The sequence below is a fragment of the Humulus lupulus genome, chromosome 1 (assembly GCF_963169125.1).
Source record: "Humulus lupulus chromosome 1, drHumLupu1.1, whole genome shotgun sequence".
Lineage (NCBI taxonomy): Eukaryota > Viridiplantae > Streptophyta > Magnoliopsida > Rosales > Cannabaceae > Humulus > Humulus lupulus.
Genome location: NC_084793.1, coordinates 265785489 through 265857577, shown reverse-complemented (window position 1 = coordinate 265857577; position 72089 = coordinate 265785489). Strand labels below are relative to the sequence as shown.

The 72089-nt window shown below is 39.4% G+C and overlaps 2 protein-coding genes across 4 annotated transcripts; one reads left to right on the top strand and one right to left on the bottom strand.

Annotated features, from left to right (window-relative positions):
* The first annotated feature begins 36651 nt into the window (after positions 1-36651).
* LOC133806283 (uncharacterized protein At4g38062-like) lies at positions 36652-42427 on the top strand. Of its 2 annotated transcripts, XR_009879032.1 has the most exons (3): positions 36652-36930; positions 37461-41232; positions 42016-42427. XR_009879032.1 is itself a non-coding variant. In XM_062244406.1 (2 exons), exon 2 carries the CDS (start codon positions 37495-37497, stop codon positions 41173-41175), a length of 3681 nt encoding a protein of 1226 aa, XP_062100390.1. In that variant the 5' UTR covers positions 36653-36930; positions 37461-37494; the 3' UTR covers positions 41176-41442. The 2 variants fall into 2 exon arrangements, 1 of the variants encoding a protein (XP_062100390.1); XM_062244406.1 differs by lacking the exon at positions 42016-42427 and having other exon boundaries at positions 36653-36930; positions 37461-41442.
* Positions 42428-43634: 1207 nt separating this feature from the next.
* LOC133806294 (uncharacterized) lies at positions 43635-44784 on the bottom strand. 2 transcript variants are annotated; one of them, XM_062244415.1, is made up of 3 exons: positions 44251-44784; positions 44037-44153; positions 43635-43928 (listed from the first exon to the last, which is right to left on the bottom strand). In XM_062244415.1, exons 1-3 carry the CDS (start codon positions 44533-44535, stop codon positions 43812-43814), a joined length of 519 nt encoding a protein of 172 aa, XP_062100399.1. In that variant the 5' UTR covers positions 44536-44784; the 3' UTR covers positions 43635-43811. The 2 variants fall into 2 exon arrangements, with proteins under 2 accessions (XP_062100399.1, XP_062100403.1); XM_062244419.1 differs by having other exon boundaries at positions 44037-44111; positions 44251-44634.
* Between the last annotated feature and the right edge of the window lie 27305 nt (positions 44785-72089).

The following is a 72089-nucleotide window of genomic DNA, read 5'->3' as shown; positions in this document are numbered from 1 at the left end:
TTGACATCTTCAAATTGATCATAGTGAGAAAAAACAAAGGATGTCAAAGTGGTATTTTGAAAAGAATCTCAAACAGACTCTTATAAAATACACAAAAGTTGTTTAAGTAATTTTGAGATTATTTAGACAACTAAAAATAAAAATTATTGATTATTTGCTTGAGAAATTTTCACATGAAATTTGTGTTCACATATTTTATTTTGTGAAATATATAAAAGAAAGCAACTAAGTGAAAGTTATTTTCAAAGAAGTGTGTCTTGCTTTAACAAGTAAATAAATCAAAATAAACTAACATTAATGTTTGTTTATTTTGATTTATTGAAGAGTTTATCATATGAATTAAATGACTCATGATGAACTTTGAGAATTATAAGTCTAGATTTATCTTATTTAATAGAAATAAAGAGTGTTGACCTGTGAAATTGGCCAATAATCGTATATACAGTATAACAAGAATCTAAAATTTATAATAATATAACTCCAATGTAGAGTAGAGAATAGAATTAGCCACTCTATGGAACTATAAAGAAGGAGAGCATGTAAAATACAAAAGAAAGCTCTCACTTCTACACTTTCACGATCAAAATAAAAGACTTCATCAATAAGAAGTGAAAGTTTACACATCTATATAAACTAAACTCAATGGATTCATATTTATACTTTACACTTCTTTGTAAACTTTCTTACATCAAGTTGATCTAATACATTTTATTTTTATCAATAAATATATTACATAAATTTAAAATGTTGTGGGTTTTATGAACAATTATTTTAAAATAACTCTTTTAAAAAGGTAAAGAAAATTTTAAAATAAAGAAACCTTATACTTGAAAAAAAATTGACCGTGTATTTAATTTTTTTCCTTCGAAATTATAGTGTTTGGATAAATTTCCGTGATCTAAATACAAATACTGAAATTTTATGTTAAAGTAATATGTAATAAAGGGTTATTGGCAAAATGATTTATTTTTATAGTACAATTTACACTTTTGGCTTCAATAATTTTTGGCTAAATGACATCTTTTATTAATAATTTTTTTGTATTACTCATTTTACCTTTAAAATAAAATAATAATAAATTAAAACAAAAATTTTAAAACTATCATATTCTTTCTCACTCCTCTCACCCATCCATTCACACCCATCCACAACCACCCACCATCGCCAGCGACAATTGTCCATCATTGGTCGCCACCATCTCTCTACAAATTCGGCCGCTGCCCATTTAAAAGGTTAATTTATAAAGTTTTTTTTATCAAAAATGAGATTTTATATTATTTTTGTTGATTAAAAATGCAAAATTATTGTTTCAGTACATTGAAAGTATAAGTAAGAAATTAGGTTTATTTCTGGAGTTTTATGGATGTTAAAGCTTGAAAATTTGGAAGAAAAAAAATTAATGATGGTTTCAGCAATTTTCGAGATAGAGAAACTCATAATATTTTGATAGTTTATCTAATTTTTCGACAAGGAGTCTGATATTTATGACTAGTTGTCTAAATTTCAAACCTGTAGTTGTATATTTTCGACCACCAGTCTAAATTTTAGACCACATGTTGAATTTGGACAGATAGTCTAATCTTTAGACATGTCATCGTATATATTTAACCACATGTCGAGTTTTCAAATGGGATGTCGAATTATCGGATAGGTTGTCTAATTTTCAGAGAGGTTGTCGAATTTCTAAATTTTCAACTTGATTTTAATTTTTTATATAACTTTTTAATCTAACTAACACTAATAATTTATATTTGTTTGTTGTATTTTTTTAAGATGTCATTGAAAAATATTGTAATATTATGTGATGAATTGTGGAAAAAGAATGAAGACTCATGAAAATAGATTTCAAATGGCTCACGATGAAGATCAAATTTGGTACAAACTAACATAACTTTTGAGACAAGTGATCGAATTCTTAGATATGGTGTTCAGATATACACATTGGTTGTTGATAAATTTATTTGAAAATGTTAATTATGATACAATAATGACAATATGCACCTTCATATAGCATTATTTGAGCTTTTTTTTTAGACATTTTCACGCTTTTAGACAGATTGTCAAAATTTCAAACAAATTATCGAAATATATAAACAGGTAGTCGAAACATTCAGAAAAGTAGTTGAAATACCAAACGATGATCAATTTAACAATATAAAGTTGCTCTAATACTGTAAAAGATACATTAGATCAATTTAACAACTAGAAAGTGTTCATTGCGGTCTAATTGGTCATATTATTATTAAAGTTGATTATGACATTCAGTCATCTTACTAGTTTGACTAGGATATCCACTACTCAATCCTTAATTATAAAGTGATGGTTGGTTAACAATTTTATTTGAAAAATATTAATTAGAATTCAATAATGACGATATGCACCTTTATTTAGCATTATTGGAGCTTCTTTTTCGACATATCCACACTTTTAGACCAGCAGTCGAACTTTCAGATAGTCTGACAAGTAGTCAAAATTTTGGATAACCTGTTAAAATATTGAGACAAGTAGTCTAAATTTTAGACTGCATGTCGAAAATGAAACAAAACCTCTCAAAATTAATGATTACCATCGAAATTAGCACATAACCTGTCTAAATTAACCATCACTTGAAATTCTAGTCATATTAGTTTCAAACATAAAAAATGACTAATAAATATCCAATACAACTGATACTTCAACAAAATACCATAAAAAAATATCAACAGAAGTCTATAATAGTTTAATGGGAAATTTGTAATTTTATGACCAAACTTTTGACAAGTTAGTTGAACATATTTATTTTGGACGTGGTTTAATTTGTAATATTATGATAAGTTTATGTTCTAGATATGATTTTGTACATCGTAACAAATTTGATAAAGGTTGTAGAAATTCTAGACAGGTGATGAAAATATAAAAACAAGTTATCGAAATTATTAGACAAATGGTCGAATCCTATTATTATGATACTTACGATTATAGAATGTTATTGAAGCTTTTTTTGTACATTTTCAAAATTTTAGATACGTTACAAAAAAATAAATAAGTTGTCGAAATTAATAGACGGGTTGTCTAAATTTCATACGGCTTGTCGAAATTAATAGACAAGCAGTCAAAATTTCAAACGGCCTGTCGATATTAATAGATAGATTGTCGAAATTTCAGATGACCTATCGAAATTAATAGATTGGCAGTCAAAATTCAATGCTAGTTATCGAAAAGTTGTAATTAACAACTAGAAAGTGTTAATTAGGATCTAATACTATGAATAGCTACAATTAGATCAATTTATTATCTTATTAGTACCTTATTAAGGTTGAGATAGATAAACTAAGATCAATTTTGCTTAATTATCATAGTAGTCTGATAAAGATTAACCAAAGTTTGTTTAACTTTGGAAGATATTAATTAGGATCCAATAATTAGAATATGTACCATTATATAGTGTTATTGGAGCTTTTTTTGTACATTTTCAAAATTTTAGACATGTTGTCGAAAAAAAAATAGATCATTTGATACATCAATAACAACAATTAGATCATTTGATCATCTTATTAGTAACTTATTTCGACTTTTTCATTGCTAAAAAGTATTGAATGTAGGATATAGTGCAAAATGGACTATGATTAGGTCTATTTCCACCAATTACTCTTTAGTCAATAGATTTTATAAAAATAAAAACCAAAAAATGAATGTAGGCTATAGTGCAAAATGGACTATGTTTTTTTATGGTATTTTGTTGAAGTATCAGTTGTATTGGATATTTATTAGTCATTTTTTATGTTTGAAACTAATATGACTAGAATTTCAAGTAATGGTTAATTTGGATAGCTTATGTGTTAATTTTGACGGGATATCATTAATTTTGAAAGGTTCTATATCTTTTTCAACATGCAGCCTAAAATTTAGGCTACTTGTCTCAATATTTCAACAGGCTGTCCAAAATTTCGACTGCTTGTCTAATAATTTTGATTGCCGGTCCTAAAGTGTGAAAATGTCCAAAAAGAAATGCTCCCATCGCTAAATAAAGGGGCATATCGTCATTATTGGATTATAATTAATATTTTTCAAATAAAACTTTATTAATCAACCATCACTTGATGATTAAGGATTGAGTGGTGGATATCCTAGTCAAACTACTAAGATGATTGAGTGTCATAATCAACCTTAATAAGAAGATGACCAATTAGATCGTAATGAACACTTTATAGTTGTTAAATTGATCTAATTGTATCTTTTACAATTATTAGATCAACTTTATATTGTTAAATTGATCTGTGTTTGGTATTTCGACTACTTGTTTTAATGTTTCGACTACCTGTCTATATATTTTGACAACTTGTCTGAAATTTTAACAACCTATCTAAAAGCATGAAAATGTCTTAAAAAGCTCAAATAATTCTATATAAAGGTGCATATCGTCATTATTGTATCCTAATTAACATTTTTCAAATAAATTTATCAACAACCAATGTGTATATATTGACACCATATTTAAGAATTCGACCACTTGTCTCAAAAGTTAGGTTAGTTTGTACTAAACTTGATCTTGATCATGAGCCATTTGAAATCTATTTCCACGCGTCTTCATTTTTTTTCCACAATCTGTCACATAATATTACAATATTTTTCAATGACATCTAAAAAAAAATACAACAAATAAATATAAATTATTGGTATTGGTTAGACTGAAAACTTATATAAAAAATGAAAATCAAGTTGAAAATTTGGAAATTCGACAACCTGATTGAAAATTAAACAATTTACATGATAATTCAACACCCCGTCTGAAAATTCAACAGGTGGTTGAAAATATACGACGACTTGTCTAAAGATTAGACTACATGTGGTCAAAAATATACATCTATCGGTCTAAAATTTAGACAATTGGTTTAAAATATCAGACTCCTTGTTGAAAAATTAGACAAGCTGTCAAAAAATTATAGTTTACTCTATCTCGAAAATGGTCGAAACTACCATTAATTTTTTTTTCCAGATTATCAAGCTTTAACCTCCATAAAACTCAAAAAATAAACATAACTCCTTACTTATACTTTCAATATACTAAAACAATCATTTTGTATTTTTAATCTACAAAAATAATATCAAATCTCATTTTTTATATATAAAAAAAACTTTATAGATTAACATTTTAAATGGGTGGCGACCAGATTTGTGGAGAGATGGTGGTGGCTGATGAAGGACAGTGGTCGCCGGTGGTGGCTGTCGATAATGGGCAGTGGTCGCCGGTGATGGTGGCAGCGGCGACGGGATGATGGTGGGTGGTTGTGGATAGGTGAGAGGAGTGAGGAAGAAGATGATAGTTTTAAGATTTTTGTTTTAATTTATTATTATCTTATTTTAAGGGTAAAATGAGTAATACAAACAATTCATTAATAAAAGAAGTCATTTTGCTAAAAAGTATTGAGTGTAGGCTATAGTACAAAATTGATTATGATTGAGGTCTATTTCTACCAATTACTCATATAATAATTAAGTAATGATATGTGCACCAAAACATTACACCAACTGACGTCTTACGTAACAGTTTCTTTTAAACAATCATATTTATTTCAGACAGGATCTATTGTTTTAAAATATAGTACCACATTAATTAGTATAATATTTTGGTGTACGTATCATTATTCATAATATTTTATTTTATTTTTATCTCTAATATATTTATATCACCGTGTAAAAATATGTGTACGTCCCTGTGTACATAAATCCTCTATTTTCCTGCACATGTTTCTTCTCACAAAATTTGTCAGTACAAAATCCCTAATCAAACAATATGAATAAAAAAGATACAATACTCTTTCCAAGGGGATAATTTTTAAGTAATATTAAAATATCTCTTGCCTTTAGTGAAGTACGCAATTTATTCTATGTTTTTTAATTATAAAAATATTCCATAAGATTAACAAATTGACTTAAATTTCAAACTTCCATAATTGGACCAAAATTAAGTAAGATCTGGTTGAAGAGAAATGCCTAGATTATTTAACAACAAAAAAAGCAATTAATCAACTAGATTCTTTAATTGAGATTTTTTATAAATATGATTTTTATGCTATTATTGTGCAAAAATAGGATTATATTTTTCATAATTTGTATAGGAAAATTTATTAAAAAAAACAAAGTATGAGAAACACAATTAGTAACTAACTAAATATGGAAAACTTGATTAAGACTAAAACTATGACATAAACCAATTTTTATGTAAAAATATGAGAAATTGAACCCATAGAAATGAAAATTCTTAAAAAAAAAAAGCCATATTTTTTGCAAACTTTATTAAAAAACTCGTATAAAATATAATTTCCTCTTCTTTAATCCACCATTATGGCACTATATGCTTTTTTTCATTTTGATATTTGTTTTCATCAAGGATAGAATTATGATTTTTTTTACAAGTATTATGATTGTTTTAAATCTTGATTTAATTCTTACAAAAAAATCTTGATTTAATTAAATAAAAATTGAAATTAGTGTGAGGAAAACTTATACATGATCTTTATTTATTTTCATGTAGATCTAATATTAAACAAGTTAATATAAGACAACTTAGAACATGTTTCTAAAATTGAATTCAAAGAGAAATAATGATAAGAATACTTACATTATACGCAACGGAATGAATGAGTCATTCCATCAGTTTCTCTAACCCTTGTATCATTTCTGCCGCAGAGTATTACCAAGAAACTTAACCGTTCTTCAATTTTCTTCACAGCCTTCCAAAGTATCATTGGAATTACCTAGAATATAGTGGGCAATTCTTAACACATGAGATAGATACAGAGAGAAGAAGAGAAGAGAACAATAAGGCTTAGAAAAGAACTTATGTTTAGAGAGCCTCTAAAACCTATTAGAAAACCAATGTCTGTCATCTGATTTCAACTCTCACTAAATATTCCTTTTATAGACTGAATCAGGTCATTTATTTTATTAAAAAATCAATAAAATAATAGACAATTAACAGCCCTAGGTAGAAATTATCATGGGCTTTAAGCCCGTGAAATTTCTCATTTGATTATAAGCTCATTGGACTTAAAATCAAGGTTTGTGTTGTTTTCTATTTTCTATTGATTTAATTAATTAAATCATTTATCAAATTAATTATTTATAATTTGAACCTTGATTTAAACTTATTTATTAATTTAGATACCAATTTATCTTAATTAATAAATTTGTCATAATTTATCTTTTCTTTTCAAAATTACATAACTCTGTGAAACTAACCAAAATTGACCTGGTCAACTTTGATAATTCTAATTGATAATTAAATCAATTAATTGAGACTATCTAGATGATTTTATCCAAGGTACAGTGGGGACCATCGGAATTGCACTTTTGAATTCATAGAACGCTCTATAACAAATATAGATACACTATTAATTATCCATTGTTACAACCATAATTATCACTCAATCCTCTACAGACGGTCTACAATGAGATGGGACTAAAATACTGTTTTACCCATCCTTGTATTTTATCCTTAAAACACTTAGTTCCTTATAAATGATATTTCAGTAAACTAATATTAATTACTGAAATGAGATCTCTATCATTTAACACATTGAACCAAACTAAATGAAAACCATCATTTCACTTCTTCATCAGAAGCTATAGATGTTCATATCTATGATTAACACTCCCACTCAATTATACTACAGAGTTCCCAAGATGTAAGTGTGGGCTAGTCCGTAGGGTAAGCTAGTAACGAACAAGTCAAATAACTCAAATAATACAATCAGTTAGAATACTAACCACTCAGAATTAAGATTGAATTGCCTATTGTCAACTATATGATATGACTATAATAGATAATAATAGTATGTTTACTTATCCTATCAACTGTCAATATCGGTCATGTTCGATGTAACAAACACATCTGATCTTATCTACTTTGCTAATGTTCTGGAAAGAACATAACGCTACAATGTGTAAGTAGATTATATCGTAGATTGGCAAGTCAGTGTAAATCATGTGCACTGACTAATCTTATGACTAACTTATTTTGAACATATAATCATATTTTATATTCCACTATGATTACGTCACTATAAATACGATTAGTTATATGCTCGGGATTTAATAGAAGTTTATATTAAACAAATAACCATGAAAATAAAACATGTGAGCAAAGTGATTGACCAAGTCAAAAAAATGATTTCTATTCATTTATTGATAATAAATGAGATTACAAATAAATTGGATTTTAATTAGGGCATAAAACCCTAACAAACTCCCACTTGCACTAATTGAAACTAATGTCTTAATTCTACTAATCTCATTTCTTTGATATGCTTATCAAATGTAGCTTTTGGTAGTGTCTTTGTAAACGGATCTGCAAGATTGTCTTCAGATGCAATCTTCATAGCCTTCACATCTCCACTTGCCACATATTCTCGAATAATGTGATACTTCATTTCTATACGCTTACTCCTCTTGTGACTACGAGGTTCTTTCGAGTTAGCTATCGCTCCTGTATTTTCCAAAACAACACAAACGATTTATCCATTTCTGGAATAACACCAAGATCCGAATAGAACTTATTTAGCCAGACTATTTCCTTAGCTGCTTCTGACGCGGCTATGTACTCAGCCTCCATGGCGGAATCTGAGATTGCAGACTGCTTTACGCTTCTCCATATCACAGCTCCACCACCAAGAGTAAACACCATTCCAGAAGTAGACTTCCTGTCATCGACATCAGTCTGAAAATTTGAATCGGTGTAGCCTACAGAGTTCAGAACACCACCCTTGTAGACTAACATATAATCCTTAGTCCGTCTTAAATACTTCAGGATATGCTTAACTGCTATCCAGTGTTCCGGTCCTGGGTTTGACTGATACCTGCTCACTACTCCCACTGCATAGCAGATATCTGGTCTAGTACACAACATGGCATACATCAGACTTCTAACTATAGATGTGTAAGGAACTTTTCTCATTTCATCTTCCTCATCAGGAGTCTGGGGAGATTGCTTCTCAGAAAGATGAATTTCAGGACGGGACGATAAACGTTCTTTCTTGGAATTTGTCATTGAAAATCGTTGAAGCACTTTATCTATGTAAGCTGCTTGAGATAGAGCTAAGAGTCTATTCTTTCTATCCCTAATGATCTGGATACCTAGAACATAACTTGCTTCACCCAAATCCTTCATTTGGAATTGAGTGGTCAGCCAATTCTTCACATCTGATAATTTCTTAACGTTGTTTCCAATGAATAAGATATCATCTACATAAAAAACCAGGAATACCACTATTTGATTTGCCTTCAGTTGGTAAACACAAGGCTCATCAATATTTTGTTCAAAAAGCCATAGGTTTTGATTATTTCATCAAACCTAAGATTCCAGGAACGAGAAGCTTGCTTAAGTCCATAGAGGGACCTATTCAACTTGTAAACTTTTCCTTCTTGTCCAGATACTTTAAATCCTTCTGGCTGGTCCATATAAATGACTTCGTCAAGCTTTCCATTAAGAAAATTTATCTTGACGTCCATTTGCCAGATCTCATAGTCGAGAGCGGCTGCTATGGATAGAAGGATGCGAATGGATTTGAGCATGGCTACCGGACTAAAAGTTTCCTCATAGTCCACGCCTTCTCTTTGGGTATAACCCTTTGCCACTAATCGAGCTTTATAAGTCTCGATATTTCTATCAGCACCTCGTTTCTTCTTGTAGATCCACTTGCACCCAATGGCCCTAAAGTCATTAGGCACTTCCACAAGATCCCAAACGGAATTTAAGTACATGGACTCCATTTCCTGTTTCATGGCTTCGAGCAATAATTCATTTTCAGGGCTAGCCATTGCCTGTTTGAAAGACAACGGATCACCATCACTAGTGTCACCAACAACCATATTGGTTTAACCATCCAAACCATAGCGAATTGGGTTCCTAGAAACCCTCCCACTACGACGAGGATCCGTGACTGTTTGCTAAAGAACAGTAGTACTTTCTTCATTTAAATCGACTTGCGTTGGTTGGACATGAAGAATGGGAATTTCATGATCAACTCGCGTTGATGACGATGGAACATTGGTTAGAGTCAATTCTTTAACCATCTCCTCTAAAACTACTTTGTTGCGAGGTTTGAAGTTTTGGACATAGTCATTTTCCAGAAAAGTAGCATTCGTAGAAGTAAACAATTTCTTTTCAGAATGACTATAGAAAAGTCCACCCCGAGTACCTTTAGGATAGCCAATAAACATGCAAACTTCAGTTCGTGGTTCTAGCTTTCCTTCTTTTTTCCTCTGGACGTGGGCGGGACACCCCCAAATTCTATAATGGCGTAAACTAGGTTCACGACCATTCCAGCGTTTTAAAGGTGTTTTGGGGATTGATTTAGATGGCACGACATTCTGACCCCATAACGAAGTTGGTAGAGTTGAGTAACTAAGCACGCATCTAACCATTTCCAATAAAGTTCTGTTTCGGCGTCCACTACACCATTTTGTTGCGGAGTACCCGGGGCAGTAAGTCGTGATAAAATCTCAAGTTCAGTTAAATGATCTTGGAACTACATATCCAAATATTCTCCACCCTTATCAGATCGCAAGATCTTTAACGTTTTACCTAATTGGTTCTGAGTCATTGCTAGAAATTCTTGAAACTTTGAAAATGTTTCTGATTTCCTATGCATTAGGTAAAGACATGAGTATCTAGAGTAATCATCAATCAAAGTGACGAAGTACTCAAAACCACCCCTGGCTTGTACATTCAAAGGTTCGCAAACATCTGAATGCACAAGTCCAAGTGCTTCTTTGACCCTATCACCCTTTGCAGAGAATGGACGCTTGGTCAGTTTGCCTTCTAGACAAGATTAACAGATAGGTAATTCACCTAAGGTGAGTTCCCTCAAAGGCTCGTCCTTTGTAAGTCTTTGAATCCTATCATAGCCAATGTGACCTAGTCTCAAGTGCCATAAATACGTCATATTATCGTTATCGGTCTTTTGACGTTTATTGGTCCTAGGTTTAGCTACTTTGAATAAATCATTGTTAAGAGCGAGGGGTTCGTTAGGTCGCAAAATATAAAGCATGTTTTCCAAACATGCAATACACAATTGTGATCCATTGAAAGAAATAGATATATTAGAACTTGTGAAAGCCATAACAAATTGTTCTAATTGCAACATGGAAACTTAAATTAAATTTCTACTAAAATTCAAGAATAAATAATACATCTTTTAAAATTAAGTTTATTTCCGAACTTCAGACGAGATTTTCCTCTAGCTTGGACCGCAACGAACGCTCTGTTCCCAACTCTAAGCTTTAAGCCGCCTTCGTCCACTTCCTCCCACGATTCAAGAAGCTGTAAAGAGTTGCAAACATGGTTGGTAGATCTAGAATCAATAATCCAAACGGATTTATCATTCTCTAAAACACATGTTTCTAAGATAAATGAACTATAATCATTACCTTTGTTTTTCGCTACTAGAAACTTGGGGCAATCCCGTTTCCAATGCCCATTCTCTTTGCAGTGAAAGCACTTATCTTTACATTTCTTGTTTTTCTTGTTCTTCCCCTTATGCATCTGTGCATTTGGTTGTGCACTCGTCTTTGCAACCTTTATAGGCTTGGGGTTGTTGTTTTGTCCACCTTTCCTCTTGTTTCTAGCTTTCGAAGACGAAGCTTGGTTAGCTTTAGCCTTAGCTGAATCAACATCAGTAGTAGTAGTTGTCTTCTTTTCTCCTCCCTCACTTGGTCCACCCATGATAGACTCAAAAATCTGAAGCTCGTTCATGAGCTGGGTCAGACCATAGTTGAGTTGATCATGAACGTGTACACACGGTGCCATCCGAGCATTCATGGTGTCATCACATACGTGCAGAGACGGTGTTATCCGAGCATTTACGGTGCCATCAAGAATGTGCGGAGATGGTGCTCGTTCAGGGGATTCCTCAGTCATGATGAATTCAGAGTTGTCACCAATCAACACAATGTTGATGTTTTTCTTCCATTTAAGGAAGTTGATAACTCTACAAAATAGAGTTATTTTACCACTTTTTATGTGCTAATTGTTGCTTAATGTGGACGCTCAATATTCCACGCCCATAAAAGAACCAAGACGTGAGCTAAGGTCCCTTAAAGGCCTAAATGCATGCTTGAGCCACGAGACGCTCGAGCCACCACCCTCTCGCAACGGCCTCACATGCCTAGGACTGTGCCCCGCGAGATGACCTCGCGTGCCCAGGCTCACGCCCCAGCGCCCGTGGCCTCGCATCCGAGCGCGCGCGGCTTCGCCCAAGTATCCTTGGCCTCGCGCCCCAGCATGCGTTCGACCTCGTGCCCCGAGCGAACCACGCCATCGTGTGGCCACACGAGGGGGGGGGGGCTCGCGAAGGGGACTCGTGAGCAGCTTGGGAGCCTCGCCATCATGTGGCCACGCGAGGGAGGCCTCGCGAAGGGGACTCGTGAGCAGCTTGGGAGCCTCGCCATCATGTGGCCATGTGAGGGAGGCCTCGTGAAGGGGACTCATGAGAAGCTTGGGAGCCTCGCTATCATGTGGCCACGCGAGGGAGGCCTCGCGAGGGGGACTCGTGAGCAGCTTGGGAGCCACGCCATCATGTGGCCACGTGAGGGAGGCCTCACGAAGGGGACTCGTGAGCAACTTGGGAGCCACGCCATCGGGGGGCCACGCGAGGGAGGCCTCGTGTCAGGAGAGCCGCGCCACCAAGGGGCTCGCGAGGGAGGCATCTCGCCTCTCACCCTTAGACATCTGGCGAGGCCACGTGCTTATCACCTATGCCCGTGGGTGGCCTCGGGGTGCTTCAGGCATCTCATGCCAAGGACCCGAGAGCCCCACCTCACGTCACGACCATTACATACACCAAGTGTCCCATTCCCTATACCTTGAGACCCCAATGCTTAGAGGCTCCGGTACGAGTCGAATGGAACATACTTGTACGATCTAGTACTGGGTACGACCGTTAAGACCCTGTATGTCGAGTACGGACACCCGTACCGGTGGGGTAGTGGGAATGCTGGGATAAGAGTTATGGCCCGTACGTCTACGGCCAGGAGTCAGAGTCGACACCACTACCACCTGCGCCACTATGTCTGTCACCACTCCTCTGACATGGGTACGGACAAGTAGTGGAGACATCCTCCTGACGCCTGCCCCTGTACTGGATGCACGCCACAACCTCTGAGACCACTCTCTTGACAGAGTACTTATTGTTAGGAAAAATAATATTGTCTCAATGGAAATGGTAAGATAATGTTACAACTCTATGCAAAATATTACAATGGACAAGATTGATTAAATAAAGTGTTACAACTCTATAACTGAAAATACAAATAAAACAAAGGAAATGAAGAAGATGATGAAGAAGAAGAGAATAGTAAAGTATAACTCAAAACAAAAGTTACAAATAAAATAAAGTGTTTGGACCAAATGAAGAGATTACAACTCTTAAACAAAATATATAAGTAAATAAAATAAGAGAATAAGAAGAAGAACAATAGAATAAAAGGAAGAACATAAACCACAAACAAACTCTCACTTACACAACCTAAGTGAAGATGATTGGGGATCACCAACTTGAACAAGGTTTAAAACCTTTGTCCAAAAGCTTATTTCCCCCTAACTCAAGCACTAAGGGATCTCTCTCAGATTTTGGAAATGCTTTCTGGAATAATCAAGCCTCAAGGTGTTTCTAGCCAAGTGCTCTAGTGGATAGAAATGGTGTGTCTTACAAGTGAGCATTAGGCTCCTATTTATAGAGTTTAGAGACACCCTTTGAATTTCAAATTCCACCAACCCCCATGGCTGTTACCAATGATTAATTGGGTGTTTTATGGAATTAAAATAGAGAATTGGGAGTTACTAAGCTGTTGGAATCGTTCAAAGTTGGATAAAAAACTGAAATTATAGAAGCTGTCAGCCATTAGGGCCGCGGCGCTAGTTCTAAGCGCCGCGGCCCTCAGTCAATTTCAGCAACACATTTTTTCAGTTTTTTTCCAAAACGTTCCAATTTATTCCCACTTGATTTTGTAACTTCCATACATAATATGGGAGTTAAAATCACATCTCTAGCAGCCATTTCTCATATGGCTTTATGAAATTCATCTCAATATTGTGTAACAACAAATCTACACAATAATGGGTGATATTTAGGAGTTACAAATTTGTGATGAATTTGTAACACCAAATATGTTACAGTTTGGATATTTCACATATATCCAAATAATGTAACTCTCTATTATATGTTACAATATGTGACACTCTATGTCACATTTATTTAATCTAAAACATTATATTATAAAATAATATAATATTACATTATATTATAAAATAATATAACACTTATGTACCCCTTGGTCTCCTAGACCACCATGTACCCAGGGCCATTAGAGCCTACTATAAAATGAACTCTAACTCCACCTGAAGGGGGGCTGGAAAATTTACTGTAGTAAGTGCTTGAGAGTGAATGAAATATTGATTTCTCCATTGTTGTTCTCTCACTGTTCTTGAGTTATTACTTAAATTTCTACAGCTTTTTTATTGACTATCTTTACTTGATAATTTTTTCCAACTCAACTTAGTTGACGAGTTCTCACCGTCAACAGTTTGGCGCCGTCTGTGGGAATGTAAGTTCCAAGCTACTGTTCTACCGTTACTTCCGGCAAGAAGAAATGCCAAGACGTTCAAAGCGACTCAGGGAGCCACGAGAGGTAGAGGTCCACCTGAACGGAGTCCAGCTGAAGGCCTCCATGAAGGACCCTCCTCCACCCAGAGACGTGGAGCCCCCGAGGGACCCTGAGGTTCACGGAGGTGATAGAGAGGCCTCGTCACCGGCCGCTCCACCTGGAGAAAGTCCTCCAAGAGCACCACCGGGAAATGCTAATGAGTTCCCTCTCCCAAAACCACCATAGGTATCGAACTCCGGCCGGCAGGACCCAGGCCCTTCTACCCGTAGGCATGATAAGCATCCCCGGGTCCATTCCGTGAGCTCGAGTTCGAAATCTCGATTCTATGAAGAGGAAATACGTGAGCTCCACCGTAAGAACCAAAGGTTGGAGACCACCCTGGAGAACATGCAAGAGGTGTTGAATGGCCTATTGCAGGGTAAATCAAGCGTGACCTTGCCTAAGAGGAAGGAGAAAGGTCGGGAGGGGGTGGAGACCACCGTACCAGTAGATGATGGGAGGACCCGACACTCTACCAGTAACACCCCCCGAGCGAAGCAACGAAAACATCCTGAACCACCTAAGCAGGCCCAGAAACCAGAGCCAAGGACCAACGCTGCCCCTCGCAACGAGGATGAGGTCACCTCTAAAAGAGCACCCTCGGATTTACGGGAGGAGCTCAATAAAAATAGGGTGGGCAAAGGGATTGTAACGCCCTGGCTACCCCAGAACAGTTACAGTGAACGGTGAACCGGAAATTTGACCCGCTACCCGAGTCTTTTGGTTAAAAATGTGATCTAGGTGTCATTAACAAGTTAAGGTGTAAAACCAGTAAAAAGGAAAGGGCACTTTTCATTAAGTAAATAAACTGCTCATGAGCCTTTTAAAATGTTTACAAGTAGTTCAAGTTACAAAAGAGTTGCTACAGTTCCAAATATACAATCCCCGCCGGCCTAAGCGGCAAAAATAGGGTAAACCCCTAGTCCCTCTGAGAACTCCTTGATCGTGGCGGTCAAGCGGCCCTGTATGTACATCACATCGCCCAAGCTCTCCACTCAAAGCTGGCCAAGCTTTTCCTTCCCTTTACCTGCACCACATAGCACCCATGAGCCGAGGCCCAGCAAGAAAACATAACAAAGCATGATATAATATCATCAACGATCATAATAACCATTTAGGACTATCAGTCCAACAAATAGGTGACAATAGCCAAAAGTCACAATAATGAGCATCGCTCCTTCTAGCTGTGTGACGTTAGGGCCACCAGGGCTTAACTGAATAGTGATTCATTTATAAATTCGTTTAGGACAGGTGCAAGGTGATTAGTCACCAACATAACCTTCCTCACGACTCTGGAGTCGAAACTATGGACAACGTCCCTTAGCCATGTGACAAACAGTCACCGGGGTCATATACCTTGACTATATTCATCTGGTTGTAAGCCAGGCAAGCGCTTATAAGTTTCTCGACCTTAGGGTCGGTCTGGAATTAATGCTATATCAACCATTTAGGACTATCAGTCCAACAAATAGGTGACAATGCATGATTCTCGACTTTAGAGTCGGTCCCTGACTAGTCAGTGTCTCAAACAGATAACCAGCGTTCAATAGCATTTAATATGCAATCCATGTCCACATATATCAACCAGCATGCCTTAAATATCAAACCACGCATGCCATATATCTATACAGGGTGCAACTGTATTCATACACTGTTTTCTTACCTCTGGTTCGAGTGAGAATAACTATATGAACGACCCCTGAGAACGATCAACCTTTAAATTCCTCGACGGTCACCTGGTCATAACCAAAATATAGGATTCATCAATAAAAAATGATAACTGAGGGTTCCCAAACCAAATCCCAGCCCCTGAGACCTCAAATACTACCCAACCGGGTACTAGGTCCAACCCCGAGGCCTATGGTTTGAATCCCTAAACTAAAAACCACTTTTTAGTAAATTTGGCCTTAAGGGTCGCGGCCCTCCCTGCTGCGCCGCGGCGCACCCCCCTGACAGGGAAGCTCCCCATCTGCCAGGCGCCAAGGGCCGCGGCGCTCCCCTGCTGCGCCGCGGCGCTCAGCCCAGAATGGCTAAGTCGGCCACACGAACCAGTTTTTCTCCCTGAGTTCTTTCCTCTCAAACCAGCCTCTCAAACCATCATAAAACCTCCTCCAAACATGTAATTGAACCCCCAAATAACACCCTTAACTTACCTACAACAAACCCCAATCAAAACAACATAAAAACTCCCTTTGATTGACACTTTCCACATCAAAACTCATGATTCAAAAGCTAGAACAAAAACAGAGCTTAACTTGAATTCAATGGTCAAAGCTTACCTTAGAGCCTGTTTTGAACTTCCCACACAAGCAGAACCAAGTCTCCAACCCAGCCCTAAGTTCCTTTAGCTTGAATCCACAACTAGAGCTCAAAACACCAAAGAAGGAAATGGAGGAATTTGTACGGGAAGAGAAAAGAAACTAACCCCTGTTTTTACTCTGTTTTATTCTACAGCCTTCAGCCACTTAAGTTCATATATATCCACCCCTAAAAAGACCAAAATGCCCTTGTGTCATCTAAAGCCTTTCAAACTACTCTAGGGGTAAAATTGGTACTTCTAGCTTAACCCGTTAATCATAATTAACGCTTCCCAATTCCTGCTAATCTCAATATCCTCAAACACCAATATTTCATAACCCGTTACCCTAAAATCCCCGGTAACGCTATAACCTTTAATATCACCCCGAGACTCACCCCGAGCCCCGAGCTCAAATCTGTTATGACCGAACCGATAAATCATGTTTAACGATCGTCTCATGTCGGAATACTCGAACCGATCCACATTATAATGTGGTCTCACAATATATCATTATCAGACAAACAAGTATTCAATTATACCCTCCACGGGCCAAATTACCGAAATACCCCTGTAAACAAATGTGGACTCACATGCATGCATTTAACATCATATGATAATATAATTCTCGTAAACATGCATAAACACATTTAATGGCATAATTAAGCAGTTATGGCCCTCCTGGCCTACTAATCCAGCCATTAACCATAATAGGGAATCCGGGGCATTACAGGGACCACGCCCCCTATGGTACCTCGAGAGGGCAAGGGAAAGGTGGATCTTAGCCCGTCCACTTTGAGGGACTCTCTAAGCAAGAGGAGGCAGGACCTGGACACAAAAATGAGGAGCCTGCGAAGCAAGATCGTCACCGCATCAGGCGGCCAGGTTAAGAATTCGACCATGAGTCGCCCTTCGTAAGGGAGATACAGGCCATCCGGCTCCCTGCCAACTTTAAGGAACCCAATATGATCCCCTACAAAGGAAACACGGATCCAAAGTACCACCTGGATGAGTTTAATGACCTGATGAAACTGAGAGGGATTGGTAGTGGAGCCAGATGCCACTGCTTCGCCGTCACTTTGAAAGGACCCGCCTACAAATGGTTCAAAAGATTAAGGCCGGGGTCCATCAGGTCCTGGCAGCAGTTTTCAGACGAATTCCTCCAACAGCACCATGCTGTGCGGGACTACACGATGCCGGGTATCAGCCTGGCCAACGTGAAGCAAGGGGAGAATGAGAGCCTGAAGAGCTACATTCACCGATTCAATATGGAGGCCGCGAAAGTGGGGAGCCTAACCCGCCTAGAGTTAAAAATGGCCATTACAGCCGAAGTGCTCCCAGGAAGCAAGTTTTGGGACAACATGTTGAAGAGGGAAGTCACCGACTTAGATGTCTTCTACGAGAGAGCGCAGAAGTACATTCGTGTGGAGGATGGCCATGCGAACCTAAAGGCAGGAAAGGAGGAGCCCCACGCGAAGCCTCCAGCTAACGACGGGTCGAATGTAACAAAGAAGAAAAGGGCATACGATGGGTCGAGAGATGATCAACCGAGGAAAACCAAACGGGGGAATGATCATAGGCAAGCGGCTTATACTTACTATACAAACCTCACAGATACCAGGGAGCATATTTACCTCACCAACGAAGATCGAGTTCCCTTCAAAAAGCCCCCACCAATGAGAAAGGACCGGTCCAAAAGGGATCCCAGTAGATACTGCCAGTACCACAAGGATATCGGTCACACCACGACAGAGTGTATCCATTTGAAGGAAGAAATTGAGGATCTCATCTACAGGGGACACCTAGGCCGTTATGTCAGGAGAGAAAGGCCAAAGCCAGAGGACGAGCCTGCGGTACCCCAGACACAAGGACGAGCCCCAGAAATACAGGGGGAGGTTCGAACCATTTTTGAAGGTCCAGGATTTGGGGGGGACTCTCGGAAGGGGCGAGATAGATATGCAAGAGAGGCTCGACGAAGTCCACCACCCTGCGTCATGAGTTTGGAACAGCGACCCCCGAAAAGCTTCAAGGGGGAAATGACTCGATAACATTCACTGAGGAGGATGCATGGGGGGTACATTTTCCCCACAATGATCTGCTGGTGTTGACAGTTCAGTTGGCAAATATGCGCGTGCATTGAGTCCTAGTGGACAACGGGAGCTCGGTGGACATCCTATATCGCCCTGCCTTGGAAAAGATGGGGCTGGGCATTCGTCATCTAAAGCCCTGCCAATCATCCCTATACGGATTCACGGGGGATTCGGTGCAACCTCTAGGGATGATCGAGTTAGCACTCACCATGGGGGAGCAACCCCGGCAGACTACACTCATGGCAAACTTTGTCGTAGTAGATTGCGCGTCGGCTTTCAATGCGGTATTGGGAAGACCATCCCTAAGAGAATTGAAAGCCATAACTTCTATATATCACCTGGTTGTCAAGTTCCCGACTCCAGGAGGGGTCGCTAGCATGAAAGGAGAACAGAGAGAGGCAAGGGAGTGCTACAACACCTCACTCCGCACGACAGTAAAACCGCGGGAACCAATGGCCATGGTGGTACATGAGGCGTTATGTGTGCCAGCGAGGAACCCACAGGAGTTAGACCCTCGAGTCGTGGAAGAGTCAAGAGCAGAACCAGTGGAGGAAGTAGAGGAGGTTACAGTGATGGAAGAACCGCTGAGAAAACTAAAGATAGGGAGAAGCCTGCAAAATGACATGAAGGAGGAGTTGATAAGATTTTTGAAGGATAATCTAGACGTATTCGCATGGAGTCATAAGGATATGGTGGGTATAGACCCCGGTGTAATGTGCCACCATCTGAATATCTCCCCAGAAGCGAGGCCCGTTAGGCAGAAGAGGCGGGCGCTAGACCCAGAAAGGTACACAGCATTAAAGGAGGAGGTCGACAAGCTGAAGGCCAATGGGTTCATCCGTGAGTCTTTTTACCCTGTGTGGGTGTCGAACCCAGTACTAGTACCAAAGCCAAATGGGAAATGGAGGACCTGCGTTGATTTTTCAAACCTGAATAAAGCTTGTCCTAAGGATAGCTTCCCACTCCCAAGGATAGATCAGCTAGTAGATGCGACGGCAGGACATGAATTAATGAGTTTCATGGACGCCTACTCGGGGTACAACCAGATCCCAATGAACCCAGCAGATGAAGAGCACATGTCATTCATTACAGATAAAGGGCTCTACTGTTACAAGGTGATGCCCTTCGAGTTGAAGAACGCGGGTGCCACTTATCAGAGGTTGGTCAATAAGATGTTCGCTAACCAGATAGGGATGAACATGGAGGTGTATGTTGATGATATGTTGGTAAAGACCAAGAATGCCACAGAGCTCAACAAGGACCATGGTGAGATGTTCGACGCACTTAGGAAATACCGAATGAAGTTGAATCCCGTCAAGTGCACCTTCGGTGTATCCTCAGGAAAATTCTTGGGCTTCATGGTCAATTCCAGAGGCATCGAGGCCAATCCTGATAAAGATGAGCCCGCCAAAGAACAAGAAGGAAGTGCAATGCTTAACGGGAAGGGTGGCGGCCCTTAATAGATTTATTTCAAGGTCCACCGATAAGTGCCTCCCCTTCTTTAACATCCTTAAAGGGAGCAAAAAGTTCGCTTGGGATGAAAAATGCGAAGAGGAATTTGTCAAGCTGAAGGAGCACTTGGGGAAGCCACCCCAGTTGGCGAAGCCTGAGAAAGGCGAGAAGCTATACCTGTACTTGGCAGTGTCTGAACATGCCATAAGTGCAGCCTTGGTTAAAGGGGAGAAGAAGCAGCAACAACCCGTGTACTATATCAGCAAGCGTTTGGTGGACGCGGAGAACCGGTACCCAGAGATTGAAAAGTTGGCCTATGCGTTAGTTGTGGCCTCGAGGAAGTTGAGGCCCTACTTCCATGCGCACGCGATTGAAGTCCTGACGGATAGTCCTTTGAGGCAGGTCTTGCATAAACCTGAGACCTCAGGGAGGCTGATGAAATGGTCGATCGAGTTGAGTCAGTTCGATATTGTGTATACCTCAAGAGCTTCCATCAATGGATAGGTGCTGGCAGACTTTATAGTAGAGTTCACCCCTCAGCCAAATGGAGGAAAAAGTGAAGAAGGGGAGCAGCCTGTCATAGAGAAAGAGCAAGGGGGTCTTGAGGAATGGAGTCTGCATGTCGACAGGGCATCCAATGAGAGAGGATCTGGAGCAGGTATCATGATGACAGGGCCCGAGGGACACAAAATGTATTGCGCGATCCGGTTCGGGTTTGAGGCCTCCAATAACGAGGCGGAGTACGAGGCGGAGTACGAGGCGCTCCTAGCTGGCTTGCGTTTGGCCCAGGAGCTGAAAGTGACGCGCCTTCGTATTTTTAGCGACTCTCAGTTGGTGGTATACCAAGTAAAGGGGGAATATCAGGCGAGGGGACCCAAGATGGCAGCCTACTTGGAAAGGGTGAAAGGCTATCTGGGACGGTTAGTAGCATATAGCATAGAGCAAATCCCCAGAGAAAGGAATTCCCATGCTGATGCACTCGCGAAGCTGGCTTCCACCAAGGATGGTGATATCTTGGAGTTGATACCCGTGGAGTACTTACCCAAACCCAGCATCGTAAGCGTGGACGTGCATATGATTAGTGTCCCAAAGGAGTCGTGGACTGAGCCGATCAAAAGATACCTGGAGGAAGGAACCTTGCCTGCGGACAAAAATGAGTCCCGGAGGTTGGTGTACAAGGCCACTAGATACACCTTGGTAGACGGGGTTCTTTACAAGAGAGGGTTCTCAATGCCACTCCTGCGATGTGTGGAAGGGGAGGAGGCATTGAAAGTATTGCATGAGATACACGAGGGAGAGTGTGGCAACCATGAGAGCGGACCCTCCACCGCTAGGAAGGCCATGAGACAAGGATACTACTGGCCCTCCATGGAGAGAGACGCGCATGACTTTGCCAAGAAATGCGAAAAATGCCAGAGGCACGCCAACTACCCTCGGAAACTCCCAAGTGAGCTAACTAGCATGACCAGCCCCTGGCCCTTCGCTATCTGGGGGATAGACTTGATCGGCGCTCTTCCTACAGGCAAGGGTGGAGCGAAATACACGGTGGTAGCAGTGGACTACTTCACTAAGTGGGTTGAAGCAGAACCCCTCGTGAAGATAACGGCCAAGCACATCACCTCTTTCGTCAACAAATTCATTGTCTGTAAATATGGAGTACCCTACAAAATCGTTTCTGACAACGGTACCCAGTTCAAGGGGGGAGCTTTCGAGGAGTATTGTAGGGGAAGGGGGATAAGGAGAAGTTTCTCCGCGGTTGTACACCCACAAGCCAATGGATAGGTGGAGGCCATTAACAAGGTCCTTAAGAAGAACTTGAAGGCAAAGCTAGAAAAGATGAAGGGAGCCTAGGTAAAGGAGCTACCAAATGTGCTATGGGCTTATAGAACCACCCCACGCACGACCACTTGGGAGTCCCCATTCTCCTTGGCCTACGTATGCGAGGCCGTACTCCCGGTTGAGATGCAGGTTGAGTCCCTTAGGATACAGGCGTATGGAGACGAGGCCAACCGCGTAGCTCTGGCCGAGAGCTTGGACAAGCTTGAAGAGAAGAGGGAAAAAACACAAATGAGGGTGGCGGTATACCAACAACGCACAGCAAGGTACTATAATTCGAGGGTGCGAGAGAGCACTTTCAGAGTTGGCGATCTGGTGCTGAGGAAGGTACTCCCCAACACGTGAGACCCAGGAGCAGGAGTGCTTGGGGCGAACTGGGAGGGGCCTTACCAGGTTGCTCAGTGCATACCCCCAAACACTTATAAGCTGGTGCGCATGGACGACACCATCATACCTCGAGCATGGAACGCGGAGCACCTCAGGAAGTACTACCAGTAAGGCACCCTCGCCCAGTGCTAAAAGGATAGGTTCTCATAAGTGTTGCATGCTATCTTAGTATGGTAGAGAAGAAACAAAGAGGTTACTCAGATAACCTCCTGAGTAGGTGTGAGTCTTTTTTTTTTATTTTCTATTAAGATCTCATATGTATCGCTGTAGCTAGAATTTTATGAATGGAACTGTTTGCAACTTCATGTGTTACTTTTCTTCGCTACGCGGGCATCAGCCAAAGTGCCTACCGAAATAAATTTCACCAAGCACTTGGGGGGCAGGACAGGAGGCAAAAACATGCAGCCGGCAAGGGGAACCTAAAAAGGACCCCTCGCCCTCCTAAAACAGAGGATCCTAAACCTTGCCCTCCTAAAAAGGAGACTCCTAAAAGGGACCCCCTACCTAGAGGATCCTAAAAACGACCCTCCATCAGGAGGACCCAAAAGGGACCATGACCCTAAAAAGGACCCCCTATATCAGGGCCTTAAGCGAAGTCCTTACAAGACATCTCCTGGGATCACAAGGATTAGCTACCCTTGTGAACATCAAGGAGGCCATAGGGACTTACAAAAAAATATATGGTAACGACAATAATAAGCCTAGAGCGGCCACCGAGTCGTCTAGCCAATATATGGTAACGACAATAATAAGTCTAGAGCGGCCACCAAGCCGTCTAGCCAAAAAGGGCCCCAAAAGAGACCCTTGCAAAAATAGTACTATGGATAACGACGAGAAGGACGCTTCTCGCAAAAAACAATAAGCGCGCGCAAGAATATATAAGAGGATAGCTAGGACCCAAGGGGTCAAAATATCCTTATAAAAGTAATCAAAAGGTGCCAAAAGAGGTCCCAGTGAACCCTTTCACATGGGCTCCTAAGGACCTCCAGCCTGGTAAATAAATGAGGGGAACCAACCAAACCCCATCATACAGGCTCAAAAGGTCCTTAAATGCAGTAGAATAAGAGATAAATAGCAACACATGTATATATACAATGAAAAAGAAAGTTTTGAAGACAGTACAAGAGTTACAAAAAAAAAAAATAGTAAGAGCGATAATATTACAACGACTCAAGCGAGCATACATCTACTACGGGCTGGAAGAGGTGATGAAACAGCAACCTCAGGGCCTCCTGCCCCGGGCGCTCCACTCAGCCGCTCGGGTCATGGCATACTCGCCAAAGGAGGAGAAGTCGAAATTGGGGTCCTGCCTCCATACGCCAAAGAGGGCGCGCTCTATAGACCTATGCTCAGTAGCCGCCCTCTCCGCTTCTAAAGAGGAAACCCTCTCCTGTGACGCATCAACCTCAGCTCTAGCAGCTTCAAGATCGGTCTCTAGGGAGGAGACCCTCGCTTGTGCAGCAGCCGCGGTAGCCTGGGCACCCTGGAGCTCTTTCTCTAGCCTGGTAACCGTGTCCTGCAGCCTCGAGGCCTTGGCAACCGCTTTCTTCCTCCTTATTGACGAGTTGGCGAGTTTGGTCTGAACCCTTGACAATTTGTCCTTGGTTTCATTAAGATCTCTCTCAAGCTCATGAGCCCATGCTGCGAGACGGTCCCTCTCGATGCACGACGCGGAGAGATTGCCAGCCGAGTCGGCAAACCGCATAGCCACCGTATAGGTCTGCGCAAAAAAGTTAACAACAGCAATAATAAGTGACAAAAGCAAAAGATATGTACATAAACACCTATACATAATAGGGCCGACACGAGGTGCAGGAACTCACCCAAGTCATGGTACGCCTTAGGTTCTCCCCAAGGTCCATCTGAGCAACATTCCCAAGGCCATTCCAGTCAAATACGGGGAGGCTCGAGGCAAGTTGGATGTATCGTTGCCCGTAAGACGTCGCCATCCGAGTCACCCAGGGCTCCCCATCCGCACCAGGAGCACCTGGTTGGATGAGGACGGACGACCCGCTTGCCGAAACGGGAGGGGGCGCGATGAAAGGGGAAAACTGAGGCTCTGGTAGATCGGAGGGAGGCTCCGGAAGGTCGGCGAAAGAAGCCCCCGATAGTCCAGGGTCGAGAGGAGCTTGAGTGAAGCCCTCGTAGCCCTCAGGGTCAGGGCAAACATAACACCCCGGTGCGACATGCTGGCCTCGAGATTTGAAGGCTATGTCCTGATCATAGGGGTCATAAGGGGGGCATCCCCCGGGGGACGAGGATCACTGGTGAGGTCCCCCACGTTCAAGGGGGGCTTCCCCCAGCTCATCCTCAGCCTCACCTTCGTCTAGGGAAGGCTCTACCGGCACAGCCATTGTCTTCTTGGACCCAGGAATCGACCACAGGAACTTGGGGTCCGAAACTGGGGACAACTGATGAAGGTTGAGATTTTCCATGGTGAATAAGAATGCCTTCTTCATGGCGGAATCAGCATTAATGAGGTCATTCACGGCGTCCGCCTCCGACCCAACGACCACGGGAACAGCAAATTGCTCTGCATGATCCACGCCATTGTCAATACAAACGTATGTACAAAATAGTAAGTTCTAACAAAAAGAAAAGGAGGACCAGGGTACTTACTGGGGGTGGCGCGAAAGCGCTCGCGGACTGAGAGAGGGCCCTCTACGAAGAAAAATTCTCGTTTCCAAGCCCCCGTATTGGACACTGAGCCATCTATCAAGGGGAGCTCGTTATTGGCCTTTTGCAAATAGTAGAAGCCCTTGGACTTGGGAGAGGCCATGAGGTTGTATAGGAAGTGCACCTCTTGCGCCGTAGGAGCACGTTTAACCAGTTGCTTGAACACCACAAAAAGGCAGCTCAAGGTCAACCAACTGTTGGGTGACAGCTGAAGGGGGGCCAGGTCGAAATAGTTAAGGACCGCTACGAAAAACGGGTGCAAGGGGATGGTGCCACCCGCCTTCAAAATGTGCTCGCTAAGAGCCACGAGGCCAGCCCTGGGGCGGTCAGCCCGGCATGTCTCCAGAGGAGCGTATAAGGCGTATTCTGGGGGAACACGATAATGCTTCACAATTTCTTTCAATTTATTCTCTGACACATGCGACACCAGCTCGGACGCCAGTAAAGGAGCATCGTCCTCTTCATGGACAGATACCTGTCGTCGTGCCCTCGGCATATATGCAAAATCAAAAGAAAAATGTGAGGAAGGAACAGAACACTTGACCCTCCATTTTTTCTTCCATCGAGGGAGCGACTGCGGGAGTGCTAAGCTAGGAAAAACCGAGACTAGGGGCTGAGGAGAAGCAGAGGCAGCCCCATGACAATCATCAGGCGAGGATGGGCTGGAAGGTTCAGGCGGAAGATGTTCCTCCATAAACTCCAACTCCCTCTGCAACTCTAAGAGGGTCACCCTAAGGCTCGCTACATGGTCATTAAAGTCTGAGGGGACAGGTGCTCCGTCTCCTCTCGACACCGAGTCAATTTCGCTCTCCACCACCCAAATTTTACACCTAAGTTCAGCCATGTACTCAAGATGACGGATACGGGCCTGCCTTAAGGAGTCATAGTCCTGGTGAGGGTTTCCCTCAGGGGACTTTGAGTCTGATGACAGGTCAATAAACTCAACCCCCGGAGGTATGCCGGACGGGCCGTCACTAGCCATGAGACCTCATCCCGAAGGCGAAAAGGGGTTCACGTATAAATGAGGGGATGGCTACAAAACACAAAGGAATAGGCTTAATATCTCTAGATGCAAATGCCCTAAATGGCCCACTACAGGGTATAAAAAAGAGGGGCATGCATATGGTCAAACTCACTACAAGCTCAGGCCAAGGTACCCCATCCTGAGTAATGCTAATTTGGACCCGATGAATGTGAGAAAAAAAAATGTGTACCTTAAGCAGATAAGATGGAGTGTTGTCAAGGTCGAAAGGAGGTCGAGGGCCAAAAAGCACCAAAGGGTCGAAAGTACGCGTCTGCAAGAATAGACCAAAAGGATGTGTTAGCCTCCAAATAGACATGCCAAAAATTAGCTTATATATAAAAGAAAAAAGTGAATGATGAAAATGAAGTGAAAAAATAAAATAAAGGAAACTATGGCAAAAGTGAGGTTGTGGGGGATTGAACCCCTTACCTCTTGAAAGAAGAAGGATTCTCCAAACCACTAAGCCAAGGAAGTAAGGTGAAAATAATAGGCCTTGCATGAAGGCCTATTTATAAGAATCAAGGAGAATAGTCTACAAGAGCACCTAAAGGTCATCTCCTAGATTGGGGGGCAAGTGTGGACGCTCAATATTCCATGCCCATAAAAGAACCAAGATGTGAGCTAAGGTCCCTTAAAGGCCTAAATGCATGCTTGAGCCACGAGACTCTCGAGCCACCACCCTCTCGCAACGGCCTCGCATGCCTAGGACTGTGCCCCGCGAGATGACCTCGCGTGCCTAGGCTCACGCCCCAGCGCCCGTGGCCTCGCGTCCGAGCGCGCGAGGCTTCGCCCGAGTATCCTCGGCCTTGCACCCCAGCATGCACTCGACCTCGCGCCTTGAGCGAACCACGCCATCATGTGGCCACGCGAGGGGGGGGGGTGCCTCGCGAAGGGGACTCGTGAGCAGCTTGGGAGCTTCGCCATCATGTGGCCACGCGAGGGAGGCCTCGCAAGGGGGACTCGTGAGCAGCTTTGAGCAGCTTGGGAGCCACGCCATCATGTGGCCACGCGAGGGAGGCCTCGCGAAGGGGACTCATGAGAAGCTTGGGAGCCACGCCATCGGGGGGCCACGCGAGGGAGGCCTCGCGTCAGGAGAGCCGCACCACGAAGTGGCTCGCGAGGGAGGCATCTCGCCTCTCACCCTTAGACATCTGGCGAGGCCACGTGCTTATCACCTATGCCCGTGGGTGGCCTCGGGGTGCTTCAGGCATCTCGTGCCAAGGACCCGAGAGCCCCACCTCACGTCACGACCATTACATACACCAAGTGTCCCATTCCCTATACCTTGAGACCCCAATGCGTAGAGGCTCCGGTACGAGTTGAATGGAACATACTTGTACGATCTAGTACTGGGTACGGCCGTTAAGACCCTGTATGTCGAGTACGGACACCCGTACCAGTGGGGTAGTGGGAATGCTGGGATAAGAGTTATGGCCCGTACGTCTACGGCCAGGAGTCAGAGTTGACACCACTACCACCTGCGCCACTATGTCTGTCACCATTCCTCTGACATGGGTACGGACAAGTAGTGGAGACATCCTCCTGACGCCTGCCCCTGTACTGGATGCACGACCACAACCTCTGAGACCACTCTCCTGACAGAGTACTTATGTACCCCTTGGTCTCCTGGACCACCATGTACCCAGGGCCATTAGAGCCTACTATAAAATGAACTCTAACTCCACCTGAAGGGGGGTTGGAAAATTTACTGTAGCAAGTGCTTGAGAGTGAATGAAATATTGATTTCTCCATTGTTATTCTGTCATTGTTCTTGAGTTATTACTTAAATTTCTACAGCTTTTTTATTGACTATCTTTACTTGATAATTTTTTCCAACTCAACTTAGTTGACGAGTTCTCACCGTCAACACTTAATTCTTGAGTTTTTAATTGATTTATTAAGTTTTTAAGTAATTTTGAATTTATTATTCTTATCATGATTTTATATATTTTTGTGTGTTTTTATAGTTATTTTGTTGTAGTTTAATTATTTAAATTATTGTGTTTAGTTAGAAGTAAAAAATGTGTGTTTTATTGAAACTAAATGTTAAATTAAATTAAGTTTTAATTAATATTTTCATGGAACTTTTGTTGTATATTTTATTATTGAAAATATTTAGTTATAATTTAATTTATGTTTATTTTTATAGAGAAATTGTTGCATTTTTCTCTTGAATAAGCAAGAAAAATGAAGGAAAATTGGCATTTTTGAGAGAAAAGAAAGGAAAAATGATATTATGGAAATACCAAAAACAGTCATCAGGCCCAATGCCACCTTGCCCAGCCTTCCTTCTCCTCAGCCTGGCCCAGCAAGCCCACGCCCGAAGCACCAACCTTCCTTCAGCTCTTGCCTCACACATGATGCTCCCAACAGCAAGCTTCTTCCAGCCCGTCTCCTGCCCAGGCCCAACAACCTCACCAGTCGAAGCTCCCAGCCTTCAGCAGCACCTGGGCCCGTTTGCACTAGTCGGCCCACCAGAAGCCCAGCCTGTTCCCTTCAGCTGCTGCTTCCCTTCTTCAACTGCCTGGTGCCCCTGCCTCTAGCAGCTCAACCCAACGCCCCCTATGCCACCAGCAGCCAGCACCTGCCACAGCCTACAACCAGTTTTCTCTTTATTTCCTCTTGAGCCCACAATTTCACCCTTGTCCCCTTGTCCTTTGTCTCAAAATACCACATTTTTACCCAAACTTTTCTACACATTTTACCCCAAAATCATCATTACACCCTATAATTTACCCATATTTGCCATATTATTATTAATTTAATTCATTTAAATTGATTATTTTAATAATCTCATTTTGGCTATAAATAGGGAATTTTCAAGACCATTTGAGAGTGCTTATTTTGGGAGAGGTTACCATACCACAAGTTCTACACTTCAAGACCTCTCAATTCTCTTCATCTTTTTCTTCTTTTTGGTCATTTTTCCTATGAGTTTTTAGATGACAAATTTGGGGGTTTCTCCTTCAAATTTTCCTATTTATGTTTGTAATTTTTAGTTTGTATTTGCTATTTCAGTTATGAGTTTCTAATATTTTTAAGATTATTAAGGCGATGATGAAACAATATGTAACTAGATAGTGTTTATTTTGTATGTTGATTTCCCATTTTGTGCAATAAAGTTTATGGATTTTCTTCTTCAAATATTTTCTTTCATCTTAAATATCATGTATTTTTTATTGTTAGCTCATATTTACACTTTGTTCTTCATTAGTGCAAAAATATAATATTCTTTGTGTAAGATGTGTCATTAAATTATACACATCCAATGCTTAGAACAAAAATATTATGTTTTGCCTTATAAATAATGTTCATTGATTTATTTGTTATTTCATTAGATTGATTTACACTAAATGCTTTGAAATTATACTTTTTAAAAAGTGAAGATAGATTCTATATTTTTAAAAAAAAGTTGTGCCTAAATAGAATATCTAATTTGAATAAGTGATGGTTTGATTAATTTCTACTATTACTAAAACTTGGGAGTCAATGTACTTTTAAATATTATTGAACTTATATTTTGTAGATTCTATTATCTTAATAATCTTTCTTTTACCATCTTGATTTCTATTATTAATTTATGTTATATATATTGTCTTTAATATCTTTATTATTATCTTTTATTTTATTTTTATTGTTATAAATTCTCATTAATCTTTGGAGTTAGGTTAGAATTTATTAATTTTGGTTTAAAATAGTTTTCTTTTCGATTTTAGACAACTCCTTTGGGTTCGACATCCTTGCTTACACAATCACTATTCTATATGAACGATTCGTGCGCTTGCGATATAAATATTTAAAACATACCCGTTTTGGGTCCATCCGAATTTTTCTCCAGTGAGTTTCTCCATCGAAAGTTAAGAAATGATGGGAGTAGGCACAACCAAACTTAAAAAGCTACTAATTATCAATAAAATAGAAATCAATCACATTTGCTCAATAAAACTTTTATTCACACAAATTTCAAGAAATAGCACAACATATATAAAAAATATGTAAGATATGAGAAAAAATACCAAAATAATCATATCTCTATTTCTTTAGGTTTTTAACTAATCTATGATATCCTTGTCCCGGTTGGTAAGAGTAAAAAATATCACTAGTTAAATAAAGTTGTAAACTTATTTAATAATGGACACAATTATTAATAACCTACTATTTGATCAAAATAAGAAAACAAAATCTCTTATTTTATGAGCTAGGCCCACGATTTCGACAATCAATAGATTTAGTCCTAGTAGTCACCGTAGGGTTGAGTCTAGTAGAATTTGACCTATAATTATCTATCTTTCGAAATCTAACATTGTCAAAATAACTAATGAACACCTTCCGTAGGGGGACGAATCAAAGCGTCTCGAGGCCCCATTAAGCTATTGACTTTGTTAAACCACGGTGGAGATCGAATATAATTCTTAAAATAAGCTCATTATAAAATAAATAAAAATAATGTTTTTATCATTTATTTTTAGAAAATTAATGACTATGGTTCTCCAAAAAATTGAAAAAAATAAAATTTTAAAACCAAAGTCCTATAATTTCCTATTAATTCTAAAGTGTCACATTGAAACAAATTGAATTAATTTAGAATTAATTTGTTGCTAATTAATATTTAGGTTTAACTAATATAATAAACTTATACAATTAAGTCCAACTCAGGTAAATGAGCATTAATAATTGGGCTTGTATGGAGGAGGGTTGGGTCCAGTATGTCGTTCCCACTACAAAGGCCCCCATACTTCCACACAAGGTCCAAAAGACAAGAATTTAAACCTTCGTTTTATTAATTGTTATTAATTGATTAGGTCTATTATAGTCATGCAAAACAAATGAGCCTTGACAAATAGAATCACCCACAAGAGAGGAATTTAAACTTCATTTTGTAATGGGCCCAAATAAAATCTATCATTTTATGAAATTTTATTTGGCAAAATCTGTATATCTAACAAACATATGGGTCACTATATGCTTCTAAGCTCAATTGCAAAAATAACACATATAGTGCAAACATACAGGTTATAATTAGATGAGTCTAATCATGTTACTATATGAGCAATTCTATGAATTTATGCAAAAATAGCACAATTTATTTCATTTGCAAAAATACAACAATTAATTATCTAGAATTTATCAAAAATTCGAGTTAATTAATTTTTACAAAAATAAGTCAATTTAAATGAAATTTATTAATAATTAACAATAGTTAATTAAATTAACTATTGTTAATTATTAATAAATTTCATTTATCAACAATCAACTTGATTTAGGTTAATTTGAAAAAAATATATTAATTTAATTTAAATATGATTTATCAACAATTAACCAAAGTTAATTTAAATCCCATTTATTAAAAAAATATTTAATTAATTGGTTAAAAAATGATATTTTTCAAAATTTAACCAATTTTAAATTTTAAAATCAATATCTTAACTATTTAAAAAAATATATATATCTTATGTTGTTACAACAATAAGATAATATTTTAACCATTTTTTTAAAAAATAAAATATTAATAGTTATAACAACCCTAAAATATCTCAAAATGGTTAAACAAATTCAGATATCCATAAAAATATCTAACTAACAAATTTCAAATTTTAAATAATTTAAATATTAAAAACTATAGAATAAACATAAATTTATATTTTCAAATAAAGATTTAATAAAAATATCAAATATTTAAAAGAAAATATCTTAAATATCTGATATCTTAATTCTAATATTTTAATATATTAACATATTTAAAATTAAGTTGTTAGTCTATTTTTAAATTTGAATTTGAATCTTTATAGACAATATCTAATTATTTAAATCTCAATCAACTAAAATTCTTATTTTAAAAAACAATTTTAAATGATAAAATAAATCTGATATTTTTGGTTTTGTTACAAATAATCAATTTCACAATTTTTTTTTACTTTTTATTTTTTAAAAAATTATGAATAGTGCCTGTGTGGGCGCGGGGCGTGTGCGCGTAGGGTGTGTGGGTGTGTGCGCGCACACATGGGCAACCAGGTCAAAACATTTCTAGCAAATTTTTTGTGTAATTTTTCAAACCAAAACCATTTTCTAATTAATTTTGAATATATTTTACACAAAATAAAGCATATATAAAAATTAATGGCATAGAAAACACAACAAAATAACCTAAAAATTGCTAATAATCACATAAAATCAATATGCTTCATAAAAATCATGAAAAAACATCCAATTATTCAAACACATCAAATAATCCAATTTTTAACATGTTCATGCATGAAAATAAAGATAACGAAAAGGTTTGAGGCCAGTTGTTGGGAAAACTTATACATGATCTTTATTTATTTTCATGTAGATCTAATATTAAACAAGTTAATAAGAGACAACCTAGAACATGTTTCTAAAATTGAATTCAAAGAGAAATAATGATAAGAATAATTACATTATACGCAGCGGAATGAATAAGTCATTCCATCGGTTTCTCTAACCCGTGTATCTTTTCAGTCGCAGAGTATTACCAAGAAACTAAACCGATCTTCAATTTTCTTCATAGCCTTCCAAAGTATCATTGGAATCACCTAGACTAGAGTAAGAAATTCTCAACACATGAGATACATACAGAGAGAAGAAGAGAAAAAGAACAATAAGGCTTAGAAAATGACTTATGTTTAGAGAGAATCTAAAACTTATCAGAAAACCAGTATCTGTCATTTGATTTCAACTCTCACTTAACATTCCTTTTATAGACTCAATCATGTCATTTATTTAATTAAAAAATCAATAAAATAATAGTCAATTAACAGCGCTAGGTCGAAATTATCATGGGCTTTAGGCCCATGAAATTTCTCATTTGATTACAAGCCCATTGGACTTAAAATCAAGGCCGGTATTATTTTCTATTGATTTAATTAATTAAATCATTTATCAAATTAATTATTTATAATTTGAACCTTGATTTAAAATTATTTATTAATTTAGATACCAATTTATCTTAATTAATAAATCTGTCATAATTTCTCTTTTCTTCTCAAAATTACATAACTCTGTGAAACTAACCAAAATTGACCTGGTCAACTTTGATAATTCTAATTGCTAATTAAATCAATTAATTGAGACTATCTAGATGATTTTATCCAAGGTACACTGGGGACCATGGGCCTATGAAATCAAGCTCCAATAACTTATCATAAATCTAACAAATAAATTTACTAACTTACTAATTCCTCGTGACTTCACTAAAGACTCGGAATTGCACTATTGAATTCATAGAACACTCTATAACAAATATAGATATGCTATTAATTATCCATTGCTACAACGATAATTGTCACTTAATTCTCTATAAATGGTCTACAATGAGATGGGACTAAAATACCATTTTACCCCTCGTTGTATTTTATCCTTAAAACACTTAGTTCCTTGTAAATGATATTTCAATAAACTAATATTAATTACTGAAATGAGATCTCTATCATTTAACACCTAGAACCAAACTAAAAGGAAACCATCGTTTCACTTCTTCATCAGAAGCTATAGATGTTCATATCTATGATTAACATTCCCACTCAATTATACCACTGAATTCCCAAGATGTAAGTATGGGCTAGTCCATAGGGTAAGCTGGTAACGAACAAGTCAAATAACTCAAATAATACAATCAGTTAGAATACTAACCACTCAAAATTAAGATTGAATTGACATATGGTCAACTATATGATATGACTAGAATAGATAATAACGGTATGTTTACTTATCCTATCAACTGTCAATATCTGTCATGTCCGATGTAACAAATACATCCGATCTAATCTACTTTGCTAATGTTCTGGAAATAACATAACACTGCAATGTGTAAGTAGATCATATCGTAGATTGGCAAGTCAATGTAAATCTTGTGCACTAACTAATCTTAGGACTAACTTATTTTGAACATATATTCATATTTATATTCCACTGTGATTACGTCACTATAAATACAATTAGTTATATGCTCGGGATTCAATAGAAGTTTATGTTAAACAAATAATCATGAAAATAAAACATGTGAGCAAAGTGATTGACCAAGTCAAAAAAATGATTTCTATTCTTTTATTGATAATAAATAAGATTACAAAGAAATTTAGTTTTAATTAGGGCATAGAACCCTAACAATTAGTCGCTGAGAAAGACTAGCTTAGTACTAAAATAGTAGAGGCAATTACATTTTATATGAGATTTTTAATAGTGTGCAAAAATATGGATTTTTTTTTCAAAAAAAGTTAATCTATGGCTTTTTTTTAGAATTTTTCATTTTATGGGTTTATTTTATCATATTTTTGTATAAAAATTGGTTTATGTCATAGTTTTACTCTTATTCAAGTTTTATTAATTTGGAAGGGTATGTTTGTAATTTGATCATTATTTTTTTTAGCTTATTTGTTTTTTTATATTACTTTTATATTGCTAATTTTATATTAAATTTTTCTTTGGTTGTTATGCATTTTTTTTTTGTAATATGAATTGTGTTCAAAATTATTTTTATTTATTATAAACTTTTTTTTATTTTTTTTAGATTGTACGTTTTTTTTTTCAAATCCTGGGTAAGGTAACAAGTTACTTGATTGATCTTTGACAATTATGTAAAAAAAAATCTTAGAGCTAGGTTAAATAACATGTACCAAGAGGGGTAACGAGTTATCCTGAGAGAAGTAACTTTCTGCCATAAGAGGGGTGACGGGTTACTCATGTTAAATATGAAAAGAAACATCAAAATTGAAGGAAAAAGATGAATAACACTTCATTAAAAAAGGAAGAGGAAGTAACTATGATTTTAGTAACACAGGTAACCAGTTACCATAAAAAACCCAAAAATATACACACATAAGAACGTGAAGGTAACCAGGTACCCCCATAAATGTACATACAAAGAACATGAATGTAACCAGTTATCCCCAGAAATATACACACAAAGAACGGGAAGGTAATCAGTTGCCACAAACTTGAAGATAGAAAAAAAAAATCAGATCCACCCCTATCCCTTCTCTCCCATCTTCTTCATATAATGTTTTTTAGATTTGAATGTTCCCATCAGGGTAATTGGTTACCCATTCACATTTTCATATTTTTATTAGTTTTTTTTCTTCCAAATTTTGGTGTTCCTATAAGGGTTACAGTAAAAAGAAAATACTTAAAAAATTGATTTGAATTTTTTTACATATAGTGAAAAAAATTACAATAATAAAATATAATAAATAAAAAAATAGTAAAATAATTATGTAATGTTAAAATATGTGTGGAAAAAAAAAAGAAGAAAAAAAATGGAATGAGAAAAGAAAAAATACAAAAATGAAGAAAAAAGAAAGGAAAAAAACTTACGGAAGAAAACTAAAAAAATATGAAAAAAAAAACAAAACAAAACAAATAATGAAGGGAAAAATAGACGAATGAATAAAAATGAAAAGAAGAAGAAGAAAAATAATGGAAAAATGGAAAGAAAAAAATACGAATGAAAAAATTGGTAGAAAAAGAAAAGGAAAAAATGGAAGAAGAAAATAAGAAATAAAAAAAAGCTCATATGTGTGAAAAAAGAAAAAACATGGAAGGAGAAAATAATAAATACAAAAATGAAGAAAAATGAAAAAAAAAACTAAAAAAATATAAACATAAAAAACAAAATAATACAAATGAAAGAAAAAAAAATTGATAAATGAATAAAAATAGAAAGAAGAAGAATGGAAAAATGGAAAGAAAGAAAAAAGGATGAAAGAAAAAATTGGTATAAAAAAGAGTAAAAAATAGAAGAAAAAATAAATAAGGAGAAAAAGAAAGAAAAAATAATTAAAAAATGGAGAAAAAAATAAAATAAAATTACTTCAAAATAAAAGAACAACTATGATAAAAATATAAGATTTTTCATATTAGTTAGCTACTAATTGTATTTCTTGTACTTTAATTTTTAATTTTATAAATTTTCTCTTACAAATTAAAAAAGTATAATTTTTATATTTTTTTAAATTGATAATATAAAAGTCATATTTTAAAAAATTTCCAAAATAAGTAGTGGTTTAAATGCACGATAATATATTATAATGGGCCTAACATAACCAACCCATTAAAGACGAGAACCTAAATCACGGGCCAGGTAGTGGGCCCATTGAATTTGTTACATTTTTGAATAAAAACATCATTATTACCAACGAACTTTGATTTAGTAAAAGAGGATTAAAATGAAGTAAGAGATACATGAATCCAAGAATAACGCCGTTTATAACCAACACTATCGCGCCGTCAAATTTCAAATTCCACACTTCCAACGGCTACTTTTAACTTCAAACCAGACAATGAAACAAACCCATCTTCACCTTTCGTTTTACCCTTCATTCTGAATCGTTCTCTTTCTCCCTTTCAAGTATCTAGCACGTTGTTCAGAGCCACGAATCAGAGAAACAATCTCCAAAGACTAGGGCTAATGGCTAAGGCTAAGCTAACTCCTCCATCAATGGCGAAGAAGTTATAGTCTTTCTCACTACCAGGTATTTGCTTGGGTTCCTCCTATTTTCTCTTAATTCTTGTTTGTTTAGCTAGAAACCGTAAGAAAATGAAAAGGGTATTCTCTAATTCTAATTCATGGGAAGTCTTTGGCTACCCTTTGACTTTCGCGACGTACTAAAATATAATTATCCTACTTAGTTTGCTTGTTAGATTTTGTTTTCCATAGAATTTTTTCTGATTTATATAACCTCTCTCTTTGATTCCCGAGAAAATTAAGGAGAAAATAGATAATGTAGACGTTTTCTCTTTCTATAGTAGTTGATTTTGCTTTTACTCGAGCAGGCACCATGCACCTTGTCTATACCCTGCTTAGTAGAGTGAAGTTTTATGCTTCTTAGTTAGAATTTAAAACATTCTCAATTGAGGAAGTCCTTTGGTTTCTTTTCCTTTCCCATATTTTCCAAGCGTCCATATCTCGAAATCTTTGTCTTAATCATTGTGATCAATATAATGATCTAACTTTATCTGTATGAATTATACATATCCAAGTGCTTGCTTTGTTCTTGAACAGGTATATTCCTTCCTTTCCTGAAGTTGAGAGAAAAATGAACACTGAAAGGGTTTATGTAGAGCTTGATGAAGCTAAAGCTGAGATTGAGAAGCTCCGGGTGGAGAATAAAAGCAAAGCAGAAGTATCTGAAAACTTGAAGAGGTCTTACAATGAGCAACTCAAGAAAGCCCAGGAAGTGAGTTCGAAAATTGAGAAGCAGGCTCAAGAAATTAATGAGAAGGCAGAGGAACTCACTGTGTTGAAGCAAATGTTTGAAGATGTTCGATGTAGTTTGAATGAAAAGGAGTCCGTCATCAGGCGTCTAAATACTGCAAATGAGAAAATTCAAGTTGATTGTGATGAGAAATTCAGGAAATGGGAAGAGGAAAATAAAGGCCTGATCTTGGCTTTAGAGAAGGCAAATGAGAAGAATGTGGATCAAGAGCAACTAATTCATTCTTGCCAAGACCAAATTGAAGTCCTTAAAGGGTGTTTATCAGTTTTGCAGAAGAAATGCTTTGAAGTAGAGAAGAAAGCAAAGGGAGCCAAAGAAGCAGGAGAAAGAGAGAATGTGCTATTCAAACTAGAGGAGGACAAGAGGAAGATCGAAGAGCAGCTCAAATGGAAAAAGGAGCAATTTACGCATCTAGAAGAAGCACATGGAAAGATGCGAGACCAGTTCAAGGCAAGTAAGAAGGAGTGGGATCTAGAGAAGTCTTCTTTGATTGATGAGATATGTTCACTGCAAACAAGGCTAGATTCTCAAACTAGAATGTCAGAAGATCTTCAAAACCGGTTGCAAATGTGTAACCAAGCGCTGGCTCATGAGGAAAGCCGAAGAAAGTATCTTGAAGTTCAATTTTCTGAGGTTCAGAGCAGATTTGACAATGTTTTCAATGATTACCAGGATGCAAAATCCCAACTAGAATGCTTCACTGAGAAGAGGAACGAAGAAATTGCATCTCTAAGACATGCACTTGAAAAAAAGGAGATACTTCTTAAAGAGATGGAATATCAGAAAAGACAAATGGAGCAAGAAATGCAGGAGGTACAGGTTTCACTAAAAGAATTTCAGGAAGCTCTAATCCAAAAGGCTTCAGGTTCACCTTCTGTGGCAAAGTTGCGAAACAAGCTCAAATGTTCAGAGCTGATGCACAAAGAATCTACTGAAAATCTGAAGGCTAGAGACGCTGAATTGAAGTCCCAGCTTGAAACATTGACACAGGAATTGGAAAATTGTGGGTCTCAGTTGGAAAGTAAGGACACAATGTTGAAGGAGCTCAGGATGGAGTTGGAGCAAGTACGTGAAGACTTTTCTGTAAATCTCAAGGCTAAAGAAGGTGTGTGGAACTCTCAACTGGAAAAAGTTATAAATGATTTGAGCAATTGTATGGCTCAGCTAGAGAGTAGAGATGAAACCATAAAACAGCTCAGGGTGGAGTTGAATCAGATCCGTGGAGACTCTGCAGCAAGTATCAAGGCTCAAGAAGATGAATGGATACACCAGCTAGAAAATAAAGATGCAATGTTAAAGGAGCTAAGGATGGAGTTGGAGAAAATGCGTGAAGACTTCACTACAAACCTTAAGGTTAAAGAAGATGAAAGGAACTCTCAACTGGAAAAGGTTACAAATGATTTGAGCAACTGTAGGTCTGTGTTAGCAAGTAGAGATGCAACTTTAAAAGAGCTCAAGGTGGAGTTAGAACAGATCCATGGAGACTCTACAGCAAATATCAAGGCTCAAGAAGCTGAACGGAAGTACCAACTGGAAATGATGGCAGGAGATCTCAACATGTGTAGGTCTCAGTTAGAGAGTAAAGATGAAAAGATTAAGAAGCTCAAGATAGAAATGGAGCAAATGGATGAAGTCCATTCTGCAAGTCTCATAGATAAAGAAGCTGAAATGAATTCTCTACTGGAAAATGTTACAAGTGACCTAAACCACTGTAGGTCTGAGTTAGCAAGTAGAGATGCAACGATAAAAGCACTGAGAATGGAGTTGGAACAGACCCAAGGAGATTTTCTTGCAAATTTCAAGGCTAAAGAAGCTGAATGGAGGTACCATTTGGAAATGATGACAGGAGATCTCAACAAGTGTAGGTCTCAGCTAGATAGTAAAGATGCAAGACTGAAGAAACTACGAATGGACTTGGAAGAGTGTCGCTGTATAAGCTTGCAGCAGAATGAGGAGATTTCTGTGATGTTATTGGTGTTAAAAGACGTTATCTCTGAGGCGCAAATGAAGTTTGCAGATGAAAAGGCTCAAATAGACCAGACTGAAAAAGAGAATGAACGGAATATTTCCCTATTGATGCAGCAGCTGGAGACGAAGAATGCTACCATTGAGAGATTACAGAAAGATATTGAGAAGGAGCATGAGAATGTTGCATCTTTGTTGAGAAGAGGTGAGACATTGGATGCCATTGGTCAGCAGCAGCTTTTAATGCAGAAAGATCTTGAGCAGTATGAGGAAATGATCGTGGAATCATTTGTGTGTGAGATCTTCTTAAGAGAACAAATTTTGCAAATGGAAAGTGTTTTGAAAAAGAAACTGAGGGAATTATGCATCGAACTAGACATAACACACACTGAGCTGGCTGAGAAAATCTGTGAAGGGAATGAAATTGAATTTGAACTGTACATATGGAGATCAGTTGCCAAAGGCTTATTGGTTGATCATGAAGAAAACTATGAAATGCGTAAAGAGTTAGAAGCTTCTCTTCTTTCACAAGTAGATGTTGGGGAAATCACCAAGCAAGAAAAACAGCATCTTCAGTGTATGCTGGAACAGAAAGATGATAGAATATATAAACTCCAGCACCAGGTGGAGTTACTAGAGCAGAATCTCAAAACAAGAGAAGCTGCTGCTAACTCAGCTGAGATGAAAACAGCCATGTCCTTGGAGTCAGAGAAAGCAAGCTTTCTCCAAACGATAAGAGAGAAGGATAAGATCCTAGAGCAGCTCCAGAAAGAAGTTGAATGGCTGGAGCAAGAATCATTGAGAAGAGAACTTGAGGAAGTTTTGCTCTCAAGAATTGTAGCAGAAAGAACAGTTGAGCATGAAAAAGAGCTTATGGAACAGAAGAACCAGAGAATAAATGAGTTGATGCAGCTTGTGGGATCATTTGAAGATAAATTTAATAACTCGTTAATTTCTTTCTCTTCAGAGCTCGCCAAGAAACAGGCAGAGATTAATCTGACACATAAAGCGTGGGAGAAAATAACTGCTGCCCAGATTATGGCTGCACTAGAAATTGAAGAGAAGAAGCTTATGATTGCTGAACTTGAGGATGACATCCATAATGTAAAGCAGAAACTGGAACTGCAGCAAAACTCCATGTGTGTTTTGAAGAGGCAAGCAGTTGAAGTTGAAGCAAAATTGGAGGCAAAAGAGTTGGAAATGAAGAATATGGGGTTTCAATTCAAGACAAAGCTGAAAGAGTCAGATGCTTTGATTGAAGAGCTCAAGAGTGAGAGAAGAAACTTACTTGAAGATGTCACTAAGTTATCATCAGAAAGAGAAAACTTGTTGGGATTGGTTGAGGGGTTGAGTGACAAGATTAGTGAGATCTCCAGTTCAGACAAACAACTAATGGATCTGTTACAGACAACAATGCCCTCTACTGAGGATGAACACTCTAGCTATCTGAGTGAGAATGTGAATAGTCCCATTGCAGTGAAGAAACTTGAAGCAAATTCTGACATAAGATCCCCATTTAGAGAAATCAACAACTAGAAACATCTATCTTGCTCATGGATAAAGGAATGTTGCTGATCTTGTAGTGTAGTAAAAGTATGGATTCTTGTAATTTCTTCTTTCCCACTACTTTAGCTAGCTTGTGTGTGACTGACTCATGCTAGTGCAAGTTTTTTGTTCTTACCACAAATGCATCTTGGCCTATGATTCAGTGCATGTATTTTTTCATTATGACTATTTCTACTAATGATGCTTCTGACACAAACTACAATTTTGAAGTTGCTTTGATATCATATTGCTTAAAACAAAATGATGCATCTATAATTGACTCAGATTTTTTTTAGGGGCTTCTCTTTTTTCTTTTAATAAAAATTAGCTCTTATTTATACTTAATTGCGAAAACAACCTTGATAACAAGAAAGGAAAGCTTGACTATTTAAAAGAATATAATTGAAATTAAGAAAAAGATTATTTATCAATATGTTCGCCTGAATTGACAAGGAGAGCCATTTGAACTCCCAAGGTGCCATCGCCATAGCATTGACAAGGTACATGTGTCTCTTGTAATTTTTCTCTACAGTTCGAGGAAAACTTAAGTAACCAATTTGAAGAAATTTGAATCATACTCTGAATGAATATCAGATACCCATTTAGAAAGATCAGCGTGTTAGTCAGTAAGTAGTTAGGAAGTTAGTTATACTGTTAAGATTGTTAGCTCAACGGTTATTACAGCTGTATCTGTAACTGATTACAGTTATGGTAGTCTTACTTTTCTTATATAAAGACTTTTCCCATGCGTGAATAACAGTTCATTTTCTTGATTCTTTTCTACCTCTTTCTTCTTTCTCTGTTTTCATTTTCTTCTTTCTTCCATGGCAGCTGGGTCGAAGTTTGTACCTGTAGTCCTCACTCATTCTATGTCGGTGAAGCTTGATAATCTCAATTTCTTGATGCGGCGATAGCAAGTCCAAGCCCTACGATTCGTGGTCATAATCTACAACAATTCATTTTGGATAATGCAAGTCCGCCATTGATGTACATTGATGAAGCTGCTCGTGCTCAAGGAAAAGTTAGTCGAGAATTCTTGGACTGGGATCAGCAAGATCAATTGTTACTTTTTTGGCTTCTTTTGTCCATGTCTGAGTCAATAATCACGAGAGTGGTGAGTTGTGAAACTTCTTTACAAGATTGGAGAACACTTAACGAGTATTTTACTTCTCAAACAAAAGCTAGACTAGATCAGCTTAAATCTCAGTTACTGAGTACAAAGAAACTCTCTATGTCCATTAATGAGTTTTTGCTTAAGATCAAATCTGTTGTGGGATCAGCTTGGTTCAGTTGGTCATTGTGTGTCAGTCAAGGACCATATAAATGCAATTTTCAATGGATTACCTGCTGAGTATGATACTTTTGTGTTATCCCTTCCAACAAGATCAGTTCCTTACACAGTTGTAGAGATCGAGTCGTTGCTAATGATTGAAGAACAACGAATTGAAAAATGCCACAGAGAGTAGATTCAGCTAATGGATCAGTAAATTTAGCTCGGCATCAACAATTCAAGAAGTTTCCACCCCGTAACTCTGGTTTCTCACAAAATCCAGGACAGAATAGAGATTTTGGTCATATTGCTAAATTGCTTATGGTTCTTCTCAAGGTTCACACGGTGATCTGTTCAACAGTCGTCCTTGGGGTTGTGGAAAACCAGGCCACATTGCATTTCAATGGTACCACAGGTATGATCCTTTCTTCAAAGGCTGTGCCCCGGCAGCAACTCTCAAAACTCAAGAACTATGTCAGGACATTATGCTGCAATGGTGGCCAGTGGTGATCAAATTTCTGGACGCATAGCAACACCCTAGAGTGTTCAAGATCAGAGTTGGTATCCAGACTCTGGTGAAGCAAACCAACCAATCAACTACATTGATCAGTCTAATATCAAATCTCCTATTCCTTCTACATTGCTGTCATTGAAAAACACCTCACATGTGCAATCTTTAACTAAGAATTTGATAAGTGTTTCAAAATTTGCACATGATAGTGGTGTTTTCTTTGAATTTCACTCTCATTTTTGTCTTGTCAAGGATCAGATTACTTGGGATGTCTTGCAGAGGGGAACTCTTGGGGAAGGTCTTTATGCTTTTAAACAATCTGACATAAAGATTCTACCAGCCAAGCAACTTCAATCTCAGTTTTCATTTTCTTCCAACAAAAAAGTTGTAGGGTCATGTTCAGTTGCTACTCTCATTTAGACTCGTGAACAAAATAATGTTGCTGATCTTATGCAACTGTGTGAAGGTGTGCATTCTCCTATTTTCTTCTTTCCCAATCCTTGAGCTTGTATGTGTGTAAGTTGTTCTCTGTTCATACCGCAAATGCTAATTGTTCAGTGCTTCTGCTAAGGCAATTTCAATTTAGTCAAAATTTCTTCCATTTTTTTTGCAATTTCTTCAGTAATGGTAAAAATCATACCCCTTCTCACTTCACAACTGAGACAAAATAGATTTTGTAAAGATGCATTGATACATCGATATCATATTGCTTAAATCAAAATTATGCATTTGACTCAGCAATGGAAATATGAAAAGTGTACCACATACATATTATGGCGCTTTATGGTGGTGTGAAAAAGGCTCCCCATTAAGCTAGAAAGAATGATGATCCTAAAGAGACTTCAGTTATATATAAATTACAACTTGCGTGAGAGTCTGAGAAAACTTCATTAATCCTTGCCTCAAAGCTCCAAGGTTCACCCCATTCTCAACCAAAATGCATGTCGCACCCATTTTCGACACCTAAGTCAATAAAATACGAAGAAGGTTAGTACTACTACATCACTCAAATATGGAGTAAATTAAAAAAGAAAAAGGGCAGAACGATGGGAGAGATGGATATGAGTTTACCGCGCGAATATTCCTGTCCTCGTCATCAAAAAACAGCATTGAAGTAAAGGGTACGCCAGTTTTCTTATGAATTTCCTGGAAATGTTTGGTTTTGTGAGTCGAACTCGGGTAAATCTCCTGCATCATCAACCACGCACAGCTCCCAATAATTAATCCATACACACATACATACATACATACATATATACATTATTTTGGCAAGAGAAGAAATCACCTTTGCGAGAAAGATGGAGTCAATAGCCAATGTTTTAAGAAAGGCAGAAGCAACTTTAGGAGTAGGTGTTCTAGAGGCAACGGCGAGGTCGATTCCCTTGTCCTTGAGTGCATGCAATACGAGGGAAGATTCTGCGTACAAACGCGGCTTGTCGTCGTCCTCGTTGAACTCGCAGTAAAGTGGCCAAAGAGTGTAATCGAGATCGAAGACGAATAACCGGGGAAGGGGTGTGTACTGAGCGATGATCTGCAAAGCCTCATTCTTCTTCGCTTCTTCGTCTCCCATTTTTTCCAAGCTTCTTCGGAAAGCGGTACTATGTTTTTATTTTTATTTTATTTCTAATTGGCTGTTATTGGCAAAGGGATTCGGCTGGGAAATGCCTGCCGTGGGTAGCATCTTAAACGAGTGCTCAAAAGGTGGTGAAATGCTAGTACATCTTACAAAAAAAGTATAATGTGTTCTAAAAAGAGTATTAAACAAATATTTCACAAAATATATATCAACTTTTGCTCATCAACCCATCTTACTTTTTTATGTTAATAGTTGAAAATTAATGAACAATCGTATATTATTTTTTATTTAATTTTTAATGACAAATTTTTTGAAATACATCATTTGAATAATAAAAGGTAAAAAAAATTAAGTTTTGTATGTTGTCAATAAATATTAAATAAATTATTCTTTTTTTTGTATTAATTTGTTTTTTGTGCATTGGAGCACAATTATAAATATTGAGTCAAATATAGCATTAACTCATTTTTTATACTAAATTTGGCACAAAATTTACATATTGCATTAGAAATGGTCTTAGTGTTGTGCAAAAGTTTTTGCAAACTGCCCAATCTAAATAAATTGTCTAAACAAAACCGAAAAAACTGACAAAAAATATAATCCAAATAACCCAACAGAAATTTAAACTGCCAAATTATTATATTAGGCAGTTTAAGAATCGTACCCACCCCAAATAATCTAAATAAACCGATTATGAGTTTTTTTTATTTATACATACATATATTACGTAAATTATTGCATATATTATATGCAATATTAAATATTGTTTTTAATTTTAACAATGAATTTAGAATAATATTTTTAAATTTCAATTTAGAATAGTATGTCTATGTTTGGAAGATGTATACTATACTTTTAGTTTGTTGAATCAAATTATTTGAACATGTTGGCTCGTTTTTTCGTTAACCCGTCTAACACCCAAAGAATAATATTGTGAAGATTTTTAGAGCTAAATAAAGTATAAGAAATGTGTCTAGTGCCCAGAAATAGTGGATAGATAGAGTTTTATAGTGGTTCAGCCCAAAAAAGATGGCCTACATCTACTTAGTCACTGTCATTGATCTTGCAAGCCATGAATTACATTTGTATTTAGCTTTTAGCTATTTGACTCCATTGAAGATGGAGAGAGCTATCCCTGTAAAAAGCTTCCGTCCTTTTTTCCCTTTTTTTTTTCCTTTAGTCCTTACATTTATTTATATTGAGGAGTTAGGGTTACATATGAGTGGGCCTAAGTTATTGGGCTTGGCCCACTAATTAGACAAATTAAAAAGTGACTGGGCCTTAGGCATGATTTGGGCCGACGGGTAGTGACACTCCAAAATTGTGTATAACAATAGCCCCCCAAGTCAGTCTTCATGTTGGCATAAGGCTAACTTATCGTGTGAACTCTCTCTTTCAAAATGACCAGATCTTTAGGCCATGGATGTATCATTCCTTGACTTCGCCGATCTTTTAATAGTGATAATAAGAAGATTTGAGCTGCTCGTAGGCTAATCGAGTGAGCATTTCCGAGACACTCCATTTCCGAGCTAGGCGGGTGGCTCCAAGATCAGAGATAAACGAGATGAATGCTCAAGGTACCGAGGACCTCAAAGAACCAAGCAAAATGAATGCTCCAAGTTCCGAGGACCTCTAGGAACCAAGCCAGAGGAATGCTCAAGGTTCCAAGGACCTCTAGGAACCAAGCTAGAGGAATGCTCAAGGTTCCGAGGAACTCAAGGAATCGAGCAATATGTATGCTCAAGGTTTCGAGGAACCGAGCAATATGAATGCACCAGGTTCTGAGGACCTCAAGGAACCAAGAAAAATAAATGCTCAAGATTCCGAGGATCACGAGGAACCGAGCAATATGAATATTCCAAGTTCTGAGGACCTCAAGGAACCGAGCAAAATGAATGCTCTAGGTTCTGAGGATCTCGAGGAAACAAGCAATACGAATGCTCCAGGTTCTGGGGACCTCAAGGAACCGAGCAATATGAATGCTCAAAGGTTCTGAGGAACTTTAGGAACCATGCCAAATGAATGCTCCAGGTTTCGAGGATCTTGAGGAACCGAGTAAAATGAATGCTCAAGGTTCCGAGGACCTCAAGGAACCGAGCAAAATGAATGCTCCAGATTTCGAGGATCTCAAGGAACCGAGCAATATGAATGCTCAAGGTTGCGGAGACCTCAAGGAACTGAGCAAAATGAATGCTCCAGGTTTCGAGGAACCGAGCAATACAAATGCTCAAGGTTCTGAGGATCTCGAGGAACCGAGCAAAATGAATGCTCAAGGTTCCAAGGATCTCGAGGAACCAAGCAATATGAATGCTGACCTCGAGGAACCAAGCAGTATGAATGTTTTAGGTTTCAAGGTTCTCAAGAAACCGAGCAAAATGAATGCCCAAAGGTTATGAGGAACTCTAGGAACCATGCCAAATGAATGCTCAAGGTTCCGAGGATCTCGAGGAATCAAGCAAAATGAATGCTCAAGGTCTCGAGAAACTGAGCAAAATGAATGCTCAAGGTTCCGAGGACCTCAAGGAACCGAGCAAAATGAATGCTCAAGGTTCCGAGGATCTCGAGGAATCGAGCAATATGAATGCTCCAGGTTCCGAGGGCCTCAAGGAACTGAGCAATATGAATGATCAAGGTTCTGAGGAACCGAGCAATATGAATGCTCAAGGTTTCGGGGACCTCAAGGAACTGAGCAAAATGAATGCTTCAGGTTTCGAGGATCTCGAGGAACCGAGCAATATGAATGTTCAAGGTTCCGAGGATCTCGAGGAACCGAGCAAAATGAATGCTCAAGGTTCTGAGGATCTTGAGGAACCAAGTAATATGAATGCTCAAGGTTCCGAGGACCTCTAGGAACCAAGCAATGAATGCTTAAGGTTCCGAGGACCTCGAGGAACCGAGCAGAATGACTGTTTTAGGTTCCGAGGGCCTCAAGGAACCGAGCAAAATGAATGCTCAAAGGTTTTGAGGAACTATAGGAACCATGCCAAATGAATGCTCAAGGTTCCGAGGATCTCAAGGAACGAGCAAAATGAATGCTCAAGTTTCCGAGGATCTCGAGGAACCGTGTGACAGTCAGAATCCCGTGATCCGCAGGGGGAAAGATGGGGTAAAAGCTGTGCAATCCCACATCGCCTGGGGAAGGTCAAGTGTGATTATTCTGAGACTGTGTAGGTATGGGACTACACAGTTGAAGATGGCTTAAATGGATTGATGGGTACTACCTATGCCAACAAGATGCATCTTCTTTTCGGTAGCCCATCACTTGAGAACTCCAAAGTTAAGCGTGCTTAACGTGGAGTAGTCTCATGATGGGTGACCTCCTAAGAAGTTTTTCTAGGAAGCGTGCGAGTGAGAACAAAGCACACTGGAAAGATTCGTGTTGGTTTGTAGGGCCAGTCGTCATTCCAAGAAGCAACCATAGTGACGTGGGGTGTTACAAATGGTATCAGAGCCTTGACCTAGCCGGAAGTGTGGCTGACGGGGACGTCGAACCCCTAAGGGAGGGTGATTGTGACAGTCAAAATCCTGTGATCCGCAGGGGGAAAGACCGGGTAAAAGCTGTGCAATCCCACATCGCCTAGGAAAGGTCAAGTGTGATGATTCTGAGACTGTGTAGGTATGGGACTACACAGTTGAAGATGGCTTAAATGGATTGATGGGTACTACCTATACCAACAAGATGCATCTTCTTTTCAGTAACCCATCACTTGAGAACTCCAAAGTTAAGCGTGCTTGACCTGGAGCAGTCTCGTGATGGGTGACCTCCTAGGAAGTTTTCCTAGGAAGCGTGCAAGTGAGGACAAAGCACACTGGAAAGACTCGTGCTAGTTTGTAGGGCCAGTCGTCATTCCAAGAAGCAGCCATAGTGACGTGGGGCATTACAAACCGAGCAATATGAATGCTCTAGGTTCCGAGGGCCTCAAGGAACCGAGCAATATGAATGCTCAAGGTTCTTAGGACCTCAAGGAACTGAGAAAAATGAATGCTCAAGGTTTCAAGGATCTCGAGGAACCGAGCAATATGAATGCTCCAAGTTCCGAGGGCCTCAAGGAACCGAGCAATAGGAATGCTCCAAAGAATAACACCCAAAGAATGATATTGAGAAGATTTTTTAGAGCTAAATAAAGTATAAGAAATGTGTCTAGTGCCCAAAAATAATGGATAAAGAGAGTTTATAGTGGTTCAGTCCCAAAAAGATGGCCTACATCCACTTAGTCACTATCATTGATCTTGCAAGCCATGGATTACATTTGTATTTAACTTTTAGCTATTTGACTCCATTGAAGATGGAGAGAGCTCTCCCTGTAAAAAGTTGCCGCCCTTTTTTCTCCTTTTTTTTTCTACATTCCTTACTCCTCTTATTTATATTGAGGAGTTAGGGTTACATCTGAGTGAGCCTAAGTTATTGGGCTTGGCCCACTAATTAGACAAAGTAAAAATTGACTGGGCCTTAGGCATGATTTGGGCCGACAGGTAGTGACACTCCAAAATTGTGTATAATAGAACATTTAATAAAAAAAACCATAAAATTGGTTTGGGTGGGTTAACCTGACCAAACTGCCTAAAACATTGGACATGTTAAATTTTTTTTTTTCTTAATTGGACGGGCCAGAGTTGGATTTTGCAACTCAATTTTAACATTGGGTTAATTAAAATATGTTATAAACCGACCAAACCGACCAATGAACACCCCTAGTGTCACTTACATTTCTTTTTTTTTTATATGGAAAATATTAATCTGACCCTTGTATTTTGCTTGAATACTCAATCGACCCCTATATTTTGTTAAATGACAATTCAGACCCTATGTTTTACAAAACATATCATAATAGTACATCGTACCCGATTTTGGTCAAAATATTTATCAATATGACTAAAATACCCATAAGTTTTATTAATTAATGAATTAATTAAATATTTAAAAATAAATATTAAATAAAAATAATATAAATTGATTTTAAAATAAAAATATTTTTAATTTCAAAATGTTTTTTTTTTAAATTAAACCTATTTATTTAAAAATCTAAAACGAAAAATTAAACAAAGTAAAAAGCAAAATATGAAGAAAAAAAATTACATTAAAGCTAATGTGAACCCTAACCCTATATTTACCATCTTCTTCTTCTTTTTCTTCTTTCACAAATAAGAAAATATCCATAGTTCATGTTGAGCCCAAATTTATAAACAAAAATCTTCATCAAACCCAAGTCATACCCTGTGCCTCTTGTAGCATCTCGAAATTTTACTTAGCTAGATAGTAGTAGCTTGTGCTGTAGTATTTTAGTTTTCGTGGTTATTGGTTCAAGCCGGGATTTAGTTGGAAACTCATAGAGATAGTTATGGATTTTATAAGTTTAGCCTATAGTTTAGAAATATTAATTGTAGCATAAAGTTTGATTAATATAGCTGGTCCTAGAAATGATATTTATTATAACCTAAAGTTTAGATAAAATAATTAAGAACGTGACACTTGTCACATATATGTTTATTAAGGATTTAAGGATTTTAGATGAATAAATTAATCAAGGATAAACCTAGGAAGTCTAGAACCTTTCCTCAGCTGTTAGGATCTCGTAATACTCAGTCAAAGTTGTTTAAACGAACTTCAAGTGTGCTGAAAGTGTGCAAAAACGTGTTTGATATATTAGTGTATGCCAATATATCGCAGCTGTAGGGGTTGATATATCACCTATGATTGATACGGAAAACACGTCGACTTCGCACGAATGAAAACACGGAGGCTCGGGACTAAGGGGGAGGCGATATATCGGCTCCACTTGCATGTTTTGAAAATCCATGGAATCTGAGCTAGAAACAGCCCTCAACAACTTAGACTTACTCTTGAACGTTTTTGACCGAGTTCTGGGCATCTGTTGAGCAGAAAAGTAAATTTTTATTCAATTATTTATTCATTTTAAAAGGAGTTAGTTTCACTCCTTGAACTCTATAAATAGGACATTTCGCTTAGCCATTTGCATCATCATTCAAGCATTCTTCAGAGCCTCCAAGCTGCTAAGTTCATTCTAGAGAGAAACACTAGGGTTTTGGGGTTAAAATCTTTCCAATCTAAGCTTTTCAAAACACTTGGGAAGTAAGATAGAGTGATATTTCAGTATTGAGGTGTAGATCGAGATTCTAATCTATCCAAGGTATTCTTTATCCTCAGGTTCAGGTCATTATAGTTCCTCTTATTCTTTTCATTTTCTTCCAAATCCTAACTTGTTATAATGACTTTTGGTTAGGTTTTTAAAGTTTCTTGAGGTTTTCGGTAAGTTCTTATTTTGATGGTTTAGATCTTCTTTTTATCTTATTTTCTTTAGGAAACTTATGGATCTTACTGTTTGGTTTTAGGAGTTTCAAATCCCGCTCTTGTCTCCAATATCCCGATTTTTTGTAAGGAAAATAGGTTAGATTTTATGTGTTATGATTATGTTTATATGCTATATGTATGTATGTATGTATGTATGTATGTATATGTTTTATGTTGTAGTCGCTTGAGAAATATGGCCACTTAGATAGCAAATAAGCAAATCCCAAGATTTTTTATCAATATTGTAGACTATAGTTATGTCTAAACCTACCTCGAATAGTAGCAAGAGGACCTAGATGGTTTATCATATACTATATTGTGTTTAAACCTACTTCTAATAGTAGCAAGAGGACCTAGATGGTTTCTATCACATACTACGGTAATGAGTTAATGACCATTAATATTGTAGTCCTATGTTCTATGATTTACGTTTTTACGTCATACATTTTATGATTTATGATTTATGATATGTTTTAGTAGTTTTTCCTTACTGGGCATTAGGCCCATTCCTTTTTATTTTAGATGGTGCAGGAAAATGAGCATGGAAGGCGGGGTGGATTCATGGCAGCTTTGGCATGTGTATTGGGTGAGAACTAAATGAATGGACTGATGGGAAAGATCAAGGATGGCGTTTTGTTTCAAGTCTTTTTAATTATGTATTTATGTTTTTTCCACATTTAGTATTTGAACGATTAAAGGTCTAAGTTTCTGTTATGATTTTTATGTAATAACAATGAGATCCCATATTTTGGATTTTTATAATAAAGTTATATTATTTTATGCATGTATTCCAAAATAGTAGTTATGCTTAGTAGTTTTAATGGCCTGAGGTCTTTAAGTTAGTCAGGTTATTACAGTTTGTACGAGAGCCACGGTTCATATGCATGAAGTTCTCCTTGATACACACGCAAAAGCTCTGGATCTAATCGCCAATGTAAGTGTTTATGTTATGAATATTATGTTTATGTTAATAGCTAACGTTTTAGTCTTTATGTTTTCAGTAAAAATGAATGGAGCTTTGAACTATCATGATATCCGAGCCATTAAGGCATTGAAAAGGGTTAGAGAGCCAAGGGATACAATAGGAGTGCTAGAAAGAATCACTCAAAGATTGATCCTATTTCACAAGGAGATAGTTCACCTTCAAATCGCTAGGCAAATCATGATGAGAGCCATGGAATAATATGTCTTAGTAATTAAGCTTTTTAAGGATTTTCCTTCGGTAGTTTCAAAATTGGAAGAATTATGGGAGACTATGGATGATGAAGATGATTTACCGGTAGCCATGAGATATTATTTTCTCATACTTAGGTTTACTTATAGGTTTGAGTTTCAATTCACAATGAACAAAAGCATAATATCCTAATGAATATTCCCCAAGGTAGTTTCGAGGCTCACGATAATGGTGATTATGAGGAAATAAATGATGATATGCTAAATGAACGATCAAATGTAGAAGATCCTGATTTTTAGAGATTTACCCTAGTTATTATTAGCATAGTTTCTTTATTTATTTTGAATTTATGATTGTAATAAGTGAAAATCTTTTTCCAAATGAATAAAGTTGTTATTTTTTAATGGCATGTATGAGTTTGACTTTTTTTACAATCATAATAAATTTAGAATAAATTCAATAAATAATGACTGAGTTCAGTGAGAGTGGATACAAATTAATGGACTGGGTTCTGTATTGAGAGTTTAGGGGGCCATAGTAGTGGGAACAATTTTACTAATCCCAGCCCTCCCTCAATATGGTTAACTTTGGAATAGCGACAAGTTTTGAGCCTGAGAATTAAGTCATATAGGGTGGTTAGAAATAGACTTAGAAAGTAATAAAGGTGGTTTAATAATATAACTATAGAAACAAACCCTAATTTATAAAGATGGCTTACATAATTTTTCATAAGAAATCATAACTGATTGGTCCGAGTTATGTTTGCTTAGACTAAGTTTTTCCTTAGAAACTATTAGGGTAAGTTCTAACGTGCTTTCTCAACTGTTAGAACTTTACTGAAAATGTCGCTTCGAAGGTCTGCACGCACGAACGACAATGCCCCCAGCACCGCCAACAAGGCTCACAAAGCCCCTCCAATCCGAAGAAGGGGAACACGTGCTACCACTGCTGCTGGCAATAGAAATGCACCACCTCCGGTTGACAACACCGCTGAGATTATCTGGTTATGGCAACAAGTGGAAAAACTGCTGCAGCAACAACGACAACAGTCTCAGCTACAGACTCAGCCGGAGCCTCAGCCAATGGCTCAAGCACCCCAGCAAGGGCAGAACATAGGAGGATATCCATATGGGGGATGGCCGGTGGAAAACTACACGCCTTATCCAGCTCAGTACATAGAGCCGATCTACGAGCATTTCCGTAAGCAACACTCTCCAAATTTTGAAGGGACAACCGACCCTTTTGAGGCTGAAGAATGGCTCGGGAATGTAGAACCTATTCTAGCACACATGAACCTCGGCAACGCAGATCGCATATCTTGCGTTACCTCCCTACTGAAAAAGGATGCCAAAATTTGGTGGGATTTGGTACAATAGACTCATGATATCACCACCATGACTTGGGCCAGATTTGTGGAGCTATTTCACAAAAAGTACTACAACTTGACAGTCATCACTATGAGGGTGGAAGAGTTTGCCAATCTGAAGTAGTGAAATTTGACGGTAGTCGAGTACGCTCGACAATTTTATCGTTTAGTCAAGTTTGCACCAAAGTTGGTCCCAACTAATTACTTGAGGGTTACCAAGTTCACCAGGGGACTCAACCCAAGATTGAGTTAGGAGTCAAGCTTGCAAACCCTAGAACCACTTCTTACGCTGATGTTCTGGAAACGGTTATATAGGTGGAAAGACTCAAAGCAAATGTTAGTAAGGAGGAGACAAGCAAGTCTGAACCCAAGCAGCAAAATCAGACTCAGAATGGTCGAAACCACAACAACAACCAGCATAGCAATAATGGGCAGAAAAGAAAGCATCCTGATAATAAGCAAGCCGACGCTGACAAAAGAGCATAGGCCAATAGCAGTAATAATAGGTCGGGTTATGTGCAATACCCTCAGTGCTCCAAATGCCAGAAAAGACATCCTGGGTAGTGTCGTGCAAACACCAAGGGTTGTTTCAATTGTGTCCAGGAAGGTCATTGAAAAAGAGATTGTCCACAGCTCAAACCAGAAGAAAAGAAGGACAACAAGATGGTTCCAGCCAGAGTCTTCTCCTTGACCCAGGGAGAATTCGAAGCTAATAACAAGGTGGTCATAGATCAGCTTCCTATCCTCGATAACATATGTTCAGTATTGTTTGATCCGGGAGCAACACACTTGTATATCTCGATAGGAATGATAGAGAAATTATACAAACCTTGTGAAAGATTTAGAACTAGGTTTGTTATGGAACTGCCTTCGGGCGAAGTAGTTCTATCATCACGAATAGTACGAGGAGTACCGATCAAATTCGAGGGCATGGAGCTAGAAGGAGACCTGATAGAGCTAGAGATCAAAGACTTCGACGTAATACTGGGCATGGACTGGCTAGCAAGACATGGCACAACCTTCAACCGTAGACGCAAGCAAGTGACGTTCAAAACTCCTGAGGGTCAGAAACTATGTTTTATGGGAAAGGTTTCAGGACTTCGGACACTGCTTATCTCATCTCTCAAAGCTCAAAGGATGATAGAAAAAGGATGTCACACATTCTTAGCAAGTGTCATGGATGTGGCACAGGAACCACCATTAAAGTTTGGATACATCCGCATTATAAAGGAATTTCCAAAGATATTTCCTGACCACTTACCAGGGTTACCCCTTACTCGGGAAATTGACTTCACAATTGAACTAGTACCTGGAACCGAGACTATCTCAAAGGCACCATACCGGATGGCACCTACGAAACTCAAGGAGTTGAAAACGCAGTTACAAGAGCTCTTAGACTTGGGTTTCATTAGACCAAGTCATTCGCCATGGGGAGCACCAGTTCTATTTGTGAAGAAAAAGGATGGAAGCATGCAAATGTGTATCGATTACCGCGAGCTGAACGAGGTGACAATTAAGAACTGTACCCGCTTGTTGGTTTTTATTGATCAAATCAAAGATTATGCGCAGCGGAACAACAATCAAATTGTCAAATTAATCCCATAAAATTTCTAGATCTACTTCTTCACACTCATATATATATTGAATCAAGGACAAGAATAGAAAAATTACCTCAGGTCCTTCCTTGCTGCTATCTTTTCGTATGGCTGAATCCTTGAGATCTCACACCAAGATCTTCCAAAATGTTCTCAGGCACACAAAGAACGAGTGTGGGCTCGCTATACAAATAATAGGCAATAACTATTTATCAGATGTTCTCAACACATGAGATTTGATAAAGTTTGGACCTAGCTTTTGTGAAGAACAATAACCTTTGTTTTTGTCACCGTTCTCTTTTCTCTGAGAGAATCCTAGATATTTTTCTATCCCTGAAAAATTACGTTCTGTGAAAACTGATATCCAATATATTAAAATATTTGTTATTTTAAACAAATTCAAAATAACTGATCAGTTATCAGAATTTTTTTAAAATAATAATATTTTAATCATATTAAAATATCTCATTATTTATTTAATATTTAAATAACTAAAATTGTGGAATCAAGAGACTAAGTCCATCTCTTATGCGTGTAGCACAGTGCCTGTGCACTGTGCCGCACGTGTACCACATGCCTGTGCAGGCATGTGATTTTTCCCAATTTTTATTATTATTTAAATACCAAAAATCCCAAAAATAAATTAATTCAAAATTAATTATATTTTTGATAAATCAAATAATTAATTAATTACACATAATTAAACAATAATTATGTTTGATACATAGAAAAATATTTTACTTATCACATAAGTCATTTTTGCCCATTTTTTTGTATTTGCCTTTGACAGTGATTGTTTGAGCCATTTCGGGGACCATAGACCTATAACATTAAGCTCCAATAAATTGAAACTAAATAATTAAACTCTTTAATTATAATAGTTAATTTATTAATTCTGATATTACTCCACTATAAATTCAGAATTGCACTCTTTATGTTATAAATATACTTTTACATAAAAAAAATTCTTAAGTCGTCCATTGATATAACCATCTTACAATAGTTCAACTCTCTAATTAATTAGTTCATAAATTAGAATGGGAGAATTACCATTTAACCTTTCTAATTTACTTCTTATTCCTTAAGTACCATTAATTCACTAGTGAATAATTAATCTATAATCTAATTATAGATTTGAGCTCAAAATCATTCAGTTCCAGAATTAACCCTTAAGGGAACTAATATACGATCCGTTAGGAAATATTAGATTCCGTATTGTTGATACATGTTCACAGCCATCCATGATATTTAATCTCAAAAACAAAAGTCATTAGCCTCATTCTTTGAAGAGACCTTAACGAATGAATCAAAAGATTTAATAAACATGAACAGGAGTTCATGAACACTCAGGATTTAGGTTGATCTATAAATGATCATCAGTTATGATATGAATTACAAGTCTTTATTGTTAAATGGTTTTTGGATAAAGACTTTAATTCATATCGGTCCATGTCATATATAATCATATTATATAAAGCACCTTTACCGAGATGTCTTTCCACATCAATAATCCGAATCTAGATTATTTGTATCATTATGATACTCAGTAAACCACACTTACAACTCCAATTAAAGAATTCCATAACTTTAATTTGTTGTTGTTGACTATCTTTATTCATTCATGTGACCTTAATTCTCTCGTACTAATACAAGATCACATCCTCAATAATGAATATGGAATTTTTCTAATATTTACAAAATTATTCAAACAAATATGACAATAATAATAAACCATTGTATTTATTTATTCACAGAAAAAACAAATGTCTTTACATGCTTTTAGGACACACTCCTAACACCGCTACCCCGGATCGACGACCTATTTGATCAACTTTGAGGAGCGACTGTATTTTCAAAGATTGATCTACGGTCCGGTTATCACCAGCTCGAGGTAAGGGAAGAAGATATACCAAAGACAACTTTTAGGACTTGATATGGACATTACGAGTTCCTAATTATGTCTTTTGGTCTTACCAACGCTCCAGCCGCATTTATGGACTTATTGAATCAGGTCTTCAAGGATTACGTGGAAAAAAATTTTGTGGTGTTCATAGACGATATTTTGGTGTACTCCAAGGACGAAGTCGAGCACAAGGAACATTTAAGACTGACCATGCTGCGACTAAAGGAGCATCAACTTTATGCCAAGTTCAGATAATGCGAATTTTTGCTATCACAAGTAATGTTCCTCGGCCACATAGTATCCAAGGATGGAGTCGCAATAGACCCAACTAAGGTAGAGGCTGTGAAGGATTGGCCAATACCTAAGAATGCGTCAAAGGTTAGAAGTTTTCTCGGGCTAGCAGGCTATTATCAGAGATTTGTAGAAGACTTTTCTAAGATAGCCACCCTGCTTACCAACCTGACCCGGAAACAACAAAAGTTCAACTGGATGGATAAATGTTAAGAGAACTTCCAATTGCTCAAAGATAAATTATGCTCCGCACCAATACTTTGTTTACCGACACTCAGCGACAAGTTTGTAGTATATTGTGATGCATCGAAGCAAGGTTTGGGTTGTGTGTTGATGCAAAATGACAAGGTGATAGCCTACGCCTCAAGGCAGCTGAAATAATACGAGCAACGCTATCTAACACACGATATGGAGTTGGCAGCGGTGGTATTTGCATTGAAAATCTGGCGCCACTATCTTTATGGAGAACATTGTGAGATTTATACAGACCATAAGAGCTTAAAATATTTCTTCACGAAGAAGGAGATCAATATGAGGCAACGCAGGTGGTTAGAACTAGTAAATGATTATGACTGCAAAATCCTATACCACCCAGGAAAAGTGAATGTAGTTGCAGATGCGTTAAGTCGAAAGAGTTACAGAAATCTGGCAGAATTATCCGGAATTGAAAAGCCGCTTTAGTAAGAGCTGATTAATGCCAGGATAGAAATAGTCAGGGGTCAACTAGCTAACTTGTCCATCCATTCAAGTTTGCTAGATGATATACGGATCAGGCAAGGACTTGATGACATATTAGTATCGCATATGGTTGCAGTCAAAGAAGGCAATACTATGGATTTCTCTATATCAGGGCAGGAGTTCTTGAGATATAAAGGTCGGGTGTGCGTGCCGAATGACCATGGAATTAAGATGAAGATATTAGAAGAGGCACACACTACCCCATACTCAGTTCACTCGGGGTCTACCAAGATGACTCACGACCTTAAGGCACTATATTGGTGGCCCGGAATGAAGAAAGACGTAGCAGAATATGTATCCAAATGCCTTATATGCCAGCAAGTAAAGGTAGAACATCAGCGACCTGTAGGCTTGTTGCAACTGCTTAGTATTCCGGATTGGAAATGGGAAGACATAGCCATGGACTTCGTGACAGGATTACCACGAGCAAATAAGCAACACGACTCAGTTTGGATTGTGGTAGATAGAATCACAAAGTCAGCTCACTTCCTGTCTGTCAAGACTACGTACATTGCAAACCATTATGCAGTCATTTATGTTCGAGAAATTGTACAACTGCATGGAATCCCTAAAACCATAGCATCTGATAGAGGATCGGTGTTTACATCAAGATTTTGGGGAAGCTTGCAGCAAGCCATGGGTACCAAGCTAAGTCTCAGTACGGTATTTCATCCTTAGACCGATGGCCAGTCCGAGCGTACCATACATATTTTAGAAGATATGTTGCGCGCTTGTGTACTAGACTTCGGAGGATCGTGGAGTAAGTATTTGCCACTTATAGAGTTCTCCTACAATAATAGCTACCAGGAAACAATCGGTATGACACCCTATGAGTTACTTTATGGAAAGAAATGTTGATCGCCATTACATTGGGACGAGGTAGGAGAAAGACAACTTCTTGGACTCGAAGCTTTTAGAGATGCTCAAAACGCAATGGAGCTGATTAGAAAACGTATGCTTGCTGCTCAGAGTCGACAAAAGAGTTATGCGGATGACAAGCGACGAGATGTGGAATTCAAAGTCGGAGATCAAGTATTCTTAAGAATATCTCCTATGAAAGGAGTGAAGCGATTTGGGAAGAAAGAAAAACTTAGTCCTCAGTTTATAGGTCCTTTTGAGATATTGGACAAGGTGGGACCAGTAGCATATAGATTAGCCCTACCGCCAGCTCTAGCAGATAGCCACAATGTGTTTCACATCTCGATGTTGCGTAGATATGTGTCAGGCCCATCCCACATTCTCAAGTACGATACGTTAGCACTTCAGAAAGACCTAAGTTACGAGGAAAGACCGGTTAGCATCCTAGAAAAGGGGATGAAGGAATTACGGTCTAAGAGTATTCCGATAGTCAAGGTCTTATGGAGTAATAGTACAGAATGGGAGGCAACGTGGGAGTTGGAGGGAGACATCTGAGCACGGTATCCGGAATTATTTGGTAAGTAAATTTTAGGGACGAAATTATTTTAAGTAGGGGAAAATTGTAGTGTCTCAGAATTTTACTTAGCTAGATAGTAGGAGCTTGTGCTGTAGTATTTTAGTTTTTGTGGTTATTGGTTCAAGCTGAGATTTAGTTGGAAACCCATAGAGATAGTTATGGATTTTATAAGTTTAGCCTATAGTTTAGAAATATTAATTGTAACATAAGGTTTGATTAATATAGCTGGTCCTAGAAATGATATTTATTATAACCTAAGGTTTAGATAAAATAATTAAGAACGTGACACTTGTCACATATATGTTTATTAAGGATGTAAGGATTTTAGATGAATAAATTAATCAGGGATAAACCTAGGAAGTCTATAACCTTTCCTTACCTGTTAGGATCTCGTAATACTCAGTCAAAGTTGTTTAAACAAACTTCAAGTGTGCAAAAATGTGTTTGATATATCAGCGTATGCCGATATATCGCAGCTATAGGGGTTGGTATATCGCCTATGATTGATACGGAAAACACGTCGACTTCGCACGAATGAAAACACGGAGGCTCGGGACTAAGGGGGAGGTGATATATCACCTATAGAGGGCGATATATCGACTCCACTTGCATGTTTTGAAAATCCGTGGAATCCGAGCTAGAAACAGCCCTCAACAACTTGGACTTTCTCTTGAACATTTTTTACCGAGTTCTGGGCATCTGTTGAGCAGAAAATTCAATTTTTATTCATTTTACAAGGAGTTAGTTTCACTCCTTGAACTCTATTGTTGACCCTAATTTTGGCCAACTGACACGGAGTCAAATTTTCTTGATGTGGGCAAACACGTTGAAATGAATGTGATGACAAAAAACAATAAAGAACACAAGAATTTATAGTGGTTCGGCCCCAGAAACTGGTAACAACCTACGTCCACTTGAATTATTATTGATATAGGATTCAAAGGAGTGATCAAAGAACTAGGGTTCAATGAGTTTCACCAACCTCTGAAGAACAAGACAATATATCAAATAGAATTACTCTAGTCTCAAATAATTCGAAGGCCAAAAGTCCCTTCCTTGAGCTATCTCTCTCTATTTATAGGCTCAAGGGGGATTACATTAATTTTTTACAGATATTCTTTCCTAAATAATCAGATACTCAGGAAATCATGGGAGTCAATCTCGGGATTGACTAAGATCTTTATAAAAGTATCATGAGACACGCGGAACCTGCGACCATACTGGTCGCAGGTAAACTTCGACTGCCTTTTGTTTACAATATCTCCACTCGTCGATACCCTAGCAGAACTTCGCCAGGTGTCAGCCACGTGTCCAGAAATCACTTGCCATGTCATTCATGCCTATTTTTTGGATAACATTTGCCCCCCAAGTTTATTTATTACGAGCAATAAATAAACTTTTGAGGAAACAACCCTTCGGTTACCCCACCATACCTGTCAGAACACTTCGTGCAATCTTGGAAAAAGCAACCTACCCATGTCTAATCACAGCTTTTCGTTTCCCAAGTAACCTTTCGACGGCTATCACCCTTCCCCATGCTTCGAAAAAAAGGGGAAGCTGATGATTACTTCCTTTTAATGCTTACGGACAAAAATATATATATAGCCTCTTTGAAGTCTCCTTTTTTCTTTTTACGCAAGCCATCACTCTTTCAAGAAACCCTAACACCAGAGCCCCTGTTTTCCTTTGAAGACCATCCTTTGGCATTTCAAGATTCAGTCCGTGAGCCCCTTTACGCCCGAAAAATTTCTTAAATCTCCACAATCTTCATCTTGGTAAGTTTCTGGACTCTTACGCTTTATATTTTTGCCGTGCATGCTTTTGTAGACCGACTGTTGGGTTCATTTGTTTCTGGGCTGAAATGCATGTCAGTAGGAGGATTAATAATTGATATTGAATGTTGTGCAATATTTCTCTGTTACTAGGGAGTTACGAATTAGTTTGATAGTTAAGATCATGACTTTAGGACGTAAAACCGAAGTAAAAATTCGATTTTTATGCTAGCTGAAAAACTAGGTTTTTCCCGCCCTAAAAGGAGTTGAAAAAGCTTTTAAAAAAAAACTTTTTACTTTCACTTTTGATCTGTTTCTCAAACTGTTTGTGTGAAAAAATTTAGTTTTTTGTTAGAATGCTGCTGTATAAAAGCTTAACTTTTATACTCGACCAACGTTATTCTAAAAAACTTTCAAAATTATTCATCCTCACCTCCCCATTCTTCTGTTTGCAGACTTTAATGCCAGATTTGTGGGGAGGTGAACGACCCATCGACGACGATCTTCTTGCCCAGCTGCTCGAAGGCGAAGAACAACCGATCGACCAAGTTCACGAGATTCCATTTTCACGATCTTCTTTTAGACCTCGTCCATCACCACCTCAAATGGCCCGCTCTAAGTCCTTAAGCAAGAAAAGACCTGACTCCGAAAACAGTCCAAACTCTCCTGCCCAGCCTAATTCACAGGCTAGGGTTCCCTCGACCAGTGGTCGAGAAAATGCCGCCCCACACCCTCGTATCCAAGTCAGGGCCCGCCCTCGGCATCAAAACCTTCCTGATGTCGAGTGGTATCTCTCCCCCATCAGCCAAGTGACTCCTCAGATGCTTGCCAATTATCGCAGGAAGTATCCCCTTACAGGAGTCAATCTCACAATCCCGGCTGCTGACCAAAGATCTAACCTTCCCGGGGGTGCCTATAGCGCTTGGTCTAGATATCACATAGAGGCAGGGACTATCCTCCCTCTACATCCTTTCTATCAGGGGGTGGCCAACTATTTTGGTGTCGCCCCCTTTCAAATTACTCCAAATGGATATAGAATGCTGGCCGCACTCTATATCCTGTATAAACTTAAAAAATGGCCAGAACATACCCCTCATGAGGTCAATTTCCTCTTCGACCTTAAGTCCAACCCTCAACAATACGGGATGGGCTTCTTCCATCTCTGTCACCAGGAAACTAGCCGAACTTTCCTGAGTGACACTACCCATATTTCCAACGTGGGGCAGTACAGTAGGGAGTACTTCCTCACGCCGGACATGACTACGAACAACCTGGCCTACGCTCGCGGAGGTAAATGCTTTCTTCACTGGTCGCTACTTTTCCTTAACAAATTCTCCTGAACCTTTCTAAAGTATACTATGCCTTTCAAGACCATGGTTACGTCCGAACCCAACACCAGACATGGTGTTGAGGTCCAACGCACTGGCCAGGATGGCAGACGCAGAAAAAAGCGTCAAGTCCTTGGTCACTGATGAAAATCTGAGGCTATCTGGCCTCCTGGCTCCTCGCCATGAAACAAGAGGACTTGTGGTAGCAGATGCCACGGCCGAGGGGGATCTCGAGCAGCAACCCCCGGCGTCTCCTCCCCGAAGGAGGCCAACGGGGGTTACAATCAGGGAATCCACTGGCGTCCCTTCAGCAGAGAGCCCTTCTGCGCCCCAAGGCAAGGGGAGACAAAAGGCAATAGAGTCTGTCATAGACCTGGATGAATCCTCAGACGAAAACGGTATTGTTATCTTGCTTTTAAATAGCTTGCCAATTCCTTGTCACTTATTTGACGGGGATGGAAATTTTACGTATACTCCAAATCTAGGGCCAGACTTCTTCGTGCCAGATAGTGAGTGTGTGACTAATAGAGTCAGTAGTATAGCGACCAGTAGTTGTAGCTCGAGTATTAAACTTTGTGACCTCTTTTCTGTTTTACCAAGAATTTTCATCCGCCTTCATCTTATCATCTGCATATTTTTCTTTGTACGCAGAGATGGCTACTCCCAACATTTTTGATCTGTACCAGGCTGAAGAGGAGGTAGAAGTCCCCCTGGTTCGATGAAAGACATCCAGGAGGCATAATGGCAAATCGAGCCAAGGACCTCCGGCCAAGAAGGGTCGAACAGAAGATCCTTCCAAGGATGCGCCAACTAGACAAGCTTCTACTCAGCCTTCTGCTCCTGCTGAGAAGGAGGCTGCCCCTGCTGCCACCCCTCCACCTGCGGCCCGAAGGGAGCATACCCCGTAAGCAGAGCTTCCTGGGACAAAGCTCTTGAACTGCTCCCTGCGATCAGCCAAAGATCGCCTTGCCCATATCTTGAAGCACGACCGTTGCACGAAGGCAATGGCTGAAGCCGAGGGCATGGGGGTTGACCAAATCCTCAACAGGGCTCTTAACGAAGTGGCCAGTGTAAGTATTTTTCCTCTTGAATTTTACTTCTCCTTTTAGTAGTATAGTCTAACTTTTATTTCCCTGACTGCAGGCCATGCTGACAATAACTGCCGCTCGCACCCCTGCCCTAGCTACCATCGACCAGGCTCGGGCAAAGGCCGTCGAGGAGTTCCAGGTGAGGGCCACCGAGGAGCTTCAGGCTGCAGAAGCCAGGCACACTGGGGAGTTGGAGATGGTTACTCAGCAGAAGGATGCTGCGGTGGCAAAGTTGGCAGAGGCTGAGTCTTCTAAGGTGGCTATGAAGAAGCAGAGGGATGAATACCAGGATTCTAGCTGAACCCAATACCGTGAAGTCAAGAGGCTCAAGGAGGAGCTCCTTGCTAAGGGCAAGGCCATAGCTGTTTTTGAGAGTCAGGTGGAGCAGCTGAAGCTTACCAATGCTAATAATCTAGAGAGGTACAAGAATGCGACACTTCGGTGTTTCTACGATTTTTGGAAACACAACCGGGGTGCCAATTTTAACTACCTTCCAGAAGATGCCAGGAACGCTGAGTTGGCCCGCTGCACTGCTCGATTGGCTGAAGAAGAAGAAAGAGCAAGGGTTCCTGCTTCCCCAAGCATCCAGCCGGCCACTGACGCAGAGGAGGGAGGAGTTGTTGAGAATGCGGCCAATCAAACTGCTGAGCAAGACCCTCCTGCTCCTTAAACTTATTTCTCTCTTTTTTTTTCTTCAATTACACGACCCACGGGTCGTGTTGTAAAGACAATTTTTACTTTTAAATTTGCTGCACGGGCAGCAAACTTTTCCTTTTACTTTAAACAATTACATCCATGCAGTGATGCTTGCGGTGTAAATGAATGCATTTTTTGATATTATAATATTTTTCGCCTATTATAACATCTGTTCATATGACTGAACTTAGCATAGTACTTTGGTTTGATTTAACAAAATATAAATTTTGAAAAATACTCTAAGTACCGTAGCATGCTTTCACTCATTTTGTTCATGTGTTTACATACCTCTTGGTATGATTTGCTATCGATGTACCTTATATGCCCCCCAAGTGATCGATGAGCTTTAGGCCCTTGGTCACTTGCCTTGACCACGACCTGTGCGAATATTACTGCTTGATAGTAAACATAACTCTTATAATACAGCAAAACAACACACATAATGAACAAATACTTGTAAAAATAAATTTACAAAGGTTGGCAAGAATGACTGGCTGCGCACAGTCCCTTATAATCTCGTATTAAAAATGGACTAAACATGTCATTACGAGTGATCTTAAAAAGATCTACACTTATAAGCGATTAGCCATACAACGTGGCTAACCCTTTTTCGAAACTTGTAAAAAGTAGAAATTAATACAAGCCAGTCCTTTAAAAAGGACTGTTTATTGGTAGTACTTGCGTAGGTGTTCATCGTTCCAATAGCATGGAACGAGATCTCCATTTAAGCGTGCAAGTTTGTAGGTGCCCAGATGAAGGACTTCTTCAATCTGGTAAGGTCCTTCCCAGTTTGGTCCGAGCACTCCAGCAGTGGGGTCGCGGGTATTCAAGAAAACTCGTCGTAGCACTAGGTCGCCGACGTTGAATTTCCTTTCTTTCACCTTTGAGTTAAAATACCGGGCGACCTTTTGCTGGTACGCAGCAACTCGGAGTTGGGCTCTTTCTCGTATTTCTTCAGTTGAGTCTAGGGACTCCATCATCAGTTGGTTATTCTGGCTCTGGTCTTATGTAATGCGTCGATGTGAGGGGAGATCTAATTCGACAGGTAACATAGCTTCATACTCGTATGCCAAGGAAAACGAGGTGTGACCTGTCGCTGTTCGATGAGAAGTTCTATACGACCAGAGGACTTCAGGCAGCTGTTCAGGCCATGCTCCTTTAGCATCTTCAAGTCTTTTCTTTAGGGTGTCCTTAAGCATTTTATTCACTGCTTCGACCTGCCCATTTTCTTGTGGATGCGCGACTGAAGAAAAGCTTTTAATAATCCTGTGCCTTTCGCAGAAGTTGGTGAATAAGTCACTGTCAAACTGGGTTCCGTTGTCTGAGACAATCTTTTGAGGCAAACCATATCGGCAAACAATGTTCTTGATGACAAAGTCAAGAACTTTCTTGGTCGTTATGGTAGCGAGTGGTTCAGCTTCAGCCCATTTGGTAAAGTAGTCGACTGCTACAACTGCGTACTTCACTCCGCCTTTTCCCATTGGCAGGGATCCAATCAAGTCTATACCCCATACTGCGAAAGGCCAAGGACTCTACATCTGTTTTAACTCGTTTGGAGCTGCGCGTGAGATTTTGGAAAATCTCTTACACTTTTCGCACTTTCGCACAAACTCCATTGAATCTTCGTTCATAGACGGCCAGAAATAGCCCTGCCTTAGAATCTTTTTCGCCAAACTTTGCCCCCAGCTTGATCCTCGCAGAAGCCTTCATGTACTTCTTTCATCAGCTCCTTAGCTTTCTTTGGTGTAATACATCTGAGCAGTGGCATGGAATATCCCCTTTGGTATAGAACACCATCGACCAGTATATACCTAGCAGCCTGCCTTTGAAGAGTTCTGGCCTTGTTCCTATTTGCCGGTAGTACACCATTTGTAAGATACTCCTAGTAAGGCGCCATCCATGTATCTTCCATCCGGATTTCCATACTGGTTTCATTTGCTCGTATGCTTGGCTCGCTCAATCTTTCCACTGGCACAATATTCAAAGTGTCAGCATCTTTCGCGCTCGCGAGTTTGGCTAAGGCATCTGCGTTCGAATTCTGATCCCGAGGTATTTGCTGGAGGGTATACTTCATGAACTGGGCTAACAAGTCTTTATTTTTGTTCAAGTAGGCCACCATTTTTAGGCCTCGCGCTTGATATTCCCCCAGAACTTGATTCACCACCAGCTGTGAATCACTGTAAATACCCAGCACCTTTATACTCATGTCTTTTTCCATTCTTAATCCAGCGAGGAATGCTTCGTATTCGGCTTCATTATTTGACGCTGTGAAGTCTAACCTAATGGCGCAGTGAAATCGATGCCCTTCTGGCGTTATCAAGATCACTCCTGCTCCCGCGTGAGATTCGTTTGACGACCCATCTGTGAATAACTTCCACGCAGGAGCTTCATCTTGAGGCTCAGGCGCACTAGGCTTTTCGCACTGCTCGTTGTCTGGGAGTTCGGTGAACTCTGCAATAAGATCAGCTAAGAATTGTCCCTTTACTGCTGCTCACGGTGAATATGTAATATCGAACTGCCCCAGTTCGACTGCCCATTTTAATAAACGCCCAGCTGCCTCTGGTTTTTGGAGGACTTGCCGAAGGGGCTGGTTAGTTAAGACTGTAATGGGATGGGCTTGGAAGTAAGGACGTAGCTTCCTTGAGGCCAAGATTATACAATACACTAACCTCTCGATGGGAGGATACCTCAGTTCTGCTCCGATTAGCCTCTTGCTTACATAGTAAACCGCTTTTTGTACGCCTTCTTCCTCTCGTACTAGTACCGCACTAGCAGCAACTTCAGTGATCACCAGGTAAATGAACAAAGTTTCTCCTTCGATAGGCTTTGATAAAATAGGAGGCTGTGCCATATGGGCTTTTAAGACCTGAAAAGCTTGCTCGCAATCTTCTGTCCATTCAAACTTCTTGTTGCCCCTAAGTAGATTGAAGAAAGGGACGCATTTATCCGTTGACTTGGAAATAAATCTACTTAGGGCTGCAATTCTCCCAGTTAAACTTTGTACATCCTTGATCTTCTTTGGCGATTTCATGTCGATCAGGGCTTTTATCTTGTCGGGGTTGGCTTCGATTCCTCTTGAATTAACAATGAACCCTAAAAATTTCCCTGATCCAACTCCGAAGGAACATTTGAGAGGATTTAGTTTCATCTGGTACTTGTTCAATACATCGAAACACTCTTGTAAATCCTTCACATGTCCTTCTGCTTTTTTTGACTTTACCAGCATGTCTTCCACGTACACCTCCATGTTTACTCCGATCAATTCTTTAAACATGTGGTTAACCAATCGCTAGTAAGTCGCACCTGCATTTTTCAGTCCGAAGGGCATTACTTTATAATAGTATAATCCCGTATCGGTCCAAAAGCTGGTGTGATCCTCGTCAGGGGGATGCATACTGATCTGATTGTAGCCTGAGTATGCATCCATGAAAGAGAGGATCTCGTGTCCTGCAGTAGCATCGACCAACTGGTCGATCCTTGGGAGTGGGAAGCAATCCTTCGGGCAAGCTTTATTGAGGTCTGTAAAATCCACACAGGTTCGCCATTTGCCGTTAGGCTTGGGAACCAGCACTGGATTAGAGACCCACGATGGATAAAACGCCACCCTGATGAACCCATTCTCATTTAATCTTTCAACTTCTTCTTTTAAGGCTCTCGACCGGTCCTTATCGAGCAGCCAGCCTTCTTTTCTGTTGCACGGGTGGAAAACTCTTATCTATGTTCAGGACATGGCTGATAACTGCAGGATCTATCCCATCCATGTCTTTGTGCGACCAGGCAAAGACTTCCTGGTTTTTCCGCAAAAACTCCACCAGTGCATGCTTCGTGGTTGGTTCTAAGTTTTTCCCGACCTTCACGACTCTGGTTGGATCTTTTTCGTTAAGTTGGACCTCTTCCAGGTCCTCGACGGGTCCAACATTTTCCTCAAAATCCCCAAAGCGAGGATCTAAATCTCTATCCTCACTTTGGGCAACACCCTATTTGGTGACTTCATCACCGGATTGGGCTTGTGTATCAATTGCCATCTGCAACCTATCTAGGGGAGTGCTCTTTGACGTTCCCTTCTTCGCCTTCGTGACTGAGGCGTTGTATCACTCCCTGGCCTCCCTCTGGTTTCCCAACACGCATCCTACCCCTGCGTCCGTCGGGAATTTCATGGCTAAGTGCCATATAGAGGTGACGGCCCGTAGATCAACCAGTATAGGCCTTCCAATGATGGCATTGTACGCCGAAGGACAATCGACTACTATGAAAGTAGCGAGTAATGTCCTGGTAGCAGGCGCTGTACCTGCTTTCACTGGTAGTCTGATTGACCCTGATAGGGCGAGTCCCTCACCAGAGAAGCCGTATATTGTTTGGTTGCAGGGCTCCAGGTCCTTAACAGACAACTTCATGCGTTCCAGCGAAGACTTATACAGGATGTTCACCGAACTTCCTGTATCAACTAGCACTCTCTTCACCATCATGTTGCCCATTTGGATATCCACGACCAACGGATCGGAATGTGGGAACCGGACATGTTGGGAATCGCTATCAAAGAAGGTTATTTCACCTTCTTCTGACCAAGCCTTTTTAGGCGCGCGGTCATCCACAGTCATCATCTCGATGTCCTGGTCGTGGCATAGAGTCCGAGCATATCGTTCTCTGGCCTTTCCACTATTTCCCGCGAGGTGCGGGCCTCCACAGATGGTTAATAATGTGCCAGTTACGGGATCAAGCTGCAAAGGTGGCGAGCGTTGGCGTGTGGGCGCTTGCTCGTTGCCACCTGGAGCTTCTCGTTGGGAATTTCCCGAGGCCCGTATATATCTTCTCAAGTGTCCTTGTCTAATAAGGAACTCGATCTCATCCTTCAGCTGGTTGCATTCATTGGTATCATGTCCGTAGTCGTTATGATAACGACAGAACTTGGTAGTGTCTCTTCTCGAAATATCCTTTCGAATGGGAGCAGGTTTCTTATAAGGCACACTGGAACTCGTGGCCTGATAAACCTCTCCCTGAGACTCAATAAGTGCAGTATAGTTAGTGAACTGAGGTTCATAACGATTACCCTTGGCTCATTTATTATCAGAGGTGGAAGGCTCATTGTGCGGCCTTTTCCCCCCATTCTTGCCATTGCCATTGCCGTTTCCGTTGCCTTTGCCGTTGCCATTGGGCTTGGACCCATTGGCGGCTTTGGCAGGCTCGACAGTCCCCTTGTCCTTGCCTGGGGGTTTCCCTTCATTGGCGATGGCGTCTTCGAGCTTGATATATCGATCAGCTCGATCCAAAAATTCTTGGGTAGTTCTGACCCCATGTTTTCTGAGGCTGTCCCAGAGAGGCGTGCGTCGCTTAACCCCCGCGGTTATGGCCATCATCTTGCCTTCGTCTCCCACTGTTTTCGCCCCAGCAGCTGCTCGCATAAAGCGCTGGACGTAGTCCTTCAGTGGTTCTCCATCTTGCTGGCGTATTTCAACCAGCTGATTTGCCTCAATCGGGTACACACGACCCGCGTAGAACTTTCCGTAAAACTCCTTTACGAACATTTCCCAAGATACTATACTTGCTGGAGGGAATTTGAAAAACCACTCCTGTGCGGCATCAGAAAGTGTTGCAGGGAAGATCCTGCACCGAGCGTCTTCGGACACTTTCTGAATGTCCATTTGTATCTCAAACTTGTTGACGTGAGATACCGGGTCGCCATACCTGTCAAAGTTCGGAAGCGTAGGCATCTTAAACTTGCTAGGAGTTTCTGCCATAGCTATCCTCTGGACGAAAGGAGTGCCATTTCTCCTATCGTGGTCGATATAAGATGTTCTTCCCCCGACCAGCTGCTGCACTGCCTGGTTGAGGGCATCTATCTGGGCTTGCACGGCGCCAGGAATCGCCATGGCCTCTGGTGCTGGGGGGACGTTCTCGTCTTGCCGCTCCCGGCGATCGTTGAGTACGTCTCTTAAATCCTCGTCTCTCATCCGCTGCTCGCTAGCTCCGAGCCGGTTGAAGACGTTATTTTGTCTGGGCTGCCCCCCAGAGTCCTGTCTATCGAGTTGGTCATCCCTAGGCGGCAGACTTCTGTCTCCACCCCTTTCTTCATTCCTCCGACCGGCATTTCCTCTGCCTGAGTCGGCCTCATTATAACCATGGCCATCTCTGAATCTTGATTGGCTATGGTGGGGACTGTTCCCTCAGTTGCCTTCCCGGGCTGGAACCTCCCGAGCATTAGAGGGTGGCCTGCGTTGGTCGGTGGGTCCCCGTGCATTATCATGTTGTGGGGGGCCCCGGACCGCAGAGCCTGACTCTGAGTTCCTTCTGTTACCAAGAGGACGTTGTCCTCTGCTCGGAGGGTTTGGCTCGTTGCCCTTATGGCGTCTAGGACTGCAAGGCGGCTGCCCGACCCTATTCTGCCTCTGCTGCGGGGGATTGCCGTGACCAGCTTGGGATAGAGGTTGTGCCTCAGGGTCCCTTAGAGGGACATCGTCCTGAGGCGCTGGTGGCTACTCAGGCCTTTGTGGGCTCGAGAGTTGGATAGGCGGGCTAAGATTGGGACCCCTGTGGGGCAGCCCATTCGCAGGTTGATCAGGCTGCGAGGCAGGTGCAGCCTGATTCCTAGCCAGTTGTAGGGCTGCCTCGAGGGCTGCCATGGCCTCCCTCTTGCGACGGTCCATCTTCGCCTGTCTTTCACTCAGCTCCAGGCGCTACCGTTCAATTTCTTGTTGCTGCCGCGCCATGATTTCGGCAGCACTTTCCTAGCTGGTCCTCAGATTGGCCAGTTCATCCTGCAATACACCCAGGGTATTCTTCAACGTCTCGGAGTCCATTTATTCCTCATCAAATTCCAAATGTGGCTCATCCTCAGCCACATTTGGAGGAGGAGGAGGCGGGTGAGATGGTGCAGCGCCGGCCGCCTGTCCAGTTTTCTTGGTAGTTTTCGCCATTGATCTTTCAACGATAATGTATCAAGCTCTCAACGAAAGCACCAGAATGTTGACCCTGATTTTGGCCAACTGACACGGAGTCAAATTTGCTTGATGTGGACAAACACGTTGAAATGAATGTGATGACAAAAAACAATAAAGAACACAAGAATTTATAGTGGTTTGGCTCCAGAAACTGGTAACAACCTACGTCCACTTGAATTATTATTGATATAGGATTCAAAGGAGTGATCAAAGAACTAGGGTTCAATGAGTTTCACCAACCTCTGAAGAACAAGACAATATATCAAATAGAATTACTCTAGTCTCAAATAATTCGAAGGCCAAAAGTCCCTTCCTTGAGCTATCTCTCTCTATTTATAGGCTCAAGGGGGATTACATTAATTTGTTATAGATATTCTTTCCTAAATAATCGGATACTCAGGAAATCATGGGAGTCAATCTCGGGATTGACTAAGATCTTTATAAAAGTATCATGAGACACGCGGAACTTGCGACCATACTGGTCGCAAGTAAACTTCGACTGCCTTTTGTTTACAATATCTCCACTGGTCGATACCCTAGCAGAACTTTGCAAGGTGTCAGCCACGTGTCCAGAAATCACCTGCCACGTCATTCGTGCCTGTTTTTTTGGATAACATCTATAAATAGGACCTTTCACTCAACCATTTGCATCATCATTCAAGCATTCTTCAGAGCCTCCAAGCTGCTAAGTTCATTCCAGAGAGAAACAATAGGGTTTTGGGGTTAAAAACTTTCCAATCTAAGCTTTTCTAAACACTTGGGAAGTAAGAAAGAGTGATATTTCGGTATTGAGGTGTAGATTGAGATTCTTATCTATCCAATGTATTCTTTATCTTCAGGTTTAGTTCATTATAGTTCCTCTTATTCTTTTCATTTTCTTCCAAATCTTAACTTGCTATAATGACTTTTGGTTAGGT

Bases quoted from the DNA above. Each gene is read 5' to 3' on its own strand.
- LOC133806283 (XM_062244406.1), top strand. From the start codon at position 37,495: ATGAACACTGAAAGGGTTTATGTAGAGCTTGATGAAGCTAAAGCTGAG.
- LOC133806294 (XM_062244415.1), bottom strand. From the start codon at position 44,535: ATGGGAGACGAAGAAGCGAAGAAGAATGAGGCTTTGCAGATCATCGCT. The intron at 44,154-44,250 runs GTGATTTCTTCT...TTGATGATGCAG, and splicing joins ACTCCATCTTTCTCGCAAAG to GAGATTTACCCGAGTTCGAC. The intron at 43,929-44,036 runs GTAAACTCATAT...TTATTGACTTAG, and splicing joins AGGACAGGAATATTCGCGCG to GTGTCGAAAATGGGTGCGAC.